This window comes from Erpetoichthys calabaricus, chromosome 5 (assembly GCF_900747795.2).
Source record: "Erpetoichthys calabaricus chromosome 5, fErpCal1.3, whole genome shotgun sequence".
Taxonomy (NCBI): Eukaryota; Metazoa; Chordata; class Cladistia; order Polypteriformes; family Polypteridae; genus Erpetoichthys; species Erpetoichthys calabaricus.
In genome coordinates this window covers 63,507,186-63,579,274 of record NC_041398.2, presented here as the reverse complement: position 1 = coordinate 63,579,274, position 72,089 = coordinate 63,507,186, and the positions used below count along the sequence as shown (strand labels likewise).

At 36.2% G+C, this 72,089-nt stretch overlaps 1 protein-coding gene across 1 annotated transcript; it reads left to right on the top strand.

The window, feature by feature from the left end:
* The first annotated feature begins 15,797 nt into the window (after positions 1-15,797).
* LOC114652618 (probable E3 SUMO-protein ligase RNF212) lies at positions 15,798-60,561 on the top strand. Its single transcript, XM_028802976.2, has 12 exons — positions 15,798-15,916; positions 20,725-20,786; positions 22,730-22,804; positions 30,190-30,246; positions 30,340-30,398; positions 32,794-32,853; positions 41,968-42,029; positions 47,346-47,409; positions 49,844-49,886; positions 51,678-51,735; positions 58,848-58,920; positions 60,241-60,561. Exons 1-12 carry the CDS (start codon positions 15,808-15,810, stop codon positions 60,464-60,466), a joined length of 948 nt encoding a protein of 315 aa, XP_028658809.2. The 5' UTR covers positions 15,798-15,807; the 3' UTR covers positions 60,467-60,561.
* The last annotated feature ends 11,528 nt before the right edge of the window (positions 60,562-72,089 follow it).

The window sequence follows — 72,089 nt, the reverse complement described above, 5'->3', positions numbered from 1 at the left end:
TGACAATAAAACTATTTTACATAGTAAAGAAGTGTAAATGATACAGAGAGCAAAGACTTCAAGGCAGGAAATATCCCAGCATAGTACCCTGGTATACAAAAAGCAAGGCACAAGCATAACATACAGAAGTTTGCAACTGTATGATATAACCCTACATATGTTTGGAAACTGGGACGTGAGAAGCTTCAGAGGAATCCCACAGGTAATCTCCAGAGCTAAGGCACCACAGTCACCACCAACGTTCGGTCCATTCACTTTGAGGCATTCAAGTTTAATGGTACTTTCCAAAAATCTGCAGTCTTAGTTTTGAAGGGAAAGCGTAGCTGTGGAAACTCAACACTAAACCAATAGATTTATTATTTATGTTATAGACTCTTGAAAAATTATCCATTATGATTCATCTTTTTCATATCTTTTGAAAAGCTCTCTAATTTATAGTGTACACCCACAATGTATAAATCCCAAATACAGTTCTAGAAAGACGGAGCATATTGTTGAGAACTTTCATTGAGTCTTTACTCACTTTCACTATTGACATCACTGAGAGAAGGCGTGGAACAGAATTGCCAAACATCTCCATTTACTGTAGATGCAAAGTTAAAGACGCCTCACCAAAATAAGGTGCCGTACTGTATATATGTTATTTGATAATAGTTGTAGTTACAGTCATCTTAAGGCTACATGGTTAACTGTGCAGCTTGAGAAAAGCAAAACACCCTCCATCCACACATGGGATTTTTTCACTTCCTTACAAAGCTATCTAAACTTACATGCCGAACAAGGAGGAACCGAACGTGAGTGCGATGGTGGAACACCGCTGCACACGCTCGCGCGCTTCATTCCTCTTCGAGTTTACCAATTAAACTAACAGGTACGTCGATTTGATGGGGTTGAAGTTATTTTGTGTATATAACAAGTCACCTTTAGATCGGGAGAGGAAATTACGTGGCCTCAACATAAGGTAGAAAGTGCGCGCAACATCCACACAGTCCTGCGTTCGAGAAGGCCTCGTGCGGCGAATTATAGAAGGCGGGAGGCGAACTCTTCAATCAGTCCAGTTTTACGAACTGCAAACGGTACGAGTTGTACCGGCTGTGTGAGAGCAGTGACCAGCCGTCCGGTAATCATTAACATACTGTTTATGTAAATAACTGAAACTAAAAAGCAAACCTGCACCTAAACGCTCATCTGAAAACTACAAGTTTCCCATTCTGATGCAATAAGAGGAGGTAGGTGAAAACTGAAACTGAAGATCGAAAGAACCGATCTTTCACGCAGATTTCATTTCCATTTACTGTCATATTTAATTGCCTGGGAAGTATCGAAGTGACGGCGTCTTTTATTTTGGTTGTTAATAAAAAAAAGGTTGATATCATCCTTGATGCATGGTTTTGTTACGTAGCAGTTTGTTGTTCTGTTTGTGCGGATATTTGTGAGCAGCTTTCACCTTACAGTGTATTTATTTGCGAAATGATGTATTTCTGCCTTCCATTATCACTGAATATTTGTACTTTATTCGAATTAACCTCTGCAGTCTGTGATTCATACCTCGCTGCCGCTTTGAAGTGGACTGTGGAGAATACAAGGATGAAAGAGTGTTTTAAAAAGAATGACGTTAAAATATTTCACATGATTAGTTGTTTGCTAGAGTGTTTAATACAGTTCTTTTGATGGTCTGGGGATTATTAAGCAATTTGTATGACGCCAGGGATGCAAATAAAAAATTTTGTTCATTTGCTTGGAGTCGTTTTGTTTTGATTCTAGTTCTTTAACCAGTAAGTCACCTGCATATGTAAATAATATGTTATGTTCATTTAATATATAATGCAAAGAAAAGCCAAGCAAAATGACACCTTTTATTGACTAACTAAAAAGATTACAATATGCAAGCTTTCGAGGCAACTCAGGCCCCATCTTCAGGCGAGATGTAATTGCAATCTTTTTAGTTAGCCAATAAAAGGTGTCATTTTGCTTGGCTTTTCTCTACATTCATAATGGCTAACACGGTACAACACCCTAGTACTATATATAATGCAAAGTAATTTATGTACTTTATCAGCCTATCTAGCTTGCTCGCCTTGTATTTTAATTATATACTGTTGTGCATTTATCAATACACTGGACATTTTGTTTTGTTATAAAATGCATAACACAGTTATCATGATAGTAGACACATTTATTATAATACTATGGCATACTTATTAACTGGAGTGACAGTATTGAAACACCCAGCAAAATAATTTTGTAGGACCAAGTCAGATGTATGTGGAAATAAAGAACAATTTGACCCTACTACTACAAATACCAGCAGATTCATCAACGGTTGTGATTTCTTAAAAGACATTGATAGTTTAAGCAGTTTTCATTTCAGAATACAGGAGATAGCAATTGGAAATAAAAAAAGGTTTTATTATCCTTCCAGGAAATAAAATACTATAAATACACATCTTCAAATATACTGTAAAAGTTGGATAGAAGTAAAGACAAAAGTGTCTATGTCTTAAAATATTTCAGAACAATTTGTGACAATGTTGTTTCTATAATAAGATATAATTTTATAGTAGTGATTCATTTTTTACTTTTGATGTCACTTATGTAGTTTTGATAATTCTTCATATAAAAAGTGCAAGTAACATCAAGGTAAAAACTGAAACAGGCAAGACTTGACCCTGATGCTGCAGACTTGAGCTGGACTTGCTACTCTGTGTACTACTCTGCACCCATCATAATTGGGCACTTTCTATCCATTAATTCTAAACGACATTGTGCTTTGTCCAGTTTTTTTACAGTTAAATGAACTTTTATGTGAGGGTGGATTTTTACTGATCCACTAGTGAAAATCCTTTCATCCTTAGGTTGTTTTCAAATAGTCAAGAATTTATTGTCAGTCAGTCAGGGACACATTGCTTTATATACAAGAATATAGATATTAATACTGTTGATGGGTATTCCGTGTGTATGGTATCATTGTACCATGTACGTGTATTGTAAGGTATAATGACACTGAACAGAACTGAAATGTAATTCAGAATTTTCTTTTAGTTGATTAGCTGGCATTTCCAGTAATATGAAAGACAGAGGAAAACATTTGCAAAGAAACTAGATCAGTACTGGTTTAACATTGCCTTCCTGTCATTAAAATTAGAAAGTAAGTTACTATAGCATAAATAAAAAGTTTCTTTGCATTGTGGAAAATCTAATACATCACTAACGTCTCAGCTTTTAATATGGTAAAATTAAGTATTTTTTATTTAAATTACCAGATTTCTTTTAACAGCAAACTTTATTTAATACTCTGGAACCTTACATTTTTACTTCAAAGACACACCTTTGATTAATGGATAGCTCTAATTTAGCCTTGCATTAAAGGGCAAGAGAGTGTGTGAGTGTCTATCTATCTATCTATCTATCTATCTATGGTGGTGAACTGATAACGTTTTCAAGCTAGGATTGGTTCCTGCCTTGTACCTGTTATTGCCAGGTTAGGTTAAACTTCCTTCAGACCTGTAGTTGTTCAAGAAATGGTTGGATGAATAAATAGATTTTCCGTTAGGAATATAATGCAAAGGTATTTTAACAGTTATGGTATTGAACAAATAAAATAATAACAAATAAGGGTAGTGCACTGGTAGCACTGCTGCCTCAAAGTAAGGAGACCAGGTATTGTGTTCTTGGTCCTCCCTACTTGGAGTTTGAATGTTCTCCCCATGTCTGTGTTGCCACCCTCTGGGTGCTCCTGGTTTCCTCCCACAGTCCAGTGTGTGTGCTTTGTGTGTTCACCCAGTGATGGGCTGTCTAGAGATTTGCTCCTGCCTTGTGCCCCATACTAGCTGTGATAGGCTCCAGCACTCCCTTTGACCCTGCAGGTTAGAAAATGACTGACTGACTGAATTAAATAAAAATCTTTTTAGATTATTACAAACTGAGCACTGGTAAGTAATGTGACTGATTTTTGTGGTTACATGAGGAAATTGTTATTTTCCTTTACTTATGACATTGAATTTTACTTTCATCTATTTTAACCACCTTTGTAAACTTATATATTTTTCTTTCATCGTTTCCATACAGAATACATATATACTTGTATATTATTATTTTACTATATTAATATTGATAAATAATAATGAAAAATGTACTTGAGATGACTCTTTATAATAGGTATAATTTGTGGCAGAGAACTGAGAATTCAAGTGCTTATTTGGGAACACATTACAGTTACTACATGCACCTGGTATGAGATGAAAACTGATTTATGTCAAATTAAAATTTTATTGTTCCTATCAATTAAAACAAAATTTCTTCAGGCATGTAAGGCTAAGTACAAGGTTATATAAGTAATGTAACAAGAAACAATAATTGTTAATATTAAAAGCAAATTTTAACATGTACAGTTTGTAAGAAGCACATCTCAATCTCTTATAGTAGAATCGCCATCATAAACTAATAGTAAAACAGTTTTATTAAATGCCCACTAGATGGTGGAATATGTTCACTCTAGATATATTCTTGACAATGTAAAATGAAAATGTCTTTTGTAATGCTAACTAAAAATACCAAGTACTTTATGCACTCTAATTTAAAAAGCAAAAATTTTACAGTACTTTAGACAGCTACTTGCTGTGTAGTGGAGTGGCATCCCATTCAGCATTAATTTAATGTCTTGCTCCCATGGTGGCAGGAGAGGCTCCCAGTCACCTGCAACTCTGAATTGGATAAAGTGGATTTTAAAATGTTTCATATTGTGTTATTATTAAATACCAGCTAACTTTATATATTATATATCAAATGTACACAAAGAAGTCAAAAGTTTTACAGCACATCAGGTTTTCCAGTTTTTCTTCAAATTTAATCAGTTGAAATGCAGTGAATGGTGAAAAGGTAAGCACTAAACTGCCAGAGGTGTAAATTTAAAGTTTAGGTTAGCAAAAACTGAAAAGGGGAAATATCAGAATATTGCAAATGGGTCTTTTTCAGGGAACAACTATTAGGTTACAACCTACAGATGTTCTGCAGCAATTAAAGTAAAGTAAGCTTTGCAAGTTAAAGGAAACAATTTGCACAGGTTTCCCAACATCTGTTGATTACCTAAAAACCCTCTGTCGGTCTTAAAGCAGAGCTGGAACAGACTGTGTTACTATACCCTCTGAAGTACTACTTAGACAATATTTAAGTGATAATTGTAAGAAAATGTTGATTAACAAATGAAACAAGACACAGAATTATTGCCCTTTATAAGTGTAGGCCTTTCATTTAGAGAAACTGCAAAAAAAATCTAAGTGTCAGTGAGTATGGTGTCCTACACAATCCAAAGGCAAGTGGAAGCTGGAAGAAACTCTGATAGGATGAGATCTGACAGACCCAAAGTCACAATCCAATCAAAGGACATGTTTCTGAGGGTCACCAGCTTGCATGATATCTTGCTGAACAAACTTATCAGGAAAGCCTTCTCCATCACAGGGTCAATCCTAGATACACTGGAAGCTGTTGTGGAAAAGAGGATGATGATAAAATTGGATGGATCCCTCTTGGAGCACATTTAGCCACAGGCTGATTTCGCCACGGTGTGCTAAGAAGCACCTCTGAGGGGCTTTTTTTGCCCACTGCTATCAGGCAATTCAATGCTTCTACCTGATGTATGTTGACTGATTTTCTGTTCTATGAGTCTGTATCCTTGTTTTTTATGTTTCTGCTTCTGTGTGCAACTGAATTACACCATGGGTTCACAATGGGATTAATAAAGTTAATATAATCTAATCTTATCCAAGTACTTTTGTGCATACAACATTTATAAGGTTTTTACCAAAGGCTAATATTGGAAAACAGTATGGTGTAATGGGTAAGGCTTTGGATGTAGGATTTCAACCCCTTGTGTGTTCAGATCCTGCTACTGACACTGTGTGACCATAAGCAAATCACTTTACCTGTCTTTGTTCCAACTGAATAAACAAATTAAATATACACCAATTGTATCTCAAATGTTGTATTAGTATTAGTCAAATAATACTTAATAATAATATTATTAGGTCACTGGAGCTGCTTACTCTTAAACATAAGATCAATTTCTGCTTTCCCTAATGACTTGGCTTTTGTTGATGGTAACTGCAAAACACAATTTAACAAGAAAGTGAATTCTTTTGGATCGCAATGGGTAATCTGTAGGAATAAAGTGAATTTTGGATATGTATTATCATTATTAGATTATTTATGTAGTTCACTCAAGTATTTTTTAGTGTTTTTCATCAGTTGTATGTTCAAACTTGTTTTTTTTTTTTTTTGCCATAGCCAGATAATAAAGTTCTAAAACACTATGTTTTATTTTAATATAAACAGCTATTACATTTACAGTTTGCACAATTATGTGGCTCATATAGTGAGTAGAATTTTTTTTTTTACTTTTGGGGTTGTTTCCTCTAGTTCTTAAAGTCTGGTGCAATGTTTTGGAAGTTTCTTAAATGACTGGGAGATTCTGTTTAAAATCTCTTTTTCCAAATGTATAGGTAAAAAAATTTTGAGTGGGGTGGAGAGGGTGCTGGGTACGATGTTAAATTGCAGCCAGCCCTAGAAGTGGACTTCAGACTTGCAGGGAAAACTTGGTGGTTGGTGGCAGGATTGGCACTCCAGCCACCGCAAAAACTTCACACACAGCTCTGAAACAGCAGACAGGAGTTCTTTTGGCTCTCTGCAGCAGTAGCTCTGCTGCAGCTGCCAATAGGAGGGCTGCTAGAATTATGAAAGGGATGAGGTAAAGCCCTCGGGAGCGTCATCCCCTGAAGAATTGAAATTGCCAGAGAGCCAGTGCGGTCGGGCCTGTTAGGGATCGGAACTGGTGTGGTGCTAAGGCGTCACCTGCTGCACAGCAGCACTTGGCTCCCAGTTTGATGCAGCCCATCTGGGTAGGAGCATGGAAAGTCTTGTCTCTACGGCATGATGATCATCTTCCTCTGCTGTCGACTGAGCTTCAGTATTTCAGTGGCAGCACTTTCTGAGGTGCGCAGACCTGGGACTGGCCAGATCTCTGTAGATGGGTACACTTTTTATTGGTGTGGTTGCTCTGATGGCTGTCATACTCAGAGAGTAGCTGTTGCTGTGGCGGATCAACTTCTTCCGATTGTGTCCAATGTCATTCCTTTTAATGAATGTATTATGAGACTCGGATTAAGGCACTCTCTGGGTGCCTTGTCTGTTGCCTCAGTGTATGCTCCGACCGCGGTGAGTGATGTCTTGGTAAGGGAGACATTTTATTTGCAACTTCACTTGGTGGTTGATGGGTGCCATCGAGGTGACACTCCTCTGGTCATGGGTGATGTCAATGCAGCCACTGGCTATGAGGATTGTGTTGATCCCCATGCGTTTGTTGGCCATGGTGAAAATGGCTCCATGTTCCTTGACTTTGCAAAAGGTCAGGGGCTACGGATTGCTGGATTCTGGTTCCAGCACCCTGAGCCGCATTGTTGGACTATGTACTCCAGTATTGGTGGTTCGGTGAAGGAGATCAATCACATCCTCATGAGCAAATGCTGGAGGAACCTACACAAATGCAGGGTCTACAAAAGTGCCCAATTTGTGATTTCTGATCACAGACTTGTTGCTGCTACTCTGAAGATCCAACTTAGGTCCAGTAGGCTAACACCTACTAGGAGAATGAGGCTGGACCTGTCCAGACTCCAAGATCAAGCTGTTTCTAATGAGCTTGCAAGCTGTTTGTATGAGGAACTAGCAGACTCAGCTGTTACTGCCAGTTCATTTGTGATGTGGGAGACTTTCTGTAACAAGACCCTGACTGTTCATGAGGGTTGTGTTGGTTTGCCAGTCTTCCCAGAAGGAGATGTTTCATCTCGTAGGGCACCCTGGATATTATCAAGAGGAGTCGCTGCACACGGCTTGATGGCAACTCTGGTCTGTACCGGTAGCTGAGAAGGACAGCTGCAAGGGCTCTAAGAGCAAGTCAAGTTGGGGAGCATGCACAGGTACAGTTGTCGCACCCTCGGGATCCCAGTTGGCAACCCCCCAGGCAGACACGCGGTTCAGTCCCACACTCCGAAGTAACCCTCTGTCTGCCGCAGCCAGGTGTTACGTGGGCGACCCCTTGGCCTGGTCCAGCCACTCAGGTCCCCAACAATGAGGATCTTACGAGCTGGATCACCCTTGGGGAAACGCGCCACATGGCTGTAGTGCCGTAACTGACTCTCCCTCACAATGCAGGTAATGTGCCTCATTCAGGACTCCATGAGCAACCTCTCATTCGACACAAAGTCAGACCAACGTTACCCAAGGATTAGCCTGGATAGCGTCCATGTCTCACAACCATATAGAAAGACGGGACGCACCAGGACTCTAAAGACTTGGACCTTTGTCCTTTTGCATAGATATCGGGAGCACCACACACCCCTTTCCAGCGACCTCATGACCCCCATGCTCTCCCAATCTGTCTACTGACTTCATAGAAAGAGTCACCAGAGACATGAATGTCACTGCCGAGGTAAGTAAACCTCTCAACAAGGTCGACGCTCTCTCTGCAAACAGACACACTGCTGATGGCTGTGCCCAAGAGGTCATTAAAGGCCTGGATCCTGGTTTTTATCCAGGACACTCGCAAGCCCAGACACTCAGACTCCTCGCTCAGTCTCTTGAGCGCCCCAATCAGAGCCTTCATTGACTCCATTAAGATGACCCATGTTTATTTTGATCCTTGTTAGGACAGCAAGCTATGAAAGAAGCCATTAAAAGGTGCTTAAACCCTTTCAAGCCACATATGCTGGTAGCGTGCTTGGCTACATTATTACTTACATTTTTTTCACTTACGGTGCCTCACTTATATGCAGCAGAAGACCTTAAGACACAGGAGTTTTACGGTTAGGTTACAATTAAGTACAGGTGACACACAGTCGAGTCTCCCATAATGACCATATCACCACTCTCTTCAGGCACAGTGAAGGACCGGAGAGGTTTGAAGTGGTTGCGAGTGATTATGTTAGCTTGAGAAAGTAGAGGTGGCCTGGGCTTGAGCTTGCATTGTCAGTGACGCCAGATACCATCATCTTTGTGTAGAGTAGGAACTGAAGTAAAGCTGACTTATGAAAGTATGAAAAACACAGTGCGGATCAGAAAAAGCAGAATCGATCCTGGGCAGCAATGAAGTCCCTCAGAGGTGTGCTTTCTGTTCCCTGAGATGCTTCCATTCTGGCAAGGAACTGTTGAATCTGCATCTCTAACGATTCAGATACTTCACATTGTAGCTCGTGGTTGGCTATCTTGAAAGAAAGTGACTGGGATAAGGTGAGTAACCTGGTTGAGGCAGAAACCTGGTTTCTTAAATATCCTCATTTACCTGCATGATGGAGTGCTCCCTTGACAAAATCTTTAAATTATGCAAAAAAGAGTCAAGTGTCATCCTCAGCCTCTGTGAATCTGAAAGCAAGCATTGCAGTTGCAGTTTATCTGTGAGAGTTCCATACTAGCAGTGGCTTAAGATCAGACTACATAGTACGATACTACAGTAAGTTGAGCTGATCCTCAGGGCTTATTGTAGTTGCAATGAACAGTGGAACAAGATCAGTTCTAAGGTTAATTAACCTGCAGCTGGACTTGTTTTGGCCTTGTGTTTTTCCTCAGTTTGCTTAACTGGTTGTATGATTGCCCATTAACGGTGGTACTCCTGCAATTAGTTAATGACATGCCACTAATCATTTGTCTCAATTTAAAGAGACAGAGTACAGTAAAAAAGAACATCCTTATGTAAACTTGATAAAAAAATAATTGCAATTGTTAAGCTATTGTAAATATTATTCAGTTCGGGTGTATGAAAGGGTATTGAAGTTCCTACTGTATATTGAAAGTAATGACAATGTTAGTAAAATCGAAGCATAATTATCTGTCTGTAATTAATTTCCCAGTAGCATAGATAATACAGATGAGTTGATAGGAGTTGATACTTGTCATTTAATATACACAAAGCCTTTCCTAATAACCAAATTAATCGAACAGTAATCAAAGCACATAAAATACTTCATTAGAGGCCACACAATATTCGTAAAGAGTGTCTCATCGCAGCGTAATCTTCACAGTAGAGCACAAGCAGTATTTAATACATAGTTGGGAGCTTGCTGCAGGTGCTGTACTTTTTGATTGGCTGAGAGGATTAGAGCAAATATTAGTGGAATAGTTGAGTATTTCAAAAATAGATCAACATCGCATTATATTGAGCTGCTAGATTCTACATACTGTATTTTTCTACACAAATTGAGCAGTACAATACCAATCCAATAGTTGGCTATATAGTCAGTTCATAGGGCTCATTTCTTCTGTAACTCGCTTGAAAGATTATTTTATTTTGTTTATACTCCATTTGTACCTGTTCTAGCCATTGTTTTGCAAGTTATTGTTTATTACAAATATAAATTAGTGAATACACAGAGATACTGTCCAAAGCACCACCTGGCTTTATAACTGCGAGGTGATTCTGTGATATGGAATTAGGTCAGTGGGTTAGAAAATGGTTGGGATGATTATTTTCAATACATTCTTATCAATTTATACACATGCAGAATATGTATATTTACTTCATGAAAGAAAAATGAACAAAAAACAATGTCATTGCCTTACTGTCTAATCACAGATCCTTTCCTTTGCTAACAGTAAAGGAAAAGTTTATTATTTTCACAGCACTTGACACCTGGACAAGCAAAGTAGTAAAAATAAAATCCTTACAATGTGAAGATGTGGAGAAGGACTCAAACTAATTTACCACTGTAAAGGTATGGGTATATTTTGCTGAAGAACACATAATCCTGGAGGCATTTCCGGGCAAAGTTATAGGTCATATGTAGGGTGGACACCTGCTTAAAGTATAATATCTGGTTTGATGGAAGCATAAGATAATTATAAGTGCAAACATACACTATACACAGGGATCTGTAGCTAGATACTTATTTGATGCTTAATGTTAGTAGGTTAGTTTCTTATAAAATTATTGTTCAATTTTTATGCATGGAATTATTACTTTTTCAATAAGCTTTGTGTGAAATGAAATAAATTACCAAAAAATTTAATTAGGATATTTTGAAATATTTATTTTTCTGGATTACGTATTAATCTCCAGGCTGCTTTTACACTCTTTCAAATATGTTAGCAATTTTAGACCATTACAATTTTCAATTACTATTTTTAGCAAGTACCAATATTTTTTTTAGCTTCGGAATGAAACAGACAAAAAGGCTACCTTTTTTGATAATATTAGCTTATATATTTTATACAATTTTGTACTTTTGATACTATTATTAATTAAACATACCTTTGTCCACCAAGAATGTCATACTTTATAATTGCACTTACAGAAAAAACAGAAAGAAAATAGTAGAAGTTAAAATCTTTCAAACATAAAATATAAAAGGGCAGATGATAGTATACTACGTATAATTTTATTCTTTCTTACATTGAGCACAACTTGAATTTATGTGCCACCTTCTGGCTTTACAGTACATTACAACCAATCTGATAACTAGGTTTAGAATAAGATAAAACTGCAGCTCTTGAAGAACCAACAGCAACTTTCCTTTTTGTGTGAAAGTGAAAATATTTACCAGTTATTCATTACCATTCATTAGGGTATTACTGAGATCTTATAAGATCTGTAGGGTTAATAAGACAAATAAATACTATATATGGCAAAAAGTATGTAGACCATAGAAATCTATATGAAGTTGTTGGACATCCTATTCCAAAACCATGAGCATTAATATGGAGTTGCCATCCACTCCCCCAAATTCCCACCTGCAGCTATAATGGCCTTGACTCTCCTTGTTAATCTTTTCAGAAGGTTGTGGAGTATCTGGAAATCTGTGCTCATTCCACCAAAAGAGCATTTAAGGTCTGGCTTGTGATTGGTGCAGTTATTTTTCTCAAAACTGTTCAATCGGGTTGATGTCTGGGATATGTACAGACCTTTTGTGTTCCTCTATACCAAATGCGTCGAACAATGTCTTTATGGACCTTGATTTGCTCTCAAGGATGCAGTCATGTAGAACAGAAAAGGGTCTTCATCCTTGACACAAATTTGGAAGTGCACTGTTGTGAAAAATGTTTTTGTATGTTGTAGCATTAACAGTACCATACACTAGAACCAAAGGGCCTAACCCAAACCCTGAGAAACAGCCCCAGACAATTATCCTTTCTTCACCAAACTTTACAGAAGACACTATACAGTCCAGAAGGTAGCTCTGTCCTTGTAGCCGCCAAACCCAGATTCATCCATCAGACTGTGAGATAGTGAGGGATAATTTCATCACTACAAGGAGCATGTTTCCACTGCACAAGAGTTCAGTGGTGGCATGCTTTACACCACTCCATCTGGCTCTTGGCATTGTGACCTTTGGATTGTGTGCAGCTGTTGGACCATGGAAACCCATTTTATGAAGCTTCTAACACAGTTCTTGTGATACCATTGCTTCCAGTGGCAGTTTGGATCTCTATTGTGAGTGATACAAAATATCACAACTGTAACGTAAACCAGTAATGGATGCTTACTCTAGGCTTTTAAACAGCTAATGTAGCCAACTGTAATACAACACAATGGAAATGAAACACTGTAGGTCTGATCCTTTTCTACTACCTCTATATGAAAAAATTGTATTGCAGAAAATGTTCTTGTATGTCTTCAATCAAAGGTATTTTATTTTTAAGTACTCATTGTTACTTTCTTTATTCCTGTTTTTCAGTATTTCTTTGTTATTTTGTATAATTCCAATGCCCTGAAGAAGAGGATTCATTCCTCGAAACATGTTGGCAATTGGATTTTGACAGATTTATTTTTTAAAGAACACCGTCATATCCCAGACTTCAAACAATAATTTCAAAATATTGAATTTCTCATTAGTTTCTATATTTCATCTTAAGACCTCTGTCTCAAATTCCCATTGATATGGAAATACCTCCTTAAGGTGTCCTGAAGCTGTATTTTTTTCAATTTTCATTTTTTATTCTCAATCCTTTACTTATACATATGTACATATATCCATATGCTTTTTCTGTGTATTTTGCTGTTTTTCCTTTATTATATTGTTTGTATAATTAGCCAATGAGTTTCTTCAATTGTTTTGTTTTGATATCTTGGCTTGCTTTTGTTTTCTTAGAGTATCATTTGTGTAATTACTAGTTCATATAAACTTTGTCTTGCATACATTTTTATATATGTAAACTTTGCTGTTTGCTTTAATATCTCTCAGATTGAGAACTATGTGTGCAATCTTGTGATCAGCATTAGTAGGTCACATGGATTCTGCCTTCTAAGTATATCCTTTAACCATTTTTTTTCCTTTTATTTTGAACATATTTTTTGGTTTCTACTCTCTTTTATATCTTTGTTGCGCTGTTGAGCATAAGCAGGTACCTTTTCACTTATAGTCGGGTTTTACATTCTTTCAAAATTGCTGCCGTCCTGTGCGGTCAGTACAACTACAACTCTCCAAAACTGGATTGAATACTTCTTAGTTGAAACAAGGATACAGGTAATATCTCTATACTACGCCATTTTTTCAAAAGAATAAATCTGAATACACAGTCTTGGACTAGGTCTCCAGGGACTGTGTCTACATCTGATTTTGTCTGTTAACTTTGTTTGTTATAACTAATCCTTATAACTTGTAAATTTGTTGCAACCTGCACTAAATTAATAGTTCTATACAAAAATAAACTACATTTGATTGAACTGAAACAGTGTTATATCAAATACAGTATTCATTAATTCACAAAAATATTGTCTAGTTCAAATCAAAATTGTACAGTATATTGCTTACATTTTCCTTGATTAAAGATGTGTTCAGAATAAGACTCTTAAAAAGCTTTCATGTACCTGCTTCCATGTTTTGGGCAATGTCAAGCTTCTGTTAGAATAAAATGTTTGCTTATTTATCGGTATTGGGTTTACTATAATCCCCAATGCTATGATGAGCATTTGGAGTAACACCTAGTGGGACGTGTGCTTAATTAAAAATATATTAGGATACCATTCTCTATAATGCTAATAATGCATTCTTATTTTGCTCAACTGTTGGAGTCTCAGATAAACTACTGTATCACAATAGGAAAAGAATGTCTAACTCTACTTAAAATTAGAAATAAAAATTCACCCTACAAAGAGAAATTGTATTTCTTGTAGAATCTAACATGCATTTATCAGTATTGTTCTCAATTAAGTGAACAAACGTAACCATTTCTAAACTTTTATTTTAGCATTAAACAGTGATTACATCATTTTCAAAGTTATCTAGATCAGTGGGGAAATATATATTTAAATAAGATGCAGTAATAAATGAAAGGCTTCCAAAGGTGAAGTTAACAAATAGGAAAATGTGTCTTACCGCTGCAGTAATAACTGGTACGCATATGCATAACATTTTGTTTAGCATCTGTGAGCAGATTGGTATACTGGTTAATGGACCACTACAACTGTTAAGGTTGAATGTAACCTTAGTTATAATATTTTTACTATGATAAAGATAAAACAATTTAATCCTTTTGTGCACAACACATTAGACTTTTCACTTCCAACACTCAAAAGTCAACCCCTATCTGTTTATTTAGCCTACTAAAATAAGAAAAATTATATAATTCCTTGATAACCTTTATATAATGATTAAATAAATATTTTTTTCACTGGGGATTTTATTATAGAGCAAGTACCTTTGTGAATAAGTAGTTAAGGAAGTGGACTGCATAAAACCAAGAGGGGAGAACAAATATTCTCGCTGACATATTGTCCAGAATATGGATTTTTGAACCTCTGAAAATAATTTTTGCCATTTCCAGTGAGCAATTTATTTTTACAATCACACCTTTTCAAAGTCATTAGTAGCTATTGATTCTCATGGGCAATACCATTTTGTGCTGTGGCCATATTATTTTACGCAGTGACCCCCATTGCTGGTCATTTGGGTATGGCTTATGGTGTGTGATATTACATGGGCATGACTTGATATTATTGTGCCTTTTTATTTAAGATAGTGACACAAAGCTTCTAACATCCAAGCTATGGATAATACTATCAGTAATTTTTTTCTTTCAATTTATTGTAGCTAGGGCTAATGACTTCTGAATACTGTTAAGACCTTTTTCATACATTATTTTTTGAATTCAACTTTGGTTTTGTGCTTTTGATTGTATAATCAGTTCCTTTGTTCATTCTATTACTACCAACTATTGCCTATTCTCTTATCAAGTTTGTCTGCTACTCTTGCACCATTCTTATTCTCACCCTTCCTGGCTTTATATTTTTACTTGGACAATCTATTTCTTCTCACTGTCTATAACAGTTATATACAAGTAGTTGGTTTGATCTAAGTACTAGAATAGCTTCTACTTTTAAATAGAGTATAAAAATGGTTGCAGAAGGTGTATTCGTAATTACCCACTGAACATTTTTTCAGGTCTGGAATTCTTTTTCAGCATGGTTGATGACATTTTGCTAAAATATTTTTAAATACAGTAAGTACTTCTGTAAAAATCAGTCCACATCAGAAACAGGAAATGCAATTCACTTGGGTCTGTGTTTTTGAATTGAAGATCCACCTCTTCTCTCATTCATTAGTCGAGTCCTATCTTCAATTAAAAAAACAATCTTTTAGGAAAACATGCATTTGTTTTGTGTGTTGTAACAAGCGACTAGATAACCGAGATGTAAATTTTGTGAAATGAATAATGTAAGTTTTTTGAAACAAGATGCAGTCATTTGAATGAGATGTTTATTTCTTAGTGTAATGTCTAAATGTAAATTACAAAAAATATATATATTTTTTTTCCAGATTGTAAAAGAAAATGGCTACTTGGATACATTGCAATTCATGTTTTCTTTCACCTAATGTTAACCGAAGATTTGCAGTTACAAGCTGTGGTCATGTAATTTGCGAGTTTTGTTTTCAGAAAGGTAATTTAAATATCTTTATGAAAGTATATTTGTTAACTTATTAGATATTTTATCTCTTTTTGTAATGCGACTGTTCTCATTAAACTTGACAGTAACACTAATTTCAGTTTTTATTTGATTTCATGTTACAGTATATAGCACATTCTATAGCACAAGCTCAGAATGCTGGCACAGATTTGCAATATGGAAATGGTAGATACACAATGTTATACCATTTACACGCTTAAATAATCATTTTAGGATAAACAAACCATGAAACAGAAATACAAACGGTATTATTGATAAAATATCTGACCATCACAGTTAACTTTGCATAGTCACTTCCTCCCAGTTCTCTATCTCTATGTATGCCATGACAATTTTTCTGTCTGATGAGCCACTGTATAGTAACAACTATTCCTCTTTTGCATGATTTATCATGAATTCCTTGGTCAGACTGCTGAAAGGAAGCAGAAGCTTGTTGCTTTGACTGTACAGAGCAATGCTGCTCTGGCTTTAGTTAAATCGGAGCCCAGGCAGTGACCCCTTTATCATCTGTCTGCATGCATCCATCAATAAGGTTGTCACTAGACTTAATCAGGGCGCTCTTGCATTCCTATTCTGCAGACTTCACCAGCACGTTCATAGTGTGTTTTGTGATGATTCCCCTTCTGCAGTCAGTGTCATTCTGATGTTTTGTCAGAGGTACTTGATTATTATGGTGATTATTAATCTGTCTCTAAAGGTTATGGGGAAACTGTTTAATCTTATCTTTGAAACAGGTAAGGTGGCCACTGCGTTTTTGTCCAAGTAGTTGTATGGTGAATGTGAAAGGGTTTCCCATGATATCTGCTAATGTTGTGGCTCCACCTTTCTTCCTTCTCTTCTTGTCCCATTCTGCTGTTTGTAGGGATGTGAGCTTATTCCTCAAATCGGCCTTGTCTTCCTGCCCTTCTTTTACTGCTACATTAAGGAACTCAACTGGTACCATAGTTGGTTAATTTTTACCTCCAAGCGGTTTAGTCCTCCAGTGGCTCTGGGCACATGCTTCTCCTCCATACCAAACCTCTTGGTAGAAATGCTGATGATAGCCCCTGTCATGGACTGGAGATGCTACTATGCATCACCTCCAGCTTTACTTTCAGGGACCCCTTCTACATCATTGTCAAACTGGAGCCACTATATTCTTCTTGGCTGGAGGCCATTTGACCCTTAAAAGATACGATTTTCAAGATTGAGGTGTAGCCCATGGCACCTGGAGGTTCTGGGCACTGTTGTGTGATTCTGGACCTAGCTCATCCTGCTTGTCTCCAAGTGCTACAGTTTTGCACAGCAGCTAGTACTTGCAAACTTTGCCCCAAATAAATGCTGAATCCATAGTCAATGTTCCATTAGCTTAGGTCGTTACCTGTAAGTCTGTCCAGGTGAGATTCTCTCAACCCCTCACTCTCAATCAACCCAGGTGGTATCTCTCTGTAGGTTTATCCGTAGCTAGTTTAAGTTCTCCCTCTAACCCTTATTGCTAACCTTTCCTACCATAATGTCTGTCCAAGCTGCCCATTATCTCTTCAGTTGTCACAGCCCTGTTTGCTATTGTCATACAGCTCGTTCCTGGTCTTTATTGGCCATAGATAGATTGAACTTGTTATTTCACAAATCTTGCAATGCACTTGTTTACATCATTAGTAGTTGAACCTGGGGCACAAGGTATTTTGAATTTTTCAACTATCATACATATTTGCCCAGGTACCCAGTTGGGGTTGACCGAGCCCCAGCTTATGACCACGCAACACTTCTGGTAATAAACATTCATAAGCCATGTCTTTGGTGAACTAAATGGTTATGCTATATTTGTAAGGAGGCATCCAATCTAATTTCTCCTTCTGCACACCGTTAATGTTCCAGGTAATTATCTTCTTGTATACTTTCTTCTGATCAGAACCTGGCCATCCTCTGCCAAATCTATCATTTCCTTCCTCTTAACTGTGAAATCAACTAGCTGTGGACGTCAGGACTGGCTCTACAAAGCAAATGGAACCACCACATTACATACTTCTACCACAATCTGTTAGTTTCTTCATACCTTTAAGCACAGATACTCATTTCTGTCTGCTTTTGTTTTTCCAATACACAGCAGAGACTCAGCTGCTACCCAATTTCTTGGTGAGTATGTTTAAGGACCTGAGCTTGCCTCTTCATGTGCTACATAACCCCCAAACTCTAGGTGTCACATATGTAGGGAATTATGGGACTACTGCTTCCTTTCACTTGTTAAATTTCTCATTTTACAGTATTGTGAATGAGATTCTGTTCAGGTACAGCCTAGAAAAGCAGTAATTTAGTAATCTCCATGAACATAAAAACATTTAAGAACTTGACACAATGTCAATTTGCCTAATTAAATCTGTTCAGGCCAACAAGCCTATAATCCTATTCACTTAATTTATAGAAAATAATATCAAGTTGAGTTCTTATAGTGCCACACTCCATCTTATGTCTCTATATTTATGTGTATGAAGAAAAACATTCTCACATTTGTACAAAACTTGGCCAGTTTCCATCTGTGTCCCTATGTTCTTGTTCAAAATCTTTTTTTTAAAGAAGGCTGAGAACCACTGTACTTATTTCCTTCAGCATTTTAAACACATAAATCATGTTGCTTAGTAATCTTGTTTACAGAAAAAGTTCAGTTCCTTTAATCCTTTCCTCATAGCTCGTAACTGTCAGTCCCATAGTCAGCCTAGTTTGCCCTTCTTTGGACTTTTTTTAGCATTACTACATTTTTTTTCTATAATATTAAGACCAAAACTGCACAGTATATTCCAGATGACAGTGATGAGTCCACGACAACTTATTAGGCCTTCCTCATAATGCACTATTTCAAGTTTCAAATCACTCTTTGTGCATTCATATCTAACACTTTTACTTCCTATGTGTGATACTTTACATTAATTTTCATCTGCCATACATCTTCCTATGTCTGTATTCTGTCCATGCCCTGCTGTAATGTTATAGCTGATTCTAGATTGTCTGGCATTCTACTGAGTTTAGTATCATCTGCAAACCTAAACAGCTTGTTATTTACTGCATATTTTTATCCAGATCATTTGTATGTATGTATGTATATATGTATGTATGCATTTATTTTGTATATATTTAAAAAAAAAAAAAAAAACTAACATCAGCTAAATCCATTCACCATGACCCTCTATTCCTAGTGTTAAAGTGAGTTTTGATCCCATCTAAACACTGTCCATTGAATTCCCATACTTTCAGTTCGATCACCTATGTACTCATGTAGGACCTTACCAAAAGCCTTCTGAAAATCAAGATAAATATTATATGGACCTCTCTGATGATCATAAGCTTTTGTTGCTTCTTTATAAAATTCCTGCATATTAGTGAAACATATTCTTCCCTGTCTAAGCCCATGCTAACATTTTTCTTATATACCTGTTTAAATCTTTCCTTTACTAATTAATTCTGTTTTGTGATGCATTTTAACCTTATTGGCCTATAGTTACCTGGATCAGTCAGATAGATAGATAGATAGATAGATACTTTATTAATCCCAGGGGGAAATTCACATTTTTTTGTCTGGTCATATTTTATAAAAGTTTTACTTTATAAAACATTAAGAGCATAGTCTCTGTATAAATCAAAAAATATTATCACTATAAGTGTCAGTTTTCTAAATGCCAGAGTTATGTCAGTGTGTATAATTTACATGTTCTTATTGTGTCTTCATGCATTTTGATTGTTTTTAATCTGGTCAGATGCAAGCCAATCATGCATTTGAGACACAGATTTAGGTACACCAGCAGTAAACCCTGAGTAATTTTAATTTCTTATTAATGTACCCAAACATGGACTCATTAATGCCATATTTACAGCCCCCAGACACAAAAGAATGTCCTTCTTTTATCACATTCAGAACAGACACTTTATCGTTTAATTGGGCTTACTGGACCTGGAATTTTAAACACATTTGCAGTACTTCCATACTGCAGACGTTGTTTAATTTACTTTAGTGGAAGAAGTGAAGATCTTAACGTGTAGCACACATGGTTGCATCTTGCATTTCCCACAAACAACCTAAATAAAATCACACAGCCCACTGGAGAGCAGTAAGTTAGATGCTTAATTTCTGGAAAAAATGTCCAGTTCCAATCTGTTACCAGTTAACAATGTTTTTACCATCTGGCCAGCTTGTTTTAAATCAAGGAAACAATTTTTGTTTGCATTTTCTTTATTACAAGTAAAGTTGCAGTATCTTATTTTAGATGAAATTATATTTAGTTTGCACTCTTCATATTGTTTGATTAGTCCACTTTTGTTTGAAGTTTTTCTCTTTTTTGTGTAAATTCATTGTTCAAACATAATTTTCCATGATGATTGTGCTTTGGATTCACTGTTAAAAAAAAACCACAACTGACTAAATTGTGACACCACTTGTTTCCGTTTGTATAAGGCTATTTGCATTAGTATAACATAGAATATGTTAAAATAAATTACTTGTATTATCTGCAACTAAGTAATCCTTTTATTGTATTGTGGTTCCAGCATTAAAGGTTTCATAGATTTTATTTGTGTGGCTTTGTCATTCAGAGGTTATATACAGTATAAAATGCATAAAGTAATTGAAAAAACATGAATATGAATATAGAACTAAACATCTGTCACGTAATTAATTAATCAAAAATCAGCAGTGTAAGCACTTTGAAGTAGTTTATTGTGATTATTTTAGTATTTACATAATGATATGTGTTTTTATTATTTTTGTATACATTAATGGTTCCAAATGATTAATGTATTATTTTAATTTCTAGGGAAAAAAAACATGTGTCTTATTTGTAATTCACAATGTCGCATGTTCCCACTGTCTGAAAAAGTAAGTATGGTGTGTTGAATTTTATAAAATATAGTAGAGAAATAGTTTAATAAACAAAAACAGTTAATTTAACTTTTTGAGTGATCAGTGTCATATACCATTAGATCACTGGCTGTGTTCAACAACGTATACAGCTGCATTAAAATGTGTCATGCATAGACCATTAAGCCAGTCTTCATGTCATTAAAGGTAAGATTTAGGCCTAAAAAAGCATGTTCACATACTGCATTTTTTGGACTAATAGTAAGGTGCATTTTCACAACCTCCAGTATACTGATTAACGGTTTATAAGATTCCTCTTGCTTTTTCTCTGACTGCATCAAGCAATGGAGTACAGCCCTCTGAATTTGATAGTGTCAATTTCCTAAGGCTAAAAGCCTGAAAAATTTGTGACCAAAGCATTATTGGGAATTTTAAGCCATCACATGTGATCAAGAAGGTGCTGATTATTTTACATAATTTTCTCGGCAGTAGGAAACCTTGTCAGTTGAAAAAATGTACCTGCTGCGTCATTTTTTTTCCAAGTTGTACATTTCATTAAATGTTTCAGCACATCATCAGCATTTGTTAGACTTTGCAGGCTGAATAGTGTAGTAAACAGTCTAATGTTATACTATGCTTTCTTACCTTTTCATTTCTAAAATTATTTTTGCCTGAGAAGGAAGGACTGCTTTTATGCAGGGTTTGTGTACGCTTTCTGCATATGGCACGGTGCATTCTTTGACTTGCTGTACTTCCCTGTGGTTATTTCTTCTTTGCGGAATATACTCCATAGTTAATCTGCTGAAAAAATTCTTCTAGCACTCATTTCGGTAATAGTTTTCCATTTATTTCTGTTATAATGCTGCTTGTAACTACTGTATGTTGTTTTTATAATCTATAACATAGAATGCATTACCTATTACCTTATTGATATCATAGTAAATAATGAGAGGTTACAATTAACTACAGTATTGGCATTCTTGAACTCGCTGCCCCAATTTTTTTACAACTAATACTATTGTTTCTCTTGATTGTTTTGTATACATGATACAATAATTTGCAATATTTCTGACTAGTAGGTTTGCGTGTGCTAAGTCTGCTGTAAGCAGCTGACTTTAAAAGCAATACTGAAGTTAAGGTTGTGCATGAAAAATTAGTTTTGTTTTTTTTTTCAAATTGCTTTTGATTAGGAAAATATTGTATGGACCAAAAATCTGAAACATCTGGTAGTACCCCAGCCTTTGTGGGTCTGTAGATTGGTTGTCCAGAATTAAAAACTTGTAGTTTCAGGAGTCTGGACTACCTATTTTTCTATGCCGATATGGTGATATTTAAATGTTTAAGTGCCACTTGCTCATTTTTTTGTTATTTGCCTGTGTTATTGATTCAATTAACATGCATTATAGTACCAGTATACAGTATGTTGTTTTTGTGCACTTGTTTAGTACTGGTGCATCCCAGCTCAAGAGTTTCTGGTTAAAATCAGAAATCATGAACTTTGTGTGTTGAATTTGCAACTTATTCCCATGTCTGCATGAGTTTTTTTCCATATAATCTGGTTTTCCTTCTATGTTCCAAAGATATGCATCTTTGATTCAACAATGACTCTTAATTTGCCCTGTATATAGTAAGTGAGCATGACTGTGTGAATGACTGGCCCACCAACCATAGGTTGAGGCGTACTTTTTATCTAGTGCTTTTTACAGTATATGGACTTTGTCCCCACGTTGATCCTGAGCTGGAGTAAATGTTTTCAATAATAAATTGATATTTTTTGTTAATTTTTAAGGAATATATAGATCTTTGATGCTAACTGAGGGCTTATTATATATAGTATGTGAACTTGCCTGGTTTATCGACGGGAGCACTAAATGAAACACATCTCTTAAATAATGTTTGGAAATGCAGTCTTATTTCATCTGTTTTTACTGATCTTTTTTCTATATTAATTTTATTTGCAGAGCAGCACTGAAGTCAAATCACTTTTCACATCAATTGATGTGACTTGTAAGAAGTACTGTACAGAAAATGGAAAGGTATTTTTTTCTCCTGAGAATATCTTAATTTTGCAGTAGGGTGCAAAGTTGGCATACTTAGCTGTACTACCAGTAAGAAACTTTTTTTCATTTGTAGTAGTAGTTTATGCTAAGTTGTATTAGACAAAATACAGTATATAAGCCTTAATATAAAAAATATTTTGATTATCAAATACTGATAAACCAGACTTTAATTTGAGTTGCAAAGACCATTACAATTATTAGTAAAACAAAACATAAATTCTTCACTTCTAAGTATAACAGTGTGTAATATACAGTAACTATGGTGACCAGACCTTCCATATTTGACATGGCAGTCCTGTCTAATTCCTAAAAAAGGATTGTCCTGTCTTTTAGATGTGACTTATCTCTCAATTAAGCAACCTGTGAAGACACTGCACAGTGTACGTTGTTATATATTGATCCTTTTCTGCTTAAAGCAGACACCATGTCTAGCTATTAGAATGCTTACAAACTGTCAATGACCATGGTTCCAAAATATGGTGGCTTACTTTAGTGATATGCAGTATGCATTCTAATAAAAATCATTTCAGGTGAAAAAAACACCCTTAACTTGAGTACCAACCCATTAATTAAAACTAAACTGTTTAAACTTTGCTCCTCTATTAGTGAATGATAGGAATAGTGTAACTTTCACTGGTACTGTCAGTAAATCTGTTGACACTTAGTCTGTATAATTTGATTAGTTATATAAAACCTTGTCCTATTTCTTTGGAGTAGTTATATATATTAGCAGTGTTAATGGAGTGAAAGATACAGGTATACATTTTAAAACTGACATATAGTAGAAATTAAGAAAAAAGCTATATATATATAATATGTATGAGTGACCGACAAGAAATCCATGAGAAAAACAAAATGGCTTGCAAAATGCAATCCTTAATCACTGCATTTTCTGAGAATGAAGCTCCATGATAATGAAGTTGGCATAAGACACACTGTGGCACATGTGCTAGGAATATAAAGTTTTACGTGAATGTGTAGGTACAGTACATTTGTGTGTATTGTAGTTATTTTATAAAGTAATAAATATTATTTGAAATATTATTTGCCCAGTATGAAAGAAAAAATCATACCAATATTTTTGGAACCCAAAATTCAGATTTTTAAAAGGTAAGAAGCTGCAGAAAAGAAATACCACATAGAATTAAAGGGTTTAGCACTGGACCAGGAAAGAGGACAGTGAATGTGGAAGAGTGGTGTAGATAGAAGACAGTTTCCTTCAAGCAGGAGGCATCTCTCCTTTGCTAAAATCCATTGACCTATGTGTGGCTCTGCTGGAATGTTTTCCTTAAGGATTTTGGTTTGGTTTGCTTCCTAGGGTTGGAGAAGTGAGGCAGATGGTGTTGCCCCTGACTCCATCTGTGGTGTAAGGCCGGATTTATACTTCATGCGACACGACGCATGCTGCAGCGGACGCTCCTGCTATGCAAGCATTGTACTGTTTATACTTGCGCGCATACTTTACATAAATCTGGAGGAATCCACCAGGTGGCAGTGCGAGATATCATCACGGGGAGAACAGGTTCGGCTTCACTGTGTTGTGAATTTCCTGGAACACCGATTAAATTCCGAAGACACCTTACCGCAATATCTCTGAAAAGGATGTTTAATGATTAAATCCATCAGTCCAGGGATTTGTCCATTTCAACTAGCATTGGGCACGAGGCTGAAACAATCCCTGGACGAGGCATCAGCTCATCGCAAGGTGAATACAAGCACACACATATACAGTGTATCCGGAAAGTATTCACAGCGCATCACTTTTTCCACATTTTGTTACATTACAGCCTTATTCCAAAATGGATTAAATTCATTTTTTTCCTCAGAATTCTACACACAACACCCCATAATGACAACGTGAAAAAAGTTTACTTGAGGTTTTTGCAAATTTATTAAAAATAAAAAAACTGAGAAATCACATGTACATAAGTATTCACAGCCTTTGCTCAAAACTTTGTTGTGCACCTTTGGCAGCAATTACAGCCTCAAGTCTTTTTGAATATGATGCCACAAGCTTGGCACACCTATCCTTGGCCAGTTTCGCCCATTCCTCTTTGCAGCACCTCTCAAGCTCCATCAGGTTGGATGGTAAGCGTCGGTGCACAGCCATTTTTAAGATCTCTCCAGAGATGTTCAATCGGATTCAAGTCTGGGCTCTGGCTGGGCCACTCAAGGACATTCACAGAGTTGTCCTGAAGCCACTCCTTTGATATCTTGGCTGTGTGCTTGGGGTCGTTGTCCTGCTGAAAGATGAACCGTCGCCCCAGTCTGAGGTCAAGAGCGCTCTGGAGCAGGTTGTCATCCAGGATGTCTCTGTACATTGCTGCAGTCATCTTTCCCTTTATCCTGACTAGTCTCCCAGTCCCAGCTGAAAAACATCCCCATAGCATGATGCTGCCACCACCATGTTTCACTGTAGGGATGGTATTGGCCTGGTGATGAGCGGTGCCTGGTTTCCTCCAAACGTGACGCCTGGCATTCACACCAAAGAGTTCAATCTTTGTCTCATCAGAGCAGAGAACTTTCTTTCTCATGGTCTGAGAGTCCTTCAGGTGCCTTTTGGCAAACTCTAGGCGGGCTGCCATGTGCCTTTTACTAAGGAGTGGCTTCTGTCTGGCCACTCTACCGTACAGGCCTGATTGGTGGATTGCTGCAGAGATGGTTGTCCTTCTGGAAGGTTCTCCTTTCTCCACAGAGGACCTCTGGAGCTCTGACAGAGTGACCATCGGGTTCTTGGTCACCTCCCTGACTAAGGCCCTTCTCCCCCGATCGCTCAGTTTAGATGGCCGGCCAGCTCTAGGAAGAGTCCTGGTGGTTTCAAACTTCTTCCACTTACGGATGATGGAGGTCACTGTGCTCATGGGGAACTTCAAAGCAGCAGAAATTTTTCTGTAACCTTCCCCAGATTTGTGCCTCGAGACAATCCTGTCTCGGAGGTCTACAGACAATTCCTTTGACTTCATGCTTGGTTTGTGCTCTGACATGAACTGTCAACTGTGGGACCTTATATAGACAGGTGTGTGCCTTTCCAAATCATGTCCAATCAACTGAATTTACCACAGGTAGACTCCAATTAAGCTGCAGGAACATCTCAAGGATGATCAGGGGAAACAGGATGCACCTGAGCTCAATTTTGAGCTTCATGGCAAAGGCTGTGAATACTTATGTACATGTGCTTTCTCAATTTTTTTATTTTTAATAAATCTGCAAAAACCTCAAGTAAACTTTTTTCACGTTGTCATTATGGGGTGTTGTGTGTGGAATTCTGAGGAAAAAAATGAATTTAATCCATTTTGGAATAAGGCTGTAACATAACAAAATGTGGAAAAAGTGATGCGCTGTGAATACTTTCCGGACGCACTGTACTAGCGTCATTTTAGTGTAACTAAATCTGCATATGTTTGGAAGTAAACCGGAGCAAACTGTGGAAACAAGGCAGGAAAACATGTAAACTCCAGGCAGGAAATACCAGCGACGTGACTCCCTGCGAGACAGCAGTGCTAACGCTCCACCACCATGTCGCCCCCATGTGTGTAATTATTAACAGTATTCATTATTTAAACGAAATTACCGATTTAACTGTAAAATGCAACATACATACTTCAATGCATTTCATCATGAAAGTGATATCAAGTATAAATCTAAGGATTCTAAATGTGCAGAGAGTTGGAATATCATACATTTAATGTGTTCTGTGTGGTGATCTATTGCTGTTTGCCACTGCTGTCAGTACCGGAGGAAGCCCTAGTAAAAAAGACGGCACAGAAGACGGTATGTGAGACTTTTAAAATGTATTGTTTCATTACGATCGGGAATATGCAACACTTGAATATAAAAGCACCACGAATGCATCTGTATGTCGGCATTTTGCTTCACCACTTCGAACCATTCATCAAACATCGAAGCGCGTACACCGATCTCATAGGATCCGCAAAGCAGCTTTCTGTCACATGTAGATAGTAAACAGAGACTCTGACGTCACATTCCAACTATTAGCACACTGTGGCCCCCGACTTTTTGCTGGTACTGCAACTTGCGCACGCGTCGCGTTAATTTCTGAGGACCTGCTCAGAGGACATGTCAAATGAACGCTGGAAACGCGTGGCAGCCATGATGCGGGCGCATACGTGTTCTGAGCGTGAAGTATAAATGAGCCCTAAGGTGCAACTACCAGCATGACTATTCAGGGATTGGACAAGGCAGATGAGAGTGTGTGGAGCCATATGGAAGGAATAGGAGATCAGAGCAGTGACAGTGATGTTGCACTTTAGTTGAAATGTATGTATGTCTGTATAATAGACCATACCCCTTCCTCACTCCTGGCCTCCTGCTTAATTACATATCCATATTTTTCCAATGGTGCATCTACATCCAATAAGCACAATTTTTGATTATAAACTAAAGTTCTGAAGTGTATCTGCTTTGATAAGTATTTCTGTACACATATACACACTATATATATGTGAGAATTCTAGTTGCACACATGAATTAGTATTAGTCATCCAACCAAGTGTCACTCCCCTGACACCCAAATTGGCAACAAAATCATCCTCAGCTTTTAGCACTGCCAATGCCATGATGTATTGGCTGTGAAGGAAACCCTGAATATAGTTGAATTCTGCATAAATCTTCTTAAATATGTTCTTTCAAAATTGCAACCATATTAAAACAAGTATATCTCAATCAAGGTAACTGCTAGGGAGTGTACGTGCTCTGCTGGAGAAAGTATCCATAAGTAATAGAAGGTAAATAATCAGATTGCATTAAAAAAATGATTTGTTAGAGGAACCTAATTCACTTCTGTTTAAAGATTCCATGTAAACAAATTGAGTAGTTCAAACTCAGTTCACTGTGGTTATTCTAATATTAGCCAAATGAGTTACTCTAACCACAGAGAAGGGAATAAAGATATAAACATAACTTATTTGAGTTACTCAGACTTATTTTAACAGGTAACTAAAAATATAAACTGTTTTGCTGAACCAACTGCTGAATGCTAACTTAACAAAACTTCAAAACGTTTATTGCACAAAACAAACATATGGTTTTAGAAATTTTATTGTCATATTTTAATTAAACTGGCAAGTCATCCAATCACTAGCCACAACCAACTCATTAGTATAAAATATTGCCAAGTATCCCGTTTCACTGACATAGTTGATATATTGCCTTCTGTCATCATAAGTAGGAGAAAAGCCTGCTTGGGCAATGTTGGGTGTGCAGTAGGTTTGGTACACTTTCATAATCACTTCAATTTTAGGCACCTAAAAAGTACTTTTATATCCAGCCTTTATTTTTCTCTGATAAATTGATGGACATTACTAAAACTCTGCAATATCATTACAAAAGGTGTAGTATCTTAATGCACATTAATTAAACTTAAGGTAATAAGACATTTTGTGACACTACATGTAACCCAAAATCGATCAAACATTCTGGAAAATATTCAAAACAATACCACTCTGTTCAATCTTCTCCCCCCCCCCCCCCCACTGGAAAATATTAAAAATATCTAATTTGTCAATATTGCTGTGTGGCATCCTAATATGATTGGTAATTCTATGACAATTAGAGTAATATGCTATTTTAAAACATACATTAACCAAGTTATTGTGACATCCAACCAAACATGTACATCAAGCCCATAAACTCATTTTTTGTGGAATAAATGGAAGTGAGCTGCATAATGACCAGACTTCCCTAATATCATTTTAAAGCTTAAAAACATATTCATTTTGAATAAAGTCCGCCTACGGTAATTAGGTAATGGCAATATACCCTAACAATGATTTTTTTAAGTGCTCTTGTTAATTAAAACAATACTGTAAATCGTTTCACAGTGTTTTTACATAAATTGTACTTCTTAATGTGATACCCAATAAACTTAAGTCAATTGTACTAGAAATGGATATGCAAAGCCTTTACATCAAGTAAATTTAAGCTACATCAGTAATATTAGCATACTCCAAAAATCAATATTAAAATTATAGTGGAAAGAATCAGGTTAACTGTTTGTGTTCTATTTTTCACACTGGTAAGTTTTTTTTAAGTTAGTAAGATATGTACACTAAGAATCTTAACCTTCTGCATATACACATGATGTTATTATTGGAGAGCAGAATTTTTTATGTTAGTCATATATGGTAAAGCATGTCATATTATGTAGACTGTAGATTAAATGAATAGGCATATTAACCAAATATCCAGCAAATTATCCTGTGCTTACGGCATATGTAGACAAGGTATTCCTGAAAATCATGCACCATGACCTTGTTAGACTTTTCTAACACACATGGCTTTGGTTCAACCACTGCTTGAACTTCTGACTTCTTAACCAGTATACAGTATTGCAGTAAATTCAAAATACCCTTCTCCTAACATTTCCGAATAGGCCCCCTTTTTTTAATTTGGTGGATTCTCTCACCATTGTTGTCCGTATCAGGTACTAGGGTTGCCACCATGATCACAAATGATGACATTTTGAGCACTAGTCCATGTAAGTTTCTTTTCATATTGAGGCTTTAATTAGGATAATTACAGTCTTGACCTTTCTCAAGATGAAAAAAAAAAATTCTTGGAATGGGAATTGAAGTCATCATAAACAAATGCATTCACTACCCATTTAGTCATCTTAACTACATTTGTACCTTCTTAGTCTTTCTTTAGTAGCTGATGCGTCTATCTAAACGAGCTTACTACAGTGTAAAGATCATTTGACTAATGTGTATATACAGTATGTCTCCAGAACATGTGGTCCTGGATTAGAAGACAAAATTATAATGTCAGTTAGGCATGCTTATTGGAATACTGGTATATGCAGAAAGCAATACAAAGATAACAAATCACCAGTCTGCAGGCTATTTCCACCAATGATGCCTGCAGAATAAATGTCCAAAGAGCTAGCTTCCATTGATGTGGTCTTAGTAGGTCTGGTACACTTGTACCCATCACTTGACTTCCATAATCTAGACTGCAGTTGGCAAATCCAAATGATGGCTACAAGCATGCTTCTTCCAGATTAATTAATCCTGCTATTGGTCACCTAGCCAAAAGGTATTTGCCAGCAAACATAACTCCCAGGTTTTAGTCACAATATCCTTTTTCCAGATGAAGGCTTGAGTAGATGTATTAAATACCAACACAAGAGTCTTTGTTTAACTTCGAGCATCACAGCTCTGAAGACTGTGCAACTTGTTCTCACACTATACCAAAATCACAATCCCAGGTGGGAGTGATATATACTCATGATTAGATTATATTTAAAAAAATATGTATTTATATAAAAAATAAATGTTTACAGTTTGTCATGCAAGATACCTCTGGTATACTTTGATTTACCGTGTTTTTATGTACATTTATAGGTTCTACAGTTTCAAGAACAGCATAGGAGAAGGATACTGGCATATTACAAACAAAAGGTTTTTGACTTTAAAAATTTTAAAGCAAATTATTTCTGTAGTTTGTTTAAACTTCAATAATTTTAAATGTTATATCTTTCATTTTCTTTTCAGAATGCACACTTAGAAAAATTATTAAGAGAGGCTGAAAACAAATCTGAGCAGCTCAATAAGTAAGAAATGCTTATATAAATAATTTCTATATATTAAAGTAAAACAAACATATTATAGCTGTTAACCATAGCTTGAGAACTCCTCCTGTAGAGAAAGATCTATTACAATAATTTAGGTATGTCACAATATTGGCATTTTTGTATTCAATATATCAATACCAATAAAATTTCATGACACTTGACACCTATTTGGCACCATGCCAAAAACAGAAATCCCTTTCACCAGTATTTTAATTAAAATTACTGTAATTCCATTATTGAAGTAGGCTATATTATGCCTTTTTATGTAATAGACTATAAAATATGTATTTAAAATAGTGGTATACCAATCAAATAGTTGTGCAGCTATCATTTAAATAAACTAGTAATGGCATTCATAAATATCAAATAACAGTGCAAGACTTAGATTTAATATGTCACAATGAACAACCTGATTTATCTTACTATGTGCTCATTCTTATTTTATTGTGACATTTTTCTCACTTGTAACTGAAAAAATATTGCTTAAAACAATACTAAAAATAAACAGTTAAATGCTATTTTACCTTTACCGTTGAATTTGTGAATTCCAAAATAATTCTGCATATTTTCATTTAAACAAACTCTTTAAAATTGCTTTTCTACTAGCATGCTTTTAAAACTGGGTTTGTCAGAGAATCCCTCTGTAAGGTTTCTAACATTTACTATTGTAAGATTTATTTTTGCATCTTTAACTACGAATGAGTAATATTTAACAGATGAGCCAAATTAATTCAAATTTCATATGTCACAAACTCCTGCTGCTTTATTTGTCCAAATATGACTCCTTTTCATGTTTGTCCCAACTTCAAAGCTTCCTCTGTGATGTCATACTTGTCAGTTTCATATTAATACTTTATATACTAATTAATATTAATACTTTATTTCAGAACTCATGTTAAACAGTCTTTGTTATGCTGTTTTCAAAGTATCTTACATGGGTGATCAGACTTTGTTATTATCTAGCCATTACTGGTGTTACTTGAATTTACTGGACTGGCGTTACACATATTAGGTGTTATACTGTACTAATGAACATTAGTTTGCCTTCGAAAATCAAATGACTGATAAAAGTTTAGTGTTTTTAGATTCGTATACAGTGTGCTTTTCTGTATCAGTGGTATGTCATACCACACTGGGAGGAGAGGGGGCACTGTCACTAACTGTGTCGTGTCCCTTTCCCTACACATCTCAGAGATAAAATGGCCCGAGGGCAATTGACTCTGCCTCTTCCGTTCAGAGTGCTATAAAGCTTGGGCTCCCCTGAAGGAGGGTGTCTATTATTGGGCTGAGCTGACCGCAGGACAGAGCTCTTACTTGTCCAAGGTAAACAAACCAAAGAGTGGCTATCCTTTCCCTGCTAAGGCTATTTTTGTTTAATTAAATCTTATTGACGAGATTGTGCCATTGTGTGCTGGTTTTATTTTCATTTTTAGTGAAATTAAACAGGACGACCCAGCTGGCATCCAAAATTTTCATATCTGTGTCATTCCCCAACTCGACAACTCTGTATTTTGTGCTTTAAAGCACCAAAACACTAAATACATTTTATTTTCATGTTAACAAATGGTGTAGGTTATTTCATCACTTGTGTAGACAAGCCAAACTCCCGCTTTGTTTTAAACTTGCCTCTGTTATTACTTGCTATAATTGTTGTTGGCACTGCGGCAGTGCAGTTTCCTCTCACATCCCACAGACATATACGCATGACTCAGATGCTGCTTAGAAAATTGATGAATGTTCAGACGGATATCTGTAGATGAAAGATCAATGAATGAATGCAAAGCATCTGTTCCTTTATCCTGATAGTGTAGTACAAGGAATTTAAAACTGATTAATATGTGACTTAAGAGAATACATTTATTCATTAATGCATATTGTTTTAAAAGAATGCTTGTTTCAGAATACATACATTATGATAGTGTACAACATTTAGTAAGTGAAGACCAAATTCTTACAAAGTAGTTAACTTAAATACAAATGAAATTTCCAATTAAGGCAGTTGTACTACTAAACAGGAACAAACAGTCTATTGTTGATACACTAACAGTTTATGGCATCATTATTCATTCTCAAGATTGACTTTCTGTAATGTGCATGTAAAGTAGTTTTAAATCTAGGATTAAAGCCTGCTCTGGCTCAGCTATATGCTCTCAAAGTAGAAATGTTAAGTCCTGGTAAAGCTGGCCCCAGGACCATTTGCCCAGCAATCGAAAATAAGTTAAGGATTTTGCAGTGGTAAGAAGATTTCAGATTAATACTACTTATTGGAATCTTTAAATGAATGAATATTACTAAATTGTAATAAGAAAATTATGAAATGCTACTTACATAAATGTTCAGTTCTTTACTTGTTTTAATATTGTATTTTTTATAGAATTATTACTGAGCAGAAGGCTTATATTTCCAAACTAGAAAACACGCTACAAAATCAAAGGTAGGTGTCCTCTTCAAATATATATATATATATATATATATAGTATACATGTAGTGCAGAAAAAAAGTTTTTGCCCACTTCATGATTTCTTCTATTGTTGGAAATTTTTGACACTGGATGTTTTTTATCTTAAATATAATTTTATATAAAGGTGATTTGTGTACACAAATACATTTTTATATTATGCCTAAGTTATCCAATGACAGTGTAAAATGACAGTTCCATAGTGTAAGAAAGAAATGTCCCCCTTATACTTAATAACTGATTAACTGTAATAACTGTAAACAAATGCTTCCTCTAATACAACAGCATTCTTTCACTTCACAGTGCAGGACTTTTAGCCCAATCTTCCTACTTTTTAATTTAGCTTCTTTTTAGATATTCTGATGTGGACTTGCTTTTGTGTTGTGTTAATTAAACAAATTAAATAAATTATTGCTAAATAACATATGTGATTTGTTCACTCATCTAACTTTTATCTACTTTTATAATATTAGATTTTGCTTGAAGGGCTGAAAACATTAAGTATGAAAAAAAAAATTAATAAAAGAGGAAATCAGGAAGTGGATAAATAATTTGTCAAGTATTGTATGTGTACATATTAACATACATACATTTTTATGAATCTCTGTATCTATTAGTACTTGAAAACTTGTACTATCAAATATGAACTTGTAGTTGGGTACATGTTGAACTACCCTGGTAGACAGGAAAGGGTGGAAAGGGATAAGCAAGGCCAAGAAAGGTTCTGACAGTGAAAAAGCAATTGTATATAGGACCAAGGCAAAAGATAGGGCACCAGAAAAGGTTAGTGTCTGCTGCACATGTGCTGTGTTACATGGAAACATGGTGCTGGCATGATAAAGAGAGTGAGGCCCAGGATTGAACAACATAAGTGGTAACACATTTTGACAGCTAGAGGGCATTCAGTCCCCACAGAAAATTACTGGGTCTGTGCAGTACCTTGGATAGTACAGACACCCAGGGGCCTGTCTTGGATGCCAACCCTTAAGACCCACTGGGAGCTTCTAGGTGAAACTGTAGCTTGGTGTCCCTTTTAAAAATATAAAGAGACGTCCTAAAATCAATTCTAGGCCTGGTCCTGGAAATTACCCCAGGTGGGGTTTTAAAGTTATATTGAAAAATAAACAAGCTTGCTGCTCTTGCACTGAGGATAGCAGTTGGCAAGAGCTTGACTAGAAGAAGAAAGAAGGCCAGAATCAAGACAGAAGTAGGAAATCCATTCCTGTGAATGACACAGTGCACGGGCATCTCACATGTGAACGGTTTTAGAACGAGCAACACTTATTTTTAATAAAACTACTGCAATATGTTGACACCAATAAAATACTAACCTTAACTAGCAAGCAGTTCATGCTGTCATATAAGTACATGTATCTAGTTACTTGCGGTAATAAGAGCGTAGAAAGCACAACGTGTTGAGCGTGCGGTCGTCCAGGCGAGAGCGCACCTTTGTGTAGAGTATGCCAGCCGCTGAGAAAGCACGCACTGTCTCCACTGAAGTAGGCAGCACAGTCATCAGATACTGATACACTTGTTCTAAACAATGCCTGCGCTTGCCGTTGCTCTGAAACACCGGCATTTCAGCTTTTATTGATGCATCCAGTTTCTTGTCATCATTCGGTGATTCCAAGTTTCTTAGCACAGATAATGTGGATGCAACAGACTGACGCATTGCAATTTCAAGTTCCTGTTCAAAGCTGTCAACAGCACACACGTCAATGAACTCTGCCCCATCCCGGCATTCGTGAATTGCACAGTGCAGACTCCTCCCAGTCCACTGTGCTCAGTCAGCCGGGAGACTGACTGCTGCTGGTCTGTTGTTGACTGAATTAATCTGCAACACACTACACCATGGGCCAAAAAACCATCCATCCATCCATTTTCCAGCCCGCTGAATCCAAACACAGGGTCACGGGGGTCTGCTGGAGCCAATCCCAGCCAACACAGGGCACAAGGCAGGAAACAATCCTGGGCAGTGTGCCAACCCACCACAGGGGCCAAAAAACCGTGCCACTTAATTATTTTCAACTATAACTCTGTTATTTCTTGATCGATTTTTACACTTTTACACGCTATATATGCGAGCTTGGCCGTTCCTGTTTTCCCGGGAATTACAGCAGTTTCATTCCTGGGAATGCAGGAATGAAAAATGTCTGGGAATCCTGGGAGCCTGGGAATGGATTCCCTAGACAGAAGGAATGGTAAGTTAGACAGAACAGTCAGTACTAATACTGTTAAATGTTTAGTGTTTATTATATTTTACCTTTATATATTCTGAAAATATGTTGGCTGTTAAATAAAATTAAAAACATTTAAAAGCCTGTAGCTCTCAGAAGGGGCGGCACAGTGGCGCAGTGGGTAGTGCTGCTGCCTCGCAGTTGGGAGACCTGGGGACCTGGGTTCGCTTCCTGGGTCCTCCCTGCGTGGAGTTTGCATGTTCTCCCCGTGTCTGCGTGGGTTTCCTCCGGGCGCTCCGGTTTCCTCCCACAGTCCAAAGACATGCAGGTTAGGTGGATTGGCGATTCTAAATTGGCCCTAGTGTGTGGGTGTGTTTGTGTGTGTCCTGCGGTGGGTTGGCACCCTGCCCAGGTTTGGTTCCTGCCTTGTGCCCTGTGTTGGCTGGGATTGGCTCCAGCAGACCCCTGTGACCCTGTATTCGGATTCAGCGGGTTGGAAAATGGATGGATGGATGGATAGCTCTCAGAAGGTTCTCTTGATATTACAAAAAAATAACTAAAAAATACATAAAATGTGTTTGAGGATTGTTAAGCTTTTATTTAATTTAATATCAGAATCAGAGTCTCTTTTTATTTGCCAGTAATTAATGTACAGGAATTTGACATGGTAGATTTGGAGTATTAAAGTATTTAAATACAAACAAAAATCAACACTTGTCAATATATTGATAAAATATCATGAATGAAATAGAAAAAAATCTTTCTATATTTCTAGAAGTGACTAAAAATATTTTCTATGATGTAAATGTACATATGGATTGTTAAGAGATAATGCATTCATTTTTTAGGTTTGTGCTTCATTACTAAAACTATTTCATTGCACATTTCATTTTTCATACAGAATGCTAACTTAATGACAGAGTTTAAAGTAGTTAACAGATGACTACTGCAATACCATGTGTAATACCTCCTCACCCCTTCCCCCCCAAGAAAAAGGCAATAGTAATAGTAACAATAACACATTACTTATAAGCAGCCTCCTCCATTCCCCAACAAAACTGTCTGCCCGCAATATTATCAGTCATTTTATTACCACAAAAAGCAGCAACAACATCAGGAGTGAAAATACATTTACTGTGTGAATCAGTGATTTAAAAATAAATTAAACAGGGTTTCATCTGCATTTAGACAATTAAGAATATAGGAAAATTGAATCTCAAAGATGACACATTTAAAATGGGGATTAACATGGTTTTGTAGCTGTGGAATATTTACCTTATAAATCAGAAATATAGAATGCTTTGTAGAAAAAAAAATCTCATCTACTCAAAAATCTCAAACTCAGAAACAGACTAAAGTACTTTGGGTCTGTGGAATGAAGGACGGAGGTTGACTCGGTGAAATGGTGCACCAAAATGGAGTTGGACAAATGAAACCAAGAGCAAGGCTGAAGTACCGTATGTGTGATTGGAAGTAGTGTCCGATGATATGAAAACAATAGGTCTTATCCCAGAGGATGCCTAGGACTGCAGGGAATAGAAGAAAGTAATTTGGGGGCAATTGGCAAACCTGGGTAAACCCAGAAAATATCAGTTGAACTATTAATGTTAATCATGATGACGATCATGGGAAAGTAAAATTCATATGATTTATTCATCCGAGAGTAATACAGAAAGGAAACACCTGAGGCTGTGCTAAATTCGGTTCAATACTATGTGGGTACACCATTCTCTGGCACAGAATAGAATAGTGTATCATAACAGTTGTATTAAAGTTATAACATTTCATTAGTTCAATAAAATAGGTCCACAGTTTAATAATATAAAACAAATTATTTGTATTTCTTATTAACACCATGTTTTGTCCTGGTAGGGTCCTAGCGTGACCCTATTCCCCTTTATACTCTTTATTATGTAGACCTTAACAAAATGCCCCAAATCCCACATACTCTAACCATAATGTCAGGGTTGACTTCTAGTATAGTTCGACATCTTCTTTTACTTTTACATCTGTAGCCCAGGCAATTACGTAGAGTACCAGAACAGAAAGAACAGACAGGAGAGACGGTTACATATTTATTCAAGCATTATAGATAATATTCACAAAATATAAGCAGAGTACAGTACAAATAAGAGTGTTAATAAAATAATTTAATCTGATAATAGGCCGTCTGTCTTATTATGTTGATTGGTCTCTTGTTTAATGTGGACCGACATGACCCTTAGAAGGAATAGCAGGCAGCACTGCCTGTCTGAATATGGCCACTGACATAGATGGTCTCCACAGGCGGAGAGAGAGTGAAAGAGAGAGATCAGATTTAGGCCAGTTATTTGGTTTTCTGTAACACCTCATGGACAAGTGGGGCCTCATGTTGTTGGGTTACTTTCCTGATTCAATGACCAATCTTACAGTATTTAGCTATAACTCAGTCCTCCAGTTCAGCTGCTTTGTTCCTGTTAGCATTTTATCTAGTTTCAAAGGATGTACAAGTGTATTTTCAGGCAAGCAAGAAAGAAAGGTTATACAGGTAATTAGGTTTTAAACTGCCTTCTCAAAACTGCTTTTCAGTCCAGGGGCCTCATGTATAAACGGTGCGTACGCACAGAAATGTTGCGTACGAACCTTTCCACGCTCAAATCGCGATGTATAAAACCTAAACTTGGCGTAAAGCCACGCACATTTCCACGGTAACTCATTCCTTGGCGTACGCAATTTATCCGCCCGGTTTTGCAGACTGGCGGCACCCAGTGTCAAAGCAGTGCTACTGTTCCTGTGTGATCACCCTTTCTTTCTTAGATCCACATCCACGGCGGCGGCTTTATAAATACACTGAAATTAACTGCATATTGTTTATTAGTGTAATGCATCTGATTGTAATTAACCTGCTACAATATAATGGGCCAGGGAATAGCCATAGTATTCCAAATACCAGAACTGCTTTAGCGTTGTTACGCTCACTGCATCTTGTTCTTCTTTTTGCTGTTCCCGTTAAGGGTTGCCACTGCGGATCATCTTTTTCCATATTACTCTCACTGCACCACTCGGAGTATTTATATCACTGTATCTGAGTGTGAATCACAGCAGCAGATGACCAGAAAGAGAATTATCGGTATACAGTTTCAAGTACACACGATCTCAACCACGGCAAAAAGCGTCAAAGCCTTTCCTGTACGGACCTCGCGTTTCAGAAACAGTTTCATCCCAAGAACAATAAACGCACTCAATCACCTCACTGTAAACTTGCACTACAGTTATAATATTGCACAACCTGCGCTACTTTATAAAGCGCGTATGATGACAATATCATTTTTAAGATGAAATGCAGCAAAATATGTTGCTTCTAGTATACAGATAAAACTTTAACTTCATTTAAATAATCTGTATTGCTAATAATTAAACATGTGAGGACACGGTGCCGCAGCGTATAGCTAGTTCAAGGATAGCTCCTGCCTTGCGCTGTATTCTTGCTGGTGCTGACGCGACACTGGAAGGATAGACGAATAGAATAATTAAACATGTACTACGAAGATATTTCAATGTTCCTTAAAAGTTTTGAAGAATCGGCGTTCTAAGCTTACAAATGGCTTAACGTCTATTACAGAGCTGATTGTGTGGCGATTGGAGAAAGAAAAGTATGGACAGGAATTGGAGGTTAGTACGTTTGAAAGAGACAGTACTTCTGTAATAAATTATTTCATCGAAGGTCACACATGGTGCAGCAAGCCTCTTGCGTGAGATATGAACAATCACTGCGCCACCGTGTTCCCATGTTTCATAACATGCTTTCATTCCTATCATCATGAAAATGATATCACGTATACATCTCAGTATTTTAATTATTCAGAGAGCTGTAATATCTCGAATGTAATGGATTCTGTGTCCTGTCGGAGAAAGAGAAAGAACGGAAGCACGTAGTGATTCACACACACAGAGCACATAGAAGATCAAACACAGAAAAAAGCATTTAACATGCTACTTGAGAAACTAGTAAAATAAACGATTTTAAGATGAAGTTTATGATGTTCTACTTTAATGGCAAAATAAACTACGTGATTAAAGTGGAAATTTCGAGATTAAAGTTGACATTTCGTGCTTTTTTCCCACTGTGTGCCTATGTTTTTTTTCTGTACCCTAATAAGCTTTCATATGACACTCAGACGGTGGGCTACAACTCGCCTTTTCACAGCGACTTTGATATGTGATTTCTTTTTTATTTCGGGCACTGTGCGACTTTGTGAATTTGATCTTTCGAGTTTTTCCGACACTCTGTCACTCGATCAACTTCCTTTTATTGCTTATACCACTGTTTAAACCAACAAATAGTATGTTTTTCCTTTGCATCCACTTGGTATTCGCTGAAATTCTTATATTTTCCCCTGTGCTTCTCCCATTGTCTTTTCACAGAAGGCTATTTATATTGATTTGCATATTCAAAGAGGCGTAATTCTGGGAGGAGTTGGGGCGGGACAGAAGGCGCGTGCACGTGCGTTACTTTTCACGCAAATCGGGATTTATGTAGCGGAAGAATGTGAAAGTATGCGTGCGCACAGATTCCTGCATCTGGATTTTTCTGTGCGTACGCACAATCCCGCTTTTGTGCTTACGCCATGTTATAGTGTGAGTTCTACGCATGGTGTTATACATGAGGCCCCAGGACTTATCAGCTTTTTGACAGACTTTCAATTCATCCCATCTATATTTGTACAGGCTAGCTAACCAGTTAGTTTCTGGTATTTTATCTGTTCTTGTTGTTATCTTGTAATAAGTACAACAATTGGTTTCAAAAGTATTTTTTTTACTACATACATATTTTTATCATAATATTATCGGTCCGTCCTCGTGACTCACCTTATTTTAATTATTTTAGAAAAAGGCTTAACCCCTTGTCTTATTATGTATGTTTTAATTTATTTCACATGGCAATGCCAAGTTATCACCTTTGAGTATTATAAAAATGATATCCATATCATTGATATTGTTTTTAGTTATTACAGGTACATCTCAAGAGATTAGAATATCATAAAAAAGTTAATTTATTTCAGTAATTCAATTCAAAAAGTGAAACTCCTATATTATATAGATTCATTACACAAAAAATAATATATTTCAAGCGTTTATTTCTTTATATTTTGCTGATTATGGCTTATAGCTAATGAAAACCCAAAATTCATCCATCCATCCATCCATTTTCCAACCCGCTGAATCCGAACACAGGGTCACGGGGGTCTTCTGGAGCCAATCCCAGCTAACACAGGGCGCAAGGCAGGAACCCGGGCAGGGTGCCAACCCACCACAGACCCAAAATTCAGTATCTCAGAAAATTAGAATATTGTGAAAAAGTTCAATATTGTAGACTCATGGTGTCACACTCCACTCAGCTAATTAACCCAAAACACCTGCCAAGGTGTCCTGAGCCTTTAAATGGTCTCTCAGTCTGGTTCAGTAGGCCACACAATCATGAGGAAGACTGCTGACTCATTGCTAAAGAAGCTGGCTATTCACAGAGTGCTGTATTCAAGCATATTAATGTAAAGTTGAGTGCAAGGAAAAAATGTGGCAGAAAAAGGTGCACAAGCAACAGGGATAACCGCAGCCTTGAGAGAATTGTGAAGCACAGACCATTCAAGAATTTGGGGGAGATTCACAAGGAGTGGACTGTCTGGAGTCAGTGCTTCAGGAGCCACCACACACAGATGTATCCGGGACGTGGGCTACAACTGTCGCATTCCTTGTGTCAAGCCACTCCTGAACCAGAGACAATGTCAGAATTGTCTTACCTGGGCTAAGGAGAAAACGGACTGGACTGTTGCTCAGTGGTGCAAAGTCCTCTTTTCAGATGAAAGTACATTTTGCATTTCATTTGGAAAGCAAGGTCCCAGTGTCTGGAGAAAGAGTGGAGAGGCACAGAATCCAAGTTGCTTGAGGTCCAGTGTGCAGTTTCCACAGTCAGTGATGATTTGGGAAGCCATGTCATCTGCTGGTGTTGGTCCACTGTGCTTTATCAAGTCCAAAGTCAGTGCAGCCGTCTACCAGGAAATTTTAGAGTACTTTCTGCTTCCCTCTGCTGACAAGCTTTATGAAGATGCTGATTTCATTTTCCAGCAGTACTTGGCACCTGCCCACTCTGCCAAAAGTTCCAATACCTGGTTAATGACCATGGTATCACTGTGCTTGATTGGCCAGCAAACTCACATGACCTAAACCCCATGGAGAATCTATGGGGTATTGTCAAGAGGAAGATGAGAGACACCAGACCCAACAATGCAGATGAGCTGAAGGCTGCTATCAAAGCATCCTAGGCTTCCATAACACCTCAGCAGTGCCATAGGCTGATCGCCGTAATTGCAGTAATTCATGCAAAGGGAACCCCGACAAGTATTGAGTGCGTACATGCACATACTTTTCAGTAGGCCAACATTTCTATATTAAAAATCTTTTTTTTTTATTGGTCTTAGGTAATCTGATTTTCTGAGATACTGAATTTTGAGTTTTCATTACCTGTAGGCCATAATCAGCAAAATTAAATAAATGCTTGAAATATATCACTCTTTGTGTAATGAATCTATATAATATATGAGTTTTTTTAATTGAATTACTGAAATAAATTAACTTTTCAATGATATTCTAATTTATTGAGATGTACCTGTATGTATTTGGTCTTCTTGCTTTAAACTGTATTCTTGTTGACTTTTTAAAAATGCCTTTTGATGTTGTTCACAGTGACAGTTTTAGGTTGACTTATATGATACTACTTTGTCAGAAATACTGGTTACATAGTCATATTTACATTTTCTATTGCGTCTTCCTTTCTACATCATTAAGACAGTATTTTTTTAATTAGCATATGATTTAAGATAAAAAATTAACAAAATATTATTTATACTCTTTATAATACACTTGCTTTGCTTTGCAGCATAAGGACACAGAAATCTTCACAAATATCCATATCACCTGCTGTTATAAATCCTATATCAAGTAAGTGTTATTTTGTTTATTTTATAATTTTAAAAGAATGAATATTACCTCTGCTTTTATAAACTACATAGTGTGTATTACTTTTCAAAGCACCTTTATGTTTTACTGGCATACACTGTCACAAATTATCTCATTCCAAATGAAGGTCTGAGTTTCCAGTTGTGAAAAACATATATAGTAAAACAGAGAGTTTCAGAAGATCCTTGATGACAGTCTTTAGTTTAACTGTGTCACTGAAGGCTCACCCCTTTATCAGATGGATCAAGTTTGAATGGTGTTTCCCAGAAACTGATCTCGAACTAATGCAAGGGATTGTTATTCTGGACACAGCAGGTCAGCAGGTGGGCCCTACTGCATTAGCATTACAAAATTTTAAAGAACTCTGCCATAGATGAATAAGAAGTGAAGAAAAAAATTGCAAAAAAAAAAATCCACTGTATAATGTATATAAGACCAACAACTTCAACGCTAACTAAAGAGCATTTCAATACATGGAATTTTTGAAATACCAAAAGGCAGCAAGTGAGTAAACGGTGAGAAATTTAAAAAGTTGACCTTAACTGGTTCTTTCAGCATTTTAGTGGTATGGTCATTGAGGAGATGCAGTGAATCAGAAACAAAAAGGAAATAATAAACTACACAACTAAGGCAACAAAAAATGCTCTCTGTACATGTATGGTAGCTTTTTCAATGTGTGAAGAAGCTGATAACTCCCCAGGAGCTACAGGGAATACTAATGATCTACTTAATGATTTCATGAGTAAAGCACAATTAAAACAAATTGTCTGAACCTAATAAAATTTATACAAGAGTGCTCGCTCAAGTTAGTGATATACTATATACACTACAGGTCAAACATTTTTGGAACACCCTCATTTTTCTAGTTTTTATTGAAATGTAAGTAGTTTGAGTCCAGTGAATAACCTGCAGTGGTACAAAAGTAATTGGTAATTGCCAGAGGCTACAAAAAAATTTTCATTGCTAAAAACTGAAAAATAAATAATTTCAAAGTTACACTAAAAGGTCTTTTTCATGGAGCAAGTAATGGCTTAAGAACTCAGTGCTTTTGTGCTGAAATGGAAGTTAATTAAACTTTGAAAGTTGATACAGACATCCATCCATCCATTATCCAACCCTCTATATCCTAACTGCAGGGTCACAGGGGTCTACTGGAGCCAATCCCAGCCAACACATGGTGCAAGGCAGGAAACAAACCCCGGGCAGGCAGCCAGCCCACCGCAGTTGATACAAATAGTTCCTACAATTCCTTCCTAATTTTGTTGATTACTTACAAACACACTGTCTGTATAAAAACAATATTGGAAGAAGCTATGATGCTACACTCTCTGAAACATTATTGGGTCAATAATGCACTGCATATCAATAAGATAATTGTGAGAAAAAGAAAATTAACAAATGAAGACAGATACACTTTTAAGGATTATAATAGTCTATGTAAGATGTCAGTGAGTATACCTTTAAAAGGAACTTGGAAACTGGATGAAACTGTGGCAGAAATAGTTTCACCAGACCGAAAGTCACAACAGAATCTGAACACAAGTTTCTGAGAGTTAACAGCTTGAATGATAGGCGCCTCACAGGACAGTGTCGAAGTAAGCAAGTATCACTTTCAACCATGACAAGCAGACTTTATGTTACAGGTTCGACAGGTTGAGTGTCAATAAGAAAGCAATTGCTAAAAATTGCAAAATTAAAAGAGGCTTGCCTGGGCCAGGAACCACAGCCTGGATTGCTGAATACTGGAAGAGATCTTTTGGACCAGTGATTCAGAATTTGAAATCTTTGGTTGATCAAGCAGGGTGTGCACCAATTTCCTCTGACTGTCTAAAGACAGGCAGTTAAGGTGAATTGACAACATTAAATTGGCCCTAGTGTGTGCTTGGTATGTGTGTGTGTGTGGTTGGCCTGTGACGAACCTTGTATCAGCCTTGTTCAGGGTTTGTTCCTGCTGCCTTGTGCCCTATCTATGTCGGATAGGCTCCAACACCCCCCACGACCCTGGTTTGGATTAAGCGGGTTAGAACATGCTGTGCCATGACATAACGCAGGTGTTTTTTTACACCATTGAGTAAGCAAAAGGATTTTTCTGCAGTGTTTGATACCAACTATCAAACATGAATGAGGAAAGCATGATGGTCTGAGGTTCTTTTGCTGTATCCAAAGCCAGCAGATTGCACAGAGTGATTGATACCTTGAACCAAAAGGGCTACTACAGCTATTTTCAGTACCAAGCAATAAGCTCTTCATCCTACAGCAAGATAATGACCCATAGCATACCTCCAGGCTATATCACATCTACTGCATAAGTTAAGAATAAGTAGGCTTCAGACATAAATCTCATTGAGCTGCTTTATGACGAGCTGAACAGAAGGGTGGAAGCAAAGCAAACCACAAATTCAACACATTTCCAAGCAATATTGGATTTCTTTTGTAGAAAGCCTTTCATATTGATACACATAAATGTAAAATGGAGTAAATATATTGTACACACAAGATAAAGTACAAATACAGTATATTAAAGCAATGGCAAAGCATCAAATTAATGAAATAATATACTGTAACACACAGTCTTTGCTTAATATGAATTACTGAGGAAGAATAAATGCTGGCTTGTTCAGCTGTAACTTTAATTGCAATATAATGAAACATTAAACATTATGGATTACCACTGCTAGCATATAATGGGAAGCAGACAGATCTACTGGTGCCACCATCCCATCATTGCTTTCATCTTCAAAGAGTCTCTTCTTCACTGTATCCATAATATACTGAATTCTAATTAGTCAGTCAGTCATTTTCTAATCTGCTTAGTCCTGAACAGAGTCACAAGGGGATGCCGAAGTCTGTCTTATTAGGTGCTTACAAATTAAAATGACATATTTTTCGATCTAAACAAAAAAAACAGCCTTGATTGATACAAACTTTAAACTGCAGCACAATTTAAATACTCCAAACCCTAACAAAATTGTTTTCAGCAGTAGCTAATATAGAGCAGCACATGTACAGACAAAATATAATTAAATATGTAAACATAATATATACATAATACAGTAGCCTTCTTCTTTCAACTGCTGGGTTATACATAATACAGTAGTAATAAGTAATAATAATTATACTTTTTGTATATCATTTACTGGATACTCTGTAAGGTTACAAAATGTCACATGAAAAGCTATTGGATACTAGAAAACAATTTTATTCAAAATTTATTGTATTTGGCCATCTACTGTATATCATGTGGCATATATCACAGATATTGCAGCCAAACATACAGGGCACCTCTGTATTTGCCTCAAGACTGTTATTGTCTACATGCTATAGACACCTCCTTACCTATTTTCTTATCCTTACCAGTGGAAGACTAGTAGGCACCTCCAGACCCCCTCCGTTCCAACCAAACCCAGCCCAGTGAGATTACTATAATTAAGGATATTTAAACATGAAGGTCCATAGCACTGTATATTTAATATATCCCTATACATATAAAATCCAACGTCTGATTTAGATCTGGATTTTTCTCTAATTTGCTTGAACATTCCTGTTGATTTTGCGACTTCTCTCATCGTGCCAAGTATTACAGTTTGGTTGCGGCACCAATTTATTGGTGTGAATCCAAGAGACAGGCTGCGGGCTGAGAAGAGGGGGAGGTGGACCTTAGGAGTCGTGAGCTGGGCAGGGCCATCCTCACTTACGCACCACCCTCCATTCGAGTCTTTCTACCTCTCACCACGTGTTAGAGCATACCTTGCCTCCGCTTAGCTAGTAATACCTGTTTGTTCATTATCATCTAATGATTGTTAAAGAGTAACGTTTGATGTTTTTGAGAGAGAGATCACAGCTACGTGTGTTTTAGAGGGTGCCTGCTCATAGCAATGTCTAAAAGAAATGAAAATTTTAATATTGTGTTAATGATTTAAGTAGAGTATACTATTGTATTGTACAGTAACTCAATAAAGTAAAAATGTTAACACTGGATTCAGATGAAAGTGTTTCACATCAATTCAGATTAAATGCACCTCCTTAAATCATATAAAATACATCTCTATTAAGTCCCACAGTTAGTTAGAACAAATCTAGATATGAATTCTAAAGATAATGAACATTTAATGTAAATCCAGAATAATAATACCTCAAACTCACTAAAGTCAATTAGAACAAGATGGAGAAAATAATGGCCAATTACAAAGTTGTGTATACCATAGCATTCTTGTAACCTGAATATCTTAAGTAGGTAAGCATCTCACTTGTAATCATTTATTGTAACTGTGAAGGAAATGTAGTTTTTACATGGGTGATATAGAAGTGGCTATACTTACAATTAAGAATGTAAACTAAGTCCATTTTGTTCTGAAGTTATCCTTTATAACATGAAGCATGGTGGCAGCAATATTGTGCAATGAGCATATTTTTCTTTCTTACAGCTTGTGAAAATACAAAAATAAATAAAAACCCTTATTTTATGTAGTACTTTTTATTGCATAGTGAACACTATTCCATTATGCTTTCAAAGTATATGGCTATGATACAGCACGAATCGGAAGCATCCAAGTGACAATTTGGAGGTAAGGACTCACACACCAGCATCTGGGAAAACAATAGCCACAGCAGCCTCTTCTTTTTCACCCACAGTCAGGACAACAAAGCCCATTGATGTCACTTCTGATTTTACCATAGAAGTCACGGTTGTTTCCTTTCATGTACAAACGAGATTTTAAAAGGCACAGAGCTCCAAGAAATCGGGAGTGAGCAGCCTAGAGAGAAAGACTGCATCAGATGTGCTATAATATCTGTGATTGCTGTTGTTGCTAGCACTTTTATTTTGCATTTTCTCTGCCATGTTAAATGAAACATTGTCTGGTCCCAAATCCTTCATTTTCCCTTTTGTTTTCTTATATATTTAAGAAGTGTTACACTTATGCATATGTAGGTGAAAGGTGTTTTCCCGAATATTGCATACAGGGGGGTGAAATTTGTTGGAATTACTTTTTTTATATTTATAATTAAATTAACAAATTTGGTGAATATTTGGGCAGTAAGGTAGCACAATTGACTTAGAATCCCCTCCCATCCTGGGTTTGAGACTGTTATCTGTAGTATTTTTTGTTCAGAATATATGGCTATAGTTTTTTTAAGAGCTCTGTTTTTTGATATGTTAAACCCTTGTTTAAGTTTTGATGTATATATGAAATTTAATCCTTAAAGCTATTATTTACTGTTATATATTATCCTTTGAGGACAACATACTATATGAGTCATTGTATATTATTGAAATATTTTTTCTAATTATTTTTGTAGAATCTCCATTTTCCTCAAAACAGTTTTCCTCTGTTATATCTCCAGCACCTTTGCCACCTGAGATGTAAGTAATTTGTACAGTGATTATTCAATGTTGTCCAGTGCTTCCAGGACAGGTCTCCCATAACTCTGAATCAGAGTTACATCTTGTTTCCTTTTAATTTTCCATACTTTTTTTATTTATGATAAAACAATTAAGTCCAAGTATCTAATTCATTTTCAACTACATAAACAAAATGTTTATTTGTGAGATGCATATAAGAATGAAAATTTTCTAATCTTAAGGCAGCAAAGATTATCAAATTAGGAAAAAAACAAAGGGACTGGAGGGACGTGCCTGAATATGTACCAAAAGTATCCAGCATGCAAAAATGGCAAAATGGATCAGATCATTATCCCATTATGTATAGTTTTTGGGAAAATAAGTTACAGTAGCTTTCTAATACAGAGAAAGCTTATGCGAGTCCTAGTGGGTTTTTACATAATCAATATGCAAGCCACATTGCATGAAAAATTACAAATAGTGTCAACACCTTGTTTAACACAACATAAGAATAGTTTTGATAAGAATAGACAATTCAGATCAATTCAGGGCATATTTTCCTGTTCACCTGATATTTCTTAAATAATCCCAGGTTGTGAATAGAAAGGTTTCATAATACTGCTTTCACCTACACTCCTAAAAGGATTTAGCTTGTTCAATCTTTCCTTATCTTTTTATACCCCAATGTGTAGGTATTCAGCTCAGTCTTGGTTATTTGTAAATCTATTTAAATTTGTGTCATCTGTACATTTTCTGCTTTTGGTTTTAGTTACATTTTAGTCTAAATACATCCATTATGTAGTACATGTGTGTAGGTGATTTTTATGCCTTAAATTTTTTACTGCCTTTTAAGGTTCCTGCTCACTGCAATGAACTCTACTATTTTTTGTTGGCGTGTAATAAAATTAAGTTTCACATCATATAATCTTGCAATACAATTCCCATCTTTTATGTGGAAGTCTTTAATACATTATCAAACCATTTCATTCTACTCACTGATAGTTGACTTAACCTTACTTAGACATGAAGACAAACTGCCACTTAGACGATGAAGAGGAACTACCTCTCCATTGTAGTCTGTTTCCTCTGACAGCAAGCAAATGTTTAATGCAGGGGTTGTTAAACTTTTTAATTTGAGGACCCAAATAAGAAAATCGATACGATTCAAGGACCCATGAAGAGGATTATTATCATAATGACATTGGAACCATAAACAGACAACTAACAATGGCCATACAATAAATAATCATAAATGATTTTTTCCTTTGAAGCATATATGGTGTAAGCTTTAGTAAAGCTAAGAGAAAATAAAATTTTAGGGTGCAAGGATATAATGATTTTTCAAAGATAGTATGAAAGATCACATCATGGTACGTATAATGAAGAAAGTACTCAAAAAACAATTAATCGATGCAGTTTATTTACTTTGTCTAAAGGATTTTTTTTTTTCAAATGATCTGTTTATTAACAATATAATAATAGTTCAAACAGTTCAAAATACTTCAGTTTTCTTTAACTGTTCAATAAACCAAGTAAAAAAGTAGCAGAATTATTCCTAAAAATGTATGCACTGTTTGTATTTTATTTGATGACATGATAAATCTTGACAATAATTTGGTGAACTGTCAAGTATGAAATGTTTAATGCAGTCGACTGACATTGTGCTGAATGTCTACAGCTTGTCCCAAACGTGGGTATTTTCTAATGTTCTTACAGATCTCAGTGGTCCTGTCCTTCACACTACAAGTATATTGACATTTATCAAACTACTAATTCTTCCTCATTGAAGGAGTTTAAACTTCAAGCAAAATCTTATTTGCATCTCTGTTGCAGATTTTGATTCAATGTATGCTGCAACAGTGAACACGCAATGAGACAATGACCAGTTGTACATAGCCACTGAAACTGCTCCACAACATCCCAAAAATTATGCTGCATCTTTTAATTTTGCTTTGGCATTTCAAACTAGTTCTGCAGTCCCTTCACTTCACAAGCTTGTTCATCTCTTCATTGTCTCTGGACCTTTCTTATACATTGCTTTGCTTGTCAATCATTATAGTTTGATTGGTTTACTAGTTCCGAGAGGGCAGGTGATGTTATGGGCAATATTTTTTAGATTTTCAAGCCATAGAAAAGAAAGCTGTCTGTGATGCGTCAATTGTGGTGTTTCATATACTACCACAATATATAGTATGATGGTGTATCAGTCACCACAGAATTTTGGCTTGGGTTAACTAGGGTTGGCTTGGGTTAACTAGGCTAACTTTGATACGCAATCATGGCCCATAGTTTTAAAAAGCATTGGTTTAAAGAATGGATCACTAACATTTGTGTTATTCCAACATGTACCATATACGTTGTAAAAGAAAAGTACTTGCAATTATTAATATTTATTATTTATAAAATAATATCAATTAACCTTCTGTTTCAATACTTCTTATGTTGTATTTTGTAGAATCAAAAAGCAATGTGGACCTGGATTGTTGCAAAATAACAAAGTATGTTTTTAAAATTATTTTTATCAAATATAGCTTTGATAGTGACAAATTTATATTTTTTGTTATATAAATTTATATTTTTATAACATTTGTATAAAAAATGTATAAAACTCAATTCATGAATGTACTTTTATGTGATGATAGACTGGTTTGTAATGAATAAATGTATAGTTGTTATAATGAAATTTTTAGCTATGTGTCATGCTTTTTAACACTAGAATCCCTGAAGCCTATGAAAAAACTTGTAATCTCGGCCCATCTTAAATTACTTTGCACATCTCCATCATCTTTTGTTTTGTAAATGTGTTGATCAGCGCAAACAGCCTGCTATACCATTCCCCACCCGATGCAGTTCAAGTCGCAGAGAAGATTCTCAGAGCTAAAGTCTGTTTATCTGGGCGTGAGGTGCCTGGAGTTATAGAGGGTAAGTAATACATACATTTCATGTGTGTTCCTTGTCTACAACGATCTGTGTAAATGTAGGATGACATGCAACCATAACAACAGTTGTGTAAAGTGAGAGATTGATTGGCAGTATGACACCCGACTTGTTGCTGCTTCCAAACTGTGCCATCTTTTGCCTTTATGCCTGGTGCAGCTTCATTGTTCTTATATGTGAGTGGATATTTCTTGCCGGGAGGGCTTCTGTTCTCTTTCTCCGATGTAGGACCCTCATCCTAATCTGAGTTAACCTCTGTTATAGCATGTCTTTATTTGAAAACTAGCAGTGTCAGATCAGGGGAAGCGTGAACGTGACTGAGAGAATAAAACTGGCTGTTACAGACTCAAATCAAATGTATGTTTTTATTCTATAATAGTCACAATAAGAACGACTCACTAAACAAAACTCAAAACAGACACGCTCGGAATCTTACCGGGAACCTCTTGATTACAAGGCAGCAGTTCTTACCATTGCACCACCCAAGCGGTCATGTCAGCATCGTACCCTAACCTGATTTTATTTTCTACGGTTATATTCTTGAATAAAAGCACCCTTGTTTTTTTATATTTGTACCTTTTGTGAAAGTGTTTATTTGAAATTTGGACTTCAGTCTTCACACATTTTGCCAATTAATACTAAAATATTAAAAACGTTTCTTTTTTTAGTTATGTGTTCAACAATTCCTACCTCACATTTCATCCTACATTTACACAGATTGTTGTAGACATGAAACACACATGAAATGTATGTATTTCAAATGATAATATATTATTTACCCTCTACAACTCCAGGCACCTCACATCCAGAAAAACAGACTAATTCTGGAAATCTTCTCTGCAACTTTGAACTGTGTCAGTTGGGGGTGGGGGATGGGGTTGGGGGATGGGATAGCACGCTGCTTGCTGCTTATGCTGATCGACACATTTACAAAACAAAAGACACTGATGGAGAGGTACAAAGGAATTTAAGGTGGGCCGGGATTATGAGTTTTTTCGTAGGCTTCAGGGATTCCAGTGTTAAAGGCTTAAGTCAGCACCCTGTTAGTCCTAAAAACATTTTTAAGATAATTTTATGACCGTTGCCTTTGACATTTCAGCTTCTCATTGATGCCCTTTAATGTCCTTGCAAGCCACATTGAAGCATGTATCTAAATGCTGATCTGGCCTTTATCAGATTGGAGTTTACAAAGTCTTGCAAAGATCTGAAGCCTATGTTCAATGAACAGGATAAATTACGTGTTGCCATTGCTATTCCAATAGTAGATTAGGAAAATATATAAATAAAATCATGAATGTACAGTATAGTATCTAATAATAAAGGCTGAAATTTCATCCATATATCATTTTCAGAGACAACCTCCTGGAATGTTATCAAATGCAGTGTGTTCGCCACAAGACAGAAAGTTTGGTAAGAAAACTACACCATATGATAATTATCTTGATTATAATGTAATTTGATTTTCATGGAATGGAAATAGCCTGCTTTACAATAGGGATGTACCAGTGTTTTAGATACTGTATATTAGGAAGGAAATTAGCAGATGCAGTCTTTGTTATATAAAAGATGCATGGTAAACCATTATGTGAATAGACAAAATTACTTTTGATAGGTATAGAGATAGTGAGTGGTGCATGGGTAGTGTCCTGTTTTTTGGCACCTTTCTGACAAGCAGTTAACAAAAGGCAAGGGCAATATCATGTAATGTGCCATCCTGATAAGTTCCCAAAAAACCTCCTAGAAAAGGATACGCCTACCATTAAAAGAACACTTCTGCATGTCAGTGTGGGAAGACAAATACATTTCTCAATAAGTGTTATGACCATCAAGAACTTTTCATAAAAGTCCAGATGGGCTGAATGCTTTTAATCAGTGAGAAGATATTTAACGATGTTAGAAACTGGTGGTTAGACGTCGACAAAGGCCAGAAACACTAAAGTTTTGTCATGGTTGTCATATAACTGTTTATCATATTCACAAGAGTTAAATAAAGTCAAAGTCAAAAACTAAAAGTAGAGCCATAGGTAGAAATTATAAACTACAGGAGCACTCAAAAGTTAAATTTTGTCACAAGGTATTTTTTCTTTTATTCTACAATAAAGTTTAGAGGTGTTTCAAACCGTGTGGGCATACTTTTTAAGGTGGCAATCGTGCTTCATATGCATCATGTGCCTAACATGTGATGTCCTAAAGATCCTACAGTGATAAAAATGGAGGCTGTTTTGTGTTGAGATAGAAAAGATTGTTGTCCTAAAAAGTACATTTGATAAATGACTAGGGGAAAAGTGATCTTTAAGCATGACCTGAAAAAAGAAGCAGGGGTTCATTGCCGGAAGATCAAAGTGTCAAAGAAATTCAAATGAGAATGCAAAACAAAAATTATAAGCATCATGAACTAGTGCCTCCATGAAAGCAAAAGGTGTGAGGTCTCCAAAAGTCTACACAGGTTAGGCCAGACCTTCTATGCCTGCCTCGATTAGGCCTCTCTCCAGATGGGTTAAACTCCTTCACCCAGAGGCCTGCTTTTGGCCTTGTAAGGACACAAAAGATTGAAGCTGCAAAATAACTGACATATCACAAAACATCCAGGTATCTACAAAAAAAAGGAGAAACCATAAAACCTTGACTTAGAAAAATTCTTATGAAAAGACTCTTTATAAAAATAAGATTTATTTGCAAAATACCAACAAATATAGGAAAAGCTACACAGAGCAAACAGAGGCATTAAAAGACAATCCACAGTGAACAAGTCCTAAAAACACAGTCCGCTAATCAAAATCATCAAAACAAGAGCAACAGTAATCAAAAAACTGGAACATACAAACAAAATACCAAATACAATTCACAATATCAAATGACTCCAACTTGAAATGCCTCTGCTGCCTTTATAGGGCTGGGGGCAGTTCCTACACAGAGCTTGACATGAGGACCTGTTTGGTGTTCCACCTACAAAGAACATGGAACATATTCACATTTAAAGAGACAGTGCACCAATACCAAAACATATATGAAATCAATAAAAATGACACAAAAACATGAAGAAAAATAACTCAAAATAAGCAAAAACAACAATAAAAGATAAAAAAAATACACACTTCATTTCCATACATGACAAGGATGTCAAAATGCCAGTTCCAGATGTCAAAACTGTTAATAAGTTGGAGTTCAAACTAAAAAAGTAGTACAAGTAGTCATTTGCTTCAAATTGATATGTATCAAGAAACACTGATGTTTTTTGATAAGTGGCATCGTAATATCCGTTGTCGCAATATATGTGCCACATGACTAACAACTGCACCTGGTAATGCCTGTGCCAATTCAAAATGACTTTGAATGCGTTGGTAATATTTTTCAAAACATAAATACAACAGTATTAAAAATAAGATTAATTCCTTGTGAATTATCACAGCAGTGACTTAAAAAAATGTTAGATTTCATTATTTTGTCATAAATATTAGACATTTTTGGATCATTTTTTATACTGGTCTTTTTCTTATTGTTTATTCATTTAACTATTATAGTGGCATTATTGCATCACCATTTTATTTGACATTGTATCACAAAAATGGCTAATTCTTCCAAGATTTTCCATCCATAGCCATTTTGTGTATAGCAATAGCACCTGTTCTTACCACATGTCTGCTGAATTTTTCTAAATAAATTCTCACTCTTGGTTAGCAGATATTTCTGGAAAAGGGTTTTAGTTAACCAGAACTTTTTGCTTTTGTTAAACTAAGATTTTTGAACCTTGATTTTTCTCCTGAAGCCAGAAAGTTGCTCCTTCCAGCTTAGATCTTTTGCTTGTTTGATGTTACTTTTTTGTGTATCCCTCTGAATCATTCCACTTCCCTTTCCATTATTTTTTATTTCTATATTTTAAAGCAGCAAGCCCATTACATTAGGTAATTATTATTTAACAGAACTTTATTTAACATTAGTGCTGTTACAGTGCATTGACATAATCAACGTAGTCGATTATTTAAATTTGTCGGTTGGTTTGGCATACATCGACACATTGTGTTTTTACCATCCTTCAAGAGATCATCATGACAGCGCCTTGTTCCTCTGCAGGTCCTTTGTGTAAAAGGCCACAGACTTTTAAAGTATGGGAGTACTTTAAGCTAAAGACAAGTAATACTATGTTCTGTACACTATGTACATATGAAATGGTATATCATAGCAGCTATGCAGGAGCATCTAAGACAGAGTTTTCTATGAAGACACTGCCAAGACAGCATCTTAAGTTTTAATTGCATGTGTTTGTTCTGATTGGTAAATCCCTGGATTCTGCAGTCATTTTTTCCTGAATGCTGATCTTCATCACCCGGTAGTAGGCTAGCGCTGAGTAATAAGACTTTTTTTTTTCTGGAGGAAGCTTATAATTAGTAAAAACAAAAAATAAAATAAAGATATGATGCAAAGGAATGTAGAGTGTAACAGTGTATAATAAGTAGGATAATATATTGTTAGCTAGTGATTATCTATGATACGTTTATGATACATTACTTTATTCTCACTTTATATTAGTTTTTTTTTTTTGGTATGTAATCTGAAGTGTTACTTAAACCTGCTCTGTGCACTAATGTTGGACTGCAAAACAGATCATATGTTTTTGTGTTACTGAAATCTGTTTCGTATTCCACTGTTACTTGATCATGCATTCTTGCACCTATGTTGTACTTCTAAGCAGATCTTATCTGTAATATCTGATTCAAACTGCACTACGTTTGTTTTCAAATGTGTGTTTGTGAACTGAAATTATTTTTATTTGGAAAGATTTTGAGTTTTCTTTCCTTTTTGCACTTTATTACACAATACATTGTTTATGTTCTAATAATGTATTTATTAGATTTTTAACAGAGTAATCCAAAATTATTACTGTTGCCTGAGAAGTTTTCAATATGTTTGGCTGCTTTATTCTATTAAAAGGACTCTGTACCACAGAGTGGCTTGTTACATGTGCCATTTACTTATTCCATCTATATCCCATAATATACATACCATCAGATAATTTGCAGTTAATCCGATCAGCCTTACATTTATGTCTCTGTAGGTGCTACAAGTTATTTATTAGTTGCTAAATTATTTGTTTGAAAATAGTCATTAGGTGCAGCCCTATTTAACATATTGTAAACAATAAGAGATCAAAGACATAATATTTCTTTTCAACAAAAAAAAAAAAAAACAAGTACCAATTGAGCTATTTAATGATCAAATAAACCATATTCATAGCTTTAATTAAAATAGTTTTCCATTGCTTTGCTATTTGGAAGAAAAAACATTACTGTTGCTTAGTTGAGGGGGCTTCTGGAAAGAGAATGATGACCAGCAATGCCTGTGATATGGTAATTTCAAAGGCCTTTCTGTATGAAAAGCACAGTATGTTGAAGGGGTAAGGTGTGTATTTTTTTTTTTATTTAAAAATTCACTTGTTAAAGCAATGTCTTCCCACACTCCAGTTCGCATGCTTTACAGTTAGTTGTTGGATAGTGGAGTTTTATCCAGTGATCATAAGATCATAAATTATTGGAAAGGAAATATTTTCCTGATGTTCATTTTTAACGGAAGAGTTAGTCATGTTACCAAAGCCTCTGGTTCCAAACTTATGAATGGAAATCTGATTTAATTAATTTGTATGAACTGTGGCTAAATATTTTTTTACAAGATCTAAAATTATGGAATTTTGGTCTATCCTAAAATTCAGTTGAGCTTGGAATATATTTCACTTTTCAGGAAGGTATATAAGAAAAGCTATTGGAGTTTTAAGATTAAAAGCAGTTACTTACTGAAAGAATCCAATCAAAATGGTATTGGTTTTAATTAAAAATTTATAAGAAGTTTTAATATATATAAACATTTGTAATTTGTTAACTATAATAACTCAGAGTTTTCCATATTCTGTAACAAATCACCTATTTCCAATACTGACTGGTAGTAGTCATTACTGACAGTAGTGATTACTACAGAAAACCTGTAACTGTACCTGATTTTTAGATTTTGGCTTCATCTATTTGAGATAACAAGATTGAACTGAAAGACCCCACTGCGTTATTTACAACCCCAAATCAGAAAAAGTTGGAACGGTATGGAAAATGCAAAAAAAAAACAATAAAAAAAAAAACAGTGATTCTTAAATGTATGAACCCAAGATATTTCATGTTTTGTCTGGTCAACTTCATTTCATTTTTTAATATATGTCCATTCCTGCATTACAGGTCTGCAGCACATTCTAAAAAAGTTAGAACAGTAAAGCATTCACCACTTTGACAATGCCATCACTCTTTCTCACAGCACAAGATGTTTGACACTGAGGATACCGAAGTGATGAATTGTTTCAGGTGTTATTTTGTTGCAGCACATGGTTGTTGTTGTCACATTTTTTGTTTTTAAATTCTCCACACATTCTCTACTGGGTACAGGTCAGGACTACAGGGAGGCCAGTCTAATACCTGTACCCTCTTCGTCTGCAGCCATGCCATTGTAATGTGTGCAGAATGTGGTTTTGCATTGTCTTGTTGAAAAATGCATGGATTTACCTGGAAAATATGTTGGCTTGAAGGCAGTTTATGTTGCTCTAAAATCTCAATGAATTTTTTTGCATTAATGCTGCCATCACAGAAATATGAATTACCTTGGCCAAGGGCACTGACATAGACCCTGGGCACAGACTATGACAGACCCTGGCTTTTGGACTTGATGAATCAACTGACATGTTAAACTACAGTCAGTTGTTATTGTTCATGAAAAGAACATCAAGGAAAACATTTTATTGTGTAATTGACTTGAAAAAAGAACCAAAGCAGCTGATGTGTTCAAGGTAGTCCAATTGTGTTTTAATCATCAATTAGCATGTGATTTAATTGAGTCTATTAGTACAGATGGAGCTACTACCATAATTGACAGAGAGCCTGGATTTGTTGCTCTGAAAAAATGTATACGTGCATTGATCACACACTGTGTTCTACATCACCAGGTTTTAACATCCAAACTGTTGTCAAATAAACTTAAAGAACTAATGGAGATATTTGTGTAAATAGTTAACTTTACATCATAAGAAATTTGACAAACAAGAGGAGACCATTCATACCATCAAACTTCTTTATTTAGCTTATATCTAAGTTGTTCCATTTTTTAATGTGTATTTAAATCATTAGCTATTTCAAGAATTCTGTGAGGAAATTGGAGAACTTTGTGTTTTATTGTATCACATAGAGGTACTTTGGCTAAATTATGTGAATGTTTTGGCATATGTATTGGAACTTCAGAATGAAATGTTTAAATTCCTTAAATATCAACAATCTCCTTTTATAAACTCTTTTGCTTTGGTATGGTCCTAAGGTGACCCTGTTCTCCCCTATATACTTTTTTTTCCATAGACCTGAACAAAATGTCCAAATCCCCTGCTACAGCCCTCAATAATTATATTAATCAAATTAGAATTAGCCAACAAAATAAGTGAAGAGTATGTGCCGGGTAATGTAAATATGAGTAAAGGAAATAAAGACACAAAAGTATATTTAAAAAGGTAAATAGAAAAACAAAAGACCAAGAGGGTGAGAATTAAAGAAAAAAAAAGTCTTAATTAACCAGAGCCAAAATGATATCAGAAATATGTAGTCCAACATACAGAAATAATTTGGAAGGAGATGGTGTCCATGAAGACTCATGGTACAATTGAGGGTAAGAGTCCACTAGAAAACAAAAAAACAGACACACAGAAAACAAAACAATATAGTATGATTTCTTTGATTTCTCACACCACTGAAAAGACAGGACCACAGACAACAAACAATGAGAGAGATCTAATACATTCCAATGTAAAACAAGCATAAAACTGAAGCCATGGAACCAGATACAGTCGTTTCATTGCTTTATGACATGTGTAGTAATGATGTGGAGGCGAGCTTTGTTTAGTCCATAGCATGCTGGAAATTGGTTCATGGAAGATGTAATAGTGTAAATTGAAGTATGTAGATGGCAATAATAAACTTTGTTTGCCTTATGTGAATTAAGAAAGATGTTTATGTGGTAAATGCTAAGTACCATTAATAGAGATGTTTAGGAGAAAACAGAAACATTCTTTTATATAGGTAAGCTGAATGCGAATAGATGTGCAGAATTAGTAGTGGTAGTGAACATGAGATGTTCACAAAAGATGTATTGGGTGTGTGTAAAGGTAAAGTTTTTGTTAAGCTCAACTGATACAAAGTTTCTGGTTGCAATGCCAAGGATGAAAGCAAAATAAGATAATTTTGCAAAGAAATTGGTTTGGGTGACATCATTAGGTAGACAATTGCTGCAACATCCTTGGCTAAAGAAGTGCAAATGCAGGAGACAAAGACAGGTTTAAGCTGATGTTTAATGCTTCATTAGTCCAGGTACCTGAGTATACTCTGCCATGGGTTAATGCCCTGTATAGAGTTCTTTCCACCTGTGTGCATTATGCTGCTACAACATTAGTGTTTGACTTTCCAAACAAATAACCATGTGCTAACTAAATTTTGATTTGTGATTTAAAACAGGTGATTTTCCCTACAGGGTGGCTAGTTACAGTTGCCTAGGATGCAACAAATCTAACTCTGAAATTCCTTTAAGGTAGGTTAACACAGCAGATTCTTTTTAGGATGTTTAAATAAGCAGCTGATAATAAATTCAATAAAAAATGGAAACCAATTGAGTCTGTAGTTCAGATCTACATTATTGTTATATATCTTATTTCATAAGTTATCAAAAGTTGTGCTATTTCGAATTTAAAGGTTACATTAATTAATGTGTTTCATTTTAAATGGGAAGTAAACTATGCTGCCTTTCACATTTATCTTCTGCACTAGTTTTGGGATCCTATTTTAGACAACAAATCTTTCAGTACTATGAGATGTACAAAGCACATACTTTCCTTTCCATACAAAATGTATTCTTACAGAAAAATAAGCGTTATCTCTAGGTATAAAAATGTCTAAAAATTGAATTATTAACACTTTGCTTTGGTAATATATATGTGATTTTAGTTTTAAGTGTAATGATTATATGATGCATTATAAATGAAATGTAAAATGTAGAATTTATGTCCTGCGGTGGGTTGGCACCCTGCCCGGGATTGGCACCTGCCTTGTGCCCTGTGTTGGCTGGGATTGGCTCCAGCAGACCCCCGTGACCCTGTGTTCGGATTCAGCGGGTTGGAAAACGGATGGATGGATGGAAAATGTGGTATTTATGTTTGCCAGTTAATTTAATGTAGTTTAATTGTGAAACTTTAAAATATTGTCATTTATAGTATTTCTAAGGTTAATTAGTTGAAAGAGATCACTTGTTTTCAAATACTATCTCATTAAAATTTAATATTGTCAGCATTATGAAGTGTAATCCTACATAGCAACTTATTCATTTCAAGAAAATTTAAAAGAATTTTTAGGTGCCAAGAAACACTGTACAAGCAGGAAAAAAGCTGTATTTTGCTTTAGTAAGTCATGTGATAACATCCATTGTCCATAATTTACAATATTTATAATATTAGTAACATGAATATGAAGTATTTAAGTAAGTGCAAGGCACACCATTTTGTTATACTGAAAATCAAAGACACTCAAAGAACTGAAAAATAAAAGTACAGTACGCTTGAATGAGAACACTGAATATGAAAATAAACATTATTTTATATGTATTTAACTATGCACTGTATAAACAACTGAAGTTAACAAAATATTCAAATAGAAAACACTTTTTAAACTGTAGCACTATGTAATGTTAACTTTATTTTATTAACTTTGGCAGGAGATATCTAGAATAACACATCCTATTCATTAGTTTTTATTTTCTGCATAATCAAAATTTATATATATAGTACATATTTATTGTTTCATTTTTTATATACATGATTACTAAATTAGGAATAACTAGTAATTTCTCTTTGAACAGACAAAGACCTTCTAGCAGTAATACAACAAGAAATGATCTCAAAAATCCAACCACTTTATCCCAGCAACCTCATAAAGCTGAGACAACATCACATCACCAGAGAACCGGAGATATGTGGAACAGTTTGGGATTTCAAAATTCAATCCATTATGCTTCACTACCATCATTACAGAATTTAAGGACTCCTATTACCATGTCTAATCTTTTGAGAACAAAAAATATTTGAAGTTAAGAGTGTTTTGTGTTTTGGTGTTGTGCTTACCCTTGTCACAATTTAAATATGGTTATATTTTCTAGTTGTTCTTGTGTTGCATTTTTTTTATTTTACATGGATTTTTGAGGCAAATAATAAACATATTAAGCAAACAAAAACATTTTAAATTTGTTATTTTAAATTAATGTTTTTGGAGGCATTATTTAAGTGAGAAATACTGGTTGAATTTTGGATGCAAAACTAATTTCTTATGTTTACCAAATTGTGCTTTAGCTCATTTTTAAAAAGCAGTTAGTAACTTGTACATACAGTGCATAAAGAAAATTCTCTGGTCTGATGAGACAAAGATTGAACTCTTTGGTGTGAATGCCAGGAGTCACGTTTGGAGGAAACCAGGCACCGCTCATCACCAGGCCAATACCATCCCTACAGTGAAGCATGGTGGTGGCAGCATCATGCTGTGGGGATGTTTTTCAGTGGCAGGGACTGGGAGACTAGTCAGGATAAAGGGAAAGATCAGCAGGCCCTGATGGTTACCCCGTAGAATTTTATAAGAAATTCTCCACTCAGCTAGCTCCCCTCTTATTGGCAACATTTACAGAACCTAGAGACAACCAAATACTACCTCAAACATTTCGACAAGTATTAATCACCGTCTTTCCTAAACAAAATAAGGACTTGTTACAATGTACATCATACAGACCAATTTCACTCCTGAATAATGATGTTAAGATACTCTCAAAAATTATAGCTAGAAGGATGGAGAAAGTGCTGCCCTCGGTAATATCACAGGATCAAACTGGATTTATTAAAGGCCGACATCTATCTTCCAATCTCCGACGCTTGTTTAATGTTATATATGCACCAGCAAAATCAAACACCCCAGAGATATTACTATCATTAGACGCAGAAAAAGCATTTGATATGATTGAATGGAACTACCTTTTCACTGCATTGGAGAAATTTGGGTTTGGCCCGAATATTTGTGCATGGATCTGTATACCAATCCAGAAGTTTCAGTTTGTATTAATAACATTTGCTCAGACTACTTTAAACTAGAACGTGGTACCAGACAAGGATGTCCCTTGTCGCCACTGTTGTTTGCAATCGCTATTGAACCACTGGCGGTTCACTGCCGAAATTCATTATCAGATAAAGGGGATTGTCAGAGAAGGACTGGAACAGAAAATTTCTCTATATGCAGATGATATGGTTTTATATATATCAGACCCAGAAAACACTGTCCCTGCAGTTCTAATAGCACTAACAGAATTTCAAAAGATATCTGGTCTTAAAATTAATCTGAATAAAAGTATACTCTTTCCAGTGAATTCACAAGCATATAATATCAGATTGGACACCCTACCTTTTACCATAGCAGATCAGTTTAAATACCTAGGGGTAAATATCACAAGTAAACATAAAGCTCTTTATCAACACAATTTTGGCGTCTGTATGGAAAAAATTAAGCAAGACCTGGATAGATGGTCAACCCTTCATCTCACTCTAGCCGGAAGAATTAATGCTGTTAGGATGAATATCCTTCCTAAACTTCTTTTTTTATTTCAAAACATTCCAATATATATCAATAAATCATTTTTTAAGCAATTAAATTCAACAATAACCTCATTCATTTGGAACTCAAAACACCCACGTATCCGAAGAGCGACCCTACAAAGACCTCAGGCAGAAGGTGGCATGGCTTTACCTAATTTTCAGTTTTATTACTGGGCAGCAAACATACAAGCCATTAAAATCTGGACACAAATAAATGAACATACACAGGCCTGGTCCGCAATAGAAATAAAATCCTGTAGTACTTCTTTATACTCCCTGCTCTGCTCTCCAATAAATGCAAGTTATTGCAAATATACTAATAACCCAATTGTGCTTTACTCACTTAGAATATGGAACCAAATTAGAAAGCATTTTAAGATGGAAAATCTTTTATCAGTGGCACCTCTGCAAGAGAACCACCTCTTTCAACCCTCGCAAACATATCCAGTTTTTAATACCTGGAAAAGTTTTGGGATTAAAATGCTCAGAGATCTTTATATAGACAACATATTTGCATCTTTTGAACAATTATGTTCCAAATTCAACCTCCCAGCTACACATTTCTTTTACTATCTTCAAATTAGAAATTTTGTTAAACAGAAATTGCCCGATTTTCCCCACCTCGCACCCTCCACAATGCTGGAAAAAATACTGCTCAATTTCGATGAATTAAACACCATTTCCGCATTATATAAAATCCTATTAGAGTCCCTACATTTCAAAGATCCAAGAGGACATTGGGAAGAAGATCTCTTAATCAATATATCAGAAAAGGAGTGGAAGGTAGCAAAGCAGAGAATTCACTCGAGCTCCATATGCTCAAAGCATAGAATTATTCAACTAAAAATTATATATCGAGCTCATCTGTCTCGCTTAAAACTGTCCAAAATGTTTCCAGGGCAAGATCCAACCTGTGAACGCTGCAACCAAGCTACTGTCTCACTGGGTCACATGTTCTGGGCCTGCACCAAATTAACATCATTTTGGACAAAAATTTTTAAGTGCCTTTCAGACAGCCTTGGGGTCACAATCCCTCCTAACCCATTAACAGCTGTGTTCGGTGTTCTTCCAGATGGACTTGAAGTGGAAAAGGACAAGCAAACGGTGATTGCATTCACTACACTTTTGGCACGCAGACTTATTTTGTTAAATTGGAAGAATCCTAATTCTCCTCTGATAAGTCAGTGGGAAACCGATGTTTTATATTATTTGAAATTGGGAAAAATCTAATTCTCAGTTAGAGGATCTGTACAAAGTTTTTTCAAAACCTGGTAGGATCTGATCAATATTATTTTAGAATAAGAGAAATAACTATTACCGCATTTAATTCCCTTCTCCATCTCTTATTTACATATATATTTATTTCTCCCTTTCCTTTGCTTATTGTTGTCTTATTAAAAAGCCCTAAGCAATTCTCCTTTAGCTAAGCTCTCATTCTCTGGGGTGGGGTCTGATTTGTCTTTAATTTGTTTGGTTATAAATTGATCTATTTGTATGGAATGATTACAATAAAAATTAATAAAAAAAAAAAAAAATGATAAAGGGAAAGATGACTGCAGCAATGTACAGAGACATCCTGGATGAAAACCTGCTCCAGAGCGCTCTTGACCTCAGACTGGGGCGATGGTTCATCTTTCAGCAGGACAACGACCCTAAGCACACAGCCAAGATATCAAAGGAGTGGCTTCAGGACAACTCTGTGAATGTCCTTGAGTGGCCCAGCCAGAGCCCAGACTTGAATCCGATTGAACATCTCTGGAGAGATCTTAAAATGGCTGTGCACCGACACTTCCCATCCAACCTGATGGAGCTTGAGAGGTGCTGCAAAGAGGAATGGACGAAACTGGCCAAGGATAGGTGTGCCAAGCTTGTGGCATCATATTCAAAAAGACTTGGGGCTGTAATTGCTGCCAAAGGCGCATCGACAAAGTATTGAGCAAAGGCTGTGAATACTTATGTACATGTGATTTCTCAATTTTTTTATTTTTAATAAATTTGCAAAAACCTCAAGTAAACTTTTTTCACGTCATTATGGGGTGTTGTGTGTAGAATTCTGAGGAAAAAAATAAATTTAATCCATTTTGGAATAAGGCTGTAACATAACAAAATGTGGAAAAAGTGATGCGCTGTGAATACTTTCCAGATGCACTGTAGTATGACACAGGGCAGTGGTGCAGAGGATAATAATGTTGTCTGACAAGTCAAGGAACTAGATCAATCCCTGTCTAAAGCTTTGCAAGTAATCCATAATTTGTAACAGTTTTTTTGGGTGCCCATATCATATTCATATTGATATTAGCCATCTTGCAACTCTAAATTTAAGTATTTATATCGAGTGGTTAACTAATACTCTCAGATTTCTTCATCATGATGCTGTTAAGAACATTGAAGTTTATATGCTTTAGTTAGTAAGAGTCCGTCATGATTGACCCTAAATCTAGACTAAATTCCAAAGAAATCAAAGGTGATTTATTAATGAAACTAACACAAACCACAGAGTAAAAGTTAAAAAAACAAACAAACAACAAAACAATATCACTTTTGCCTCTCAGAGCCTTAATACCAGGTTTTGAACCTGTGTCTTGGGATGTTTAGATACGTAACCTACCATAGTAAAACTACTATAAGTAACAAGCTAGTGAAGTTTGTAGATGATACCAAGATAGGTGGATTGGCAGATAATCTGAAACTGTTAAATCATTACAGAGGGACTTGGACCGCATACAGGCTTGGGCAGATTAATGACAGATGAAGTTTAATGTCGGTTAATGTAAAGTGTTACACATAGGAAATAAAAATGTTAGGTTTGAATACATAATGGGATGTCAGAAAATCGAGAAAACACCTTATGAGAAGGATTTAGGAGTCGTAGCAGACTCTGTTATCAACTTCCAGACAATGTTCAGAAGCCATTAAGAAGGCTAATAGAATGTTAGGTTATATGGCACAATATGTGGAGTACAAGTCCATGGAGGTTATGCTCAACCTTTATAACGCACTGGTGAGGCCTCATCTGGAGTACTGTGTGCAGTTTTGGTCTCCAGGCTATTAAAATGACACAGCAGCACTAAAAAAGCTCCAGAGAAGAGCAACTAGGCCAATTCCAGGGCTACAGGGGATGAATTATGAAGAAAAATTATAAGAGCTGAACCTTTTCAGATTAAGCAAAGGTTAAGACTAAGAGGTGACATGATGGAAGTGTTTAAAATGAAGGAAATTAGTACAGTAGATTGAGAATGTTATTTTAAAATGACTTCATCAAGAACACAGGGACACAGTTGGAAACATGTTAAGGGTAAATTTTGCACAAACATTTAAGTTTTTCTTTACATAGAGAACGATAGACACTTGGAATAAGCTACCAAGTAGTGTGGTAGACAGTAAGACGTTAGGGACTTTCAAAACTCGACGATGTTTTTTTGGAAGAAATAAGTGGATAGGACTGGCAAGCTTTGTTTGGCTGAATGGCCTGTTCTCATCTAGATTGCTCTAATGTACTAATCACTGTCACCACTATACTATCACTATCATTATAGTTAGTCAAAAGAAAGCAATAATATTAAAAAGAAAGCAATAGAAATAGCCTCAGTAGCTATGATGACAATGGTATGCCATGCTAAAATAATGACTCTTGAGCTTTGATTTCAATACAGAGGCTGTGGGTGTTTCAGTAGTATTGCTTTGTAGAAGAGTTTTTAGGCTTTCTACACTAATTTCATGTATTCCCAGAATGATAAGCACTCTCACATCTTCAGACTGAAATGTACAGTACATCCAGGAGCATGGACATCCAAATGTTCTTTAAGTTAACATGGAATAGCTAAGTCATTTACAAATTATTTTTTTTTATTATCTCCAATTTATGTTATCTACAGAAGTTTGCAGATTGCTTATTTTTTGTAAACTACATTGACTCTTCAGCAGTACAGAAAGTTTGGGGAGAATTTTATCTTGTGCAGTGACAACCACTGGAACTGTGCAAGTCAAATGAGTTAGTGGTAAACTTCCACAATGCAAGGAAGCCCTTGAGATTAATCCCCATAATGGGGGAGACAGTAGAAGAGGTGCAGAATAATACGTATCTGAGGCTCTGTTTGATAAATAAACATGGGTTGGGAGAACAGTGCTATATTGTCTGAACAGGTTCTTTTTAATGAGACACGTGTCATTTAATACATTGCTGGGGATGTTTGAAAGAGTAACACAAGGTTCAGAAAAGTTAGGTGCATTACAAGTTTGACCTTAGACATACTAGAAAAAGCAGCAAGAAGAACGGTGATGAAAAAATTAAAGGCCTTATTAGTGATAGAATTAGAAATTTTTAGGACAACTCATTTGTCAACAAGACCAATAGTAAATTGTGCAGTTCAAGAAATATACCAATTATAGTACTGTGTTTTAGAATTGCATCTCCTACTTATAAAATTAACGGAGAAAAGGAAATTATTTTCAACACTGAACTGTGAGAGACACCGTGTATAAATTCAGATTACAATGGAGGAGCACCCTCTATTGACTAAATATTGTAAATGATGTGATGTGTATCAAGTAAAACAATTACAAAGAGCAACTTGTTCTCAAACAGTTCTCAAACCCATGTGGCCAAACGAACAATTTTGCTAATAGATGTACTTAAGTATTTATGCATATTAATAGTATTTAAGATATGACACAGACTATTTCAGCAGTTTTGACATGTCCATAAACTGATCATATTTCTTTTTTATTTATTAACTGCCAACTTAAATTGATTCAGTTTAATAACATAAGATTGTTTAGTTAAGTGGTCCTAAAACACACAGACAAAACATCAGGGGCCTCATGTATAACGCCGTGCGTAGAACTCACACTATAACATGGCGTAAGCACAAAAGCGGGATTGTGCGTACGCACAGAAAAATCCAGATGCAGGAATCTGTGCGCACGCATACTTTCACGTTCTTCTACTACATAAATCCCGATTTGCGTGAAAAGTAACGCACGTGCACGCGCCTTCTGTCCCGCCCCAACTCCTCACAGAATTACGCCTCTTTGAATATGCAAATCAATATAAATAGCCTTCTGTGAAAAGACAATGGGAAAAACACGGGAGAAAATATAAGAATTTCAGCGAATACCAAGTGGAGGCAAAGGAAAAACGTACTATTCGTTGGTTTAAACAGTGGTATAATCAACAAAAGGAAGTTGATCAAGTGACAGAGTGTCGGAGAAACTCGAAGGCTCAACTTCACAAAGTCGCACAGTGCCCGAAATAAAAAAGAAATCACATATCAAAGTCGCCGTGAAAAGGCGAGTTGTAGCCCACCGTCTGAGTGTCATATGAAAGCTTATTAGGGTACAGACAAAAAAAAAATAGGCACACAGTGGGAAAAAAGCATGAAATGTCAACTTTAATCTCGAAATTTCCACTTTAATCACGTAGTTTATTTTGCCATTAAAGTAGAACATCTTAAACTTCATCTTAAAATCGTTTAATTTACTAGTTTCTCAAATCCTATTGTAACTAAAGTGGCATGTTAAATGCTTTGTTCTGTATTTGATCTTCTATGTGCTCTATGTGTATGAATCACTACCTGCTTTTTAAACGGGCTTTCTCTTTCTCCGACAGGACACATACTCCATTACATTCTTGATATTACAGCTCTCTGAATAATTAAAATACTGAGATGTATACGTGATATCTTTTTCATGATGATAGGAATGAAAGCATGTTATTAAACATGGGAACACGGTGGCGCAGTGCTTGTTCATGTCTCACGCAAGAGGCTTGCTGCGCCATGCGCAACCTTCAGTTAAATAATTTATCACAGCAGTACTGTCTCTTTCAAACGTACTAACCTCCAATTCCTGTCCTTACTTTTCTTTCTCCAAAAACTCAATCGCCACACAATAAGCTATGTAATAGACGTGAAGCCATCTGTAAGCTTAGAACTTCGATTCTTCAAAACTTTTAAGGAACATTGAAATATCTTAGTAGTACATGTTTAATTATTATATCCGTCTATCTTTCCAGTGTCGCGTCAGCACCAGCAAGAATACAGCGCAAGTCAGGAACAATTACTGAACTAGCTAGCGCTGCGGCACCGTGTCCTCACATGTTTAATTATTAACAATACAGATTATTTAAATGAAGTTAAAGTTTTATCTGTATAATATAATCAACATGTTTTGCTGCATTTCGTCTTAGAAATGAATACCGTCATCACATGTAAATACGCGCTTTATAAAGTGGCGCAGGTTGTGCAATATTATAACTGTAGTGCAAGTTTACAGTGGGGTAATTGTACTTATAAGTACAAACAGTTCTACAAGGAGCACTTGATGGACTGATTTAGTGCCTTTAGAGTTCTTGGGATGAAACTGTTTCTAAACCGCGAAGTCCGTACAGGGACTAAAGCGTTTGCTGTGGCTCAGGCAGCATCTGCTTCATGCTGTGTACCGATAATTCTCTTTCCAATCAGCTGCTGCTGTGATTCCCCACTCAGATACAGTGATATAAATACTCTGAGTGGTGCAGTGAGAGTAATGTGGAAAAAGATGATCTGCTGTGGCAACACCTAACAGGAGCAGCTGAAAGAAGAAGAAGATGCAGTGAGAGTTACAACGCTAAAGCAGTTATGGTATTTGGAATACTATGGCTATTCCCTGGACCATTATATTGCTACAGGTTACTTACAATCAGATGCATTACACTAATAAACAATATGCAGTTAATTTCAGTGTATTTATAAAGCCGCGTCAGGAATGTGGATCTAAGAAAGAAAGGGTGACCACACAGGAACAGTAGCACTGCTTTGACACTGGGTGCCGCCAGTCTGCAAAACCGGGCGGATAAATTGCGTACGCCAAGGAATGAGTTACCGTGGAAATGTGCGTGGCTTTACGCCAAGTTTAGGTTTTATACATCGCGATTTGAGCGTGGAAACGTTCGTACGCAACATTTCTGTGCGTACGCACCGTTTATACATGAGGCCCCAGGATATTATTGTAGTAATTAGCATCAGTAAGAGCACAATAGTTTAAAATGTACAGTAAGTATGTACATTTAAAAAAAAACAATATTTTTCAAATGATTCAGTATTTCTTACACTGACATTTTCAGCAATATGTTGATTACTGAGATTTTTCAGATAAGGAAGAAAAAAGGTTCAAAGTAAGGAAGATAGAAGTTTTGAGGTATGATAGTAATACTCACTGATGACGGCACCAGATAGTGGCAATGTGTTTGCTGATTATCACAAACAGGTAAGAATTTCACCGTACTCTGTACATGTGACAATACTGATCCTTTAAACTTATTACTAAAGCCACATGCAAAAGTTCACTGACGACACTGCTATCGTGGGCTGAATCAGGAGTGGGCAGGAGGAGGAGTATAGGGACCTAATCAGTGACTTTGTTAAATGGTGCGACTCAAACCACCTACACCTGAACACCAGCAAAACCAAGGAGCTGGTGGTGGATTTTAGGAGGCCCAGACCCCTCATGGACCCCGTGATCATCAGAGATGACTGTGTGCAGAGGGTGCAGACCTATAAATACCTGGGAGTGCAGCTGGATGATAAATTAGACTGGACTGCCAATACTGATGCTCTGTGTAAGAAAGGACAGAGCCGGTTATACTTCCTTAGAAGGCTGGCGTCCTTCAACATCTGCAATAAGATGCTGCAGATGTTCTATCAGACGGTTGTGGCGAGCGCCCTCTTCTACGTGGTGGTGTGCTGGGGAGGCAACATTAAGAAGAAAGACGCCTCATGCCTGGACAAACTGGTGAGGAAGGCAGGCTCTATTGTTGGCACGGAGCTGGACAGTTTGACATCTGTGGCAAAGCGACGGGCGCTCAGCAGGCTCCTATCAATTATGGAAAAGCCACTGCATCCACTAAACAGTGTCATCTCCAGACAGAGGAGCAGCGTCAGCAACAGACTGCTGTCACTGTCCTGCTCCACTGACAGACTGAGGAGATCGTTCCTCCCCCAAACTATGCAACTCTTCAGTTCCACCCGGGGGGGTAAATGTTAACATTATATAAAGTTATTGTCTGTTGTTTACCTGCGTTATTATCAATCTTTAATTTAATATTGTTTTTTGTATCAGTAAGGTGCTGCTGGAGTATGTGAATTTCCCCTTGGGATTAATAAAGTATCTATCTATCTATCTATCTATCTATCTATCTATCTATCTATCTATCTATCTATCTATCTAGAATTGAAATCACTTGTAATAGTTATTTATGCAACAGTAGAGGGCAGTGTTGTACTACAGTAATACACATGTAAAGATTTTGTTTTAAAACAAACATTTGAAAGAATAAAGCAAATGTTCATTTCTATTATCAATTAACATATTAAATAGAACAGTGACCACTAATCAAAGGAACATACACAAGTGTAGTATGCAAAATTACAGCATCTGTTTTATTTAACCTAATGTAATTTACAAGATGCTTGAGGCAGGTGATCCTGGCCCTCTAATAAGAAAGAGAGACTGAGGAATAGATCAGAGAAGACTGGCAATAGGCCAGTGCACTCCTGCCCATTTGCTAGGTGGCAACACACAGTCCCAGACTGAAATGCATGGGACCAATGGCAGTCTTGGGTCAACTGGCTTCTCAGGTGAGATCACAAAAGACACTCCCCCTTTCACAAATATTTATTTATTTATTTCCCACTGAATTAATAAAAATAGACAATGGATGTTTCCTACCCCATTCACATATTTGCTTCTGCCTGCATTTAGGTTATTACAGAATGTCATTATGTGGACAACCTTTATTTTTATCAGGAAAAATATGTCTCTAGTCTAGAAATAGAAAAAAGAAATTCAAATGCATACAGCAGCAGAAACATAAAAAAGAATATAGACTCACAGGACAGATAATACATCCAATCAATTGATAAATAAATAAACTTAATGAGTACATTGGGTGGAAGCATTGAATCACCTAACAGCAGTGGGCAGAAAAGATCCCCAAAGGTGCTTCTTAGCATACCATATTGGAAATGAGCCTATTGCTAAAAGTGATCCAAGAGATCATCTCCTATAGGGCATGGAGGAGATTTTTCATGATGGCATGTTTTCTACCACATGTGTGATGTCACTGTAGATCATACATGGTACAGATGGCAGTTGGATTCTGGAACCTCCTGAGCTTGCACACAGAAGCTAGGCTGGAATGAAAGAATGTGTCAGACCTGTTGAAGAACTGGTTCAGTACATTAGCTCTGTTCTTATTCCCTTCCTCTGCATGTTTAATAGTCTGCTTGTAGCCAGTGATAGTTCACATCCCATTCCACACTTCCTTCATATTGTTTTTTTATAACTTGTGCTCAAGTTTGCCTCTGTAGTGGACTTTCCCCACATAGAGCTGCTAATTCAGTTCTGACTGCACCCGTTTGATTTCATCCTTATCCCCAGACCTGAAGGCTCTCTTCTTCATATTCAGCAGGGCTTTCAGTTCTTTTGTGATCCATGGCTTGTTGTTGGGAAAAAGAGCACTGTCTTCGTTGGGACCGTGTTATCCACACAAAACTTGATTTAGTCTGTGATAAAGTTGCTCATTGTCCTGGCTGTGTAACTCACAATGGATATCCGAGTCAGTGTTTTCAAACTCATCTTTCAGAGCCTCCTCATTTTCAGTTGTCCATACCTGCACAGTCCTGGCGGTGGCTGGAAACCTCTGGACAATGGGTTTATAGTTACAACAACCCCCCACCCCAGACGTTTACGCTGTAACTCAGTTGGCAGCCCGGCAGTTAGATACAATGCTTCAGTGGACAAAGGGTACACGTCCAGCAGTTGCTGTCACGTTTAAGTGAGTGCGAGTCCTTCCTTGCATTTTTGGTTATCCTTAAAAAAAGTAGTAAACAATAGCAAACAATAATGAAGACAAGCATAGAGCCGCTGTTGCACGTAGGGCAGGGCTGAGAGAGAAAAATAAAATCAATAAAAAAAAAATAAATCAATGTAAGTAAGACTACAGAAAAAAAGTATTTATTCTAACATTTATAAGAGAAAGATCAACTAAATAACAACTTAACTTGACATTCGATAAAAGTTAACTAGCTACTGGTTCTAT

What these genes read in the sequence shown, in the direction of transcription:
- LOC114652618 (XM_028802976.2), top strand. Translation starts at nt 15,808, where the DNA reads ATGGCTACTTGGATACATTGCAATTCATGTTTTCTTTCACCTAATGTT. An exon ending in TGGCATATTACAAACAAAAG is followed by an intron (nt 30,247 to 30,339) that starts GTTTTTGACTTT and finishes TTTTCTTTTCAG; the next exon opens with AATGCACACTTAGAAAAATT. An exon ending in GCACCTTTGCCACCTGAGAT is followed by an intron (nt 47,410 to 49,843) that starts GTAAGTAATTTG and finishes TGTATTTTGTAG; the next exon opens with AATCAAAAAGCAATGTGGAC.